The 72,089-nt window shown below is 37.2% G+C and overlaps 2 protein-coding genes across 2 annotated transcripts; one reads left to right on the top strand and one right to left on the bottom strand.

The window, feature by feature from the left end:
• Positions 1–19,587: 19,587 nt before the first annotated feature.
• On the top strand, positions 19,588–36,852 carry LOC100892694 (dynein assembly factor 1, axonemal). The gene is made up of 16 exons (XM_030993339.1): positions 19,588–19,716; positions 20,862–21,145; positions 21,965–22,062; positions 23,012–23,103; positions 23,816–24,037; positions 25,877–26,043; positions 26,596–26,670; positions 27,324–27,388; positions 28,357–28,442; positions 30,665–30,732; positions 31,404–31,521; positions 32,334–32,413; positions 33,536–33,598; positions 34,319–34,528; positions 34,957–35,245; positions 36,362–36,852. Exons 2-16 carry the CDS (start codon positions 20,876–20,878, stop codon positions 36,499–36,501), a joined length of 2,043 nt encoding a protein of 680 aa, XP_030849199.1. The 5' UTR covers positions 19,588–19,716; positions 20,862–20,875; the 3' UTR covers positions 36,502–36,852.
• Positions 36,853–43,683: 6,831 nt separating this feature from the next.
• LOC105436740 (steroidogenic acute regulatory protein, mitochondrial) lies at positions 43,684–52,946 on the bottom strand. Its single transcript, XM_011662610.2, has 5 exons — positions 52,914–52,946; positions 52,017–52,119; positions 46,956–47,102; positions 45,290–45,458; positions 43,684–44,402 (listed from the first exon to the last, which is right to left on the bottom strand). The coding sequence occupies exons 1-5, from the start codon at positions 52,942–52,944 to the stop codon at positions 44,124–44,126; spliced, it is 729 nt and encodes a 242-aa protein (XP_011660912.1). The 5' UTR covers positions 52,945–52,946; the 3' UTR covers positions 43,684–44,123.
• Positions 52,947–72,089: the final 19,143 nt, after the last annotated feature.

Raw genomic sequence — 72,089 nt, 5'->3', positions numbered from 1 at the left:
ACCAACGACAGAAAACATTTCCCTCCAAGCTATACATCTTTCAGACATGCACTCCAGCAATATACACTATACGTCACAGACTTCCTCATACTAATACGCACACGTTACCCACCCCTTCCCTCCTTCGCATGTCCGCTATCTTGAGGATATTTTCATGCACGACTGCTAATATTACTAAACTGTAAATGACATTTTGTCGCGGCCAGCCGGCCGTCAGGGAAGGAGGCGGGCAGCGGTGGGAAACGGAGGTGAGGAGAGGTGAAGGGAGGTGAACAGAGAGAGAGAGAGAGAGAGAGACAGAGAGGGAGAGGGAGAAAGAAAGAGAGAGACAGACAGAGAGAGAGAGGGAGAAAGAAGGAGAGAGCGACAGAAAGGGACAGAAGGAGAGAGGAAGAAAGAAAGGAAGAAAGGAAAAAGAGAGAGAAAGAGAGAGAGAGAGAGAGAGAGAGAGGAGGGATTTAAACAAAAGTGAGGGTGGGCGGTGAGGGAAGATTGGTGTGGGTGGCTGGTAAGAAAAGAGATAGAGGGTAAGGGAGATAGAATAGCAATAGATTTATGCTGAGGAAATATACAAGGGTAGAAATATAAGAAAGGGAATGAGAAGGAGAGAGAGGGGATGATAGAAGAGAGAGAGAGAGAGAGAGAGAGATAGTTGAGAGACGGAGGGTAAGGGAGATAGAATAGCAAAAGATTGAAGCTTAGGAATGATACAAGGATAAAATAAAAAAGAAAGAGGACAAGAAAGAGAGAGAGGGGATAGTTGAAAGAAGAGAGAGATAGTTGAGAGATAGTTGAGAGAAAGGCTGAGAAAGGTAAAGAGCTAACGCAGATGTGATGAAGCAGATCGTAGTCTGCCTGTGTTCTCATTCCAGAGTACGCTCGCATCTTTCCTGATGCCTAACGTATATTCACATCCTCCATCAAAACCTGGTTCCCATTATCCCTTTAAATGCCACACCATCTATTCTTCTAAAGTACAATTGTAATATATATTTGAAACTAAATTTATACTTTTGATCTCAATGCAAAATCTTCACCTCCAAATTTTTCAGCCATACAGCTATAGGCTTTGTCAGTGACCCGACTTTCTGATGTCATCAGCAATAATTGAGCTGTAGACATTTTGAATAATCTTTAACTCTTATTACTTGTGATTGTTGAAAAAATTCATAATATTTAAAAATTCGCCCATAATATCCATCCACAGTTTTGTTTTTACACTACCAGTTTTATAGGACTGATAGAAAAAGAAATTGTGTTTTTTCAAACACAACTCTTTCACACACCCGGCTTTGAATCAACACACAGAGATTTGCAGCATACTATGCAGCTAAACATTCAACTTTACAATCATTTAGTTATGATGTTATGGTTGTTGGTGTTGTTTTTAGCCGGTTTATGGCATTAAGTGTAAACAAGGCAAACCAGGGGACAACAGGAAAGTGTAAACACATTCGCCAGACCTGGGAAAGCAATATAGATGTCAATAAAGCGTTCGGCAAGCAAGTTTAATGTCTTTTTCATAACGGAAACAGCACTGGGTGTCAGCCTATAAGGCCTCAATCCTATCTGCACTGAAATTGCCAGGAAACACTCTCACAGTATGTACAGTATGTATATTAAGAGGGGAATAGCATGCAGTTGTTCACATTTTAGAATCTTACTGCTTCACGTACAGTAAAAGGGTAACCAAACCCTAATAGCAAACTACTCTAAAAGAAAGCAGAACGATCAGAGAAGCAGACAGGTGAAAGTTTGAGATGAATTGACCAAAAAATAAGAAAGTTATGAATTTACGAAAGCTGTGATCAATTAACGTATGGGCACGTAAGAGCTAGCTGAATCGTAAGTGTCACTATGAGGAGCTGATATCTTTATATCATCGTTGAGACAAAGAGTTTGTGTAACTCTCCTTGCAACAAAAAGAGAAAACCATGAAGAAAAAGACAAAGTGGACTATGGAGGAATAACAAATTATAACAGGTGGGATTAATTCTGGGGGCTCCTCCCTGCCCCCATAAAATAATTTTTTTTTTTTTTTAAAGTTGGAAAATTCCCATCTCCGAGTCCCTATTGTTATTCTCAGACAAGGTCTTTGTATCATGTGCTTGATGAGACAGATAGGGAAAGTGACTAAAAAAGTAGAGTATGGAAATATACCAAATTATGACAATTCTGAATTACTTCTGGGGGCTGCCGATCCGGAGGCAAGGAAATGACCCCCTATTGTCATTCTATATGGGCCCATTGTGTCCTCAACTTGTGGGGTAGTAAGTGGTAGAGTCGCAGGGGATTTGGTGCCCTGGAAAAATTGGTCCCCCTCTTTGTCCTTTGTAAGTAAACCCCTCGAACAAAGTTTGGCAACTCAAGTTTGGTCGACTATATCTCTCTTGTCATTGAATGAATGCCAGAAGCTGCTGTGCCAACAATTTGGGAAACAATGTCAAAAACAAACTTACTAAAGTATTCTGAAGCTTGCGATGCCTTTGTTGTTTTTCAAAAAGGGCTTAAAATATACATCAACGTCGAAAGAGAATCCCCATGTAGGTACATCCTTTTTTTTATCAAGGTAAGCCAGAGACTAAACCTGAAGATATTAAAATCTTGGAGTTATCTAATAGTTGTAGCTCAATTTTTAGCCCCTACTGAAAGGGCTTAGTGACCACACAATCAATATTGCTTCTAGAACACATTATTCATGTAGGACAGGTTTCCCTGCTACACTCAGCTGCCAAGTTATGACAATTTTGATCAATTTTGGAGGCTGCCCATTATACGCTGACATCCTACTGAGATGGGATGGTGTCTTTCTTTCTTTCCCAAAAGAGAGATTCTCTCCCCCATTTAGACAAAAGACAAACTAAACAATGTTTTATTAAACAATAAACGAAGAGTGCCATCTGGATTATTTGGAAGAAAAATTTTGCAACGAAAATATAAATAGGTGTTAACTTTCTGCTTGAAAAATTTATCCCAAATATAGAATTTTTAAATACCAGGATCTCTTTGTTAGTTGTTATATATCCTGCTCAGATTTTAAATCTCTTCTTGGATGGAAGTGGATATGGGAAGAAGCCTAAGAAATATTTTCTGATGGCTACCATTTCAATAAAAAATGTGGAAAACTAGATGTGATTCAGTTGAACATTTCTTAAACGCCAGCAAAACCTCCACCGTCCTTTGTGTGGTGTAAATGCTCAAGCTCCAAACGCAGGTCGCGTATTCCATATTTTTGGTAACGTGGCCCATGCCCACAAGTCACAAAAATAAGAACAGAATTAGCAAACAGGGACAGCATTAATGGGTTTTAACCAGTAGTGTAAACAGTTTTCAAATTGGTTTTCCTGCAATGTGAATGAGGCCGATGAATAGAGCAAAACAAAACAATGAAAAGTAATGGATCTCCGCACACAAAGCAGGTGTGTGCCAATGAACGTCAGTCAGTGACTGGGTTTCACTTCAATACATCACACTGTCTGTTCAGTGTTCAGAGCCAGGAGGGCATTAAAGATTAACTTGAGTTCTGGTAAAAAAAGAAAATGAATTCTCACAGAATCAAACCAAACTTACACTGAATGTTCAAGATTACAAATAGATGTCATTTGCCAAACGATTTTGGCAGGAAATGTATACTGGCTGAGTAATGACCATAGAAAGATAAGGAAATCAAGGTAGTACTAGCCCCGACACCATTAGTGTAGTCCCATATACATCTTTCTGTGTACAATGCTTGTTACTTTACCAAGACTGGGCCATATATATTATGAATTTGATGACTCCAGAACCTTGCAGTACACACCAATACTTACATGTTACACTTTTTCTGATCCATTCCACACCTTTTCTTTCACAATGCAATCGCATGACCAGAGCTCACCTTTATCTTTAACTCTGTATCAAAGTATTTGAGTTAATGCTCGTCTGGCCCCAAACAGACAATATCATCCGTTAGGAGCCAAAACAAAAGCCCAGAAGGAAATTAACTCTCATCGTTTTTATACTAAAGGGTTGTTCGGATAAGGCACGGTAAACTGCCGCAAAAATGCTGCGTTTTTTTTTTTTACGTGGACGTGAATGGCAATTGCACGCAACAAAGGACTTGAATGTATTCACTGGGTTCTGTGTTGTGAGATACAGAAATGTGGAGCATGTTACACTTAACATCATCATAAAAAAAACTGCAACGGTTTTGCCCATCATTATTGTCTTTCCATGCCACTACATTTTTAATACTAGGATAGCTTGAATGCATGGATAGTAAAAACAAGACAGATATGTGAGGGTCACAGCACTAAATGCCACTAACCCTGGTCATTTTCGCATTTGAAAAATGTATTGTTCGGCCATTTCCTTGATATCTTTAGGGTCTTTCCTAGAAAACTGTACTATTTTTACTCTATATTATTATGAAGAAAAACAATGGGTACGGTAATAAATAGAAAAACTATTTCTAGGGTAAGGATTTGGAACAAAAGATGGATGAAGAGGGTATTCAGATTTGAAATCAGTCACAACAAAAACATTTACATGTATTCTGTGTTGTGTTTTCATTATCTTTCAACTAGTTTTTTACTATTCAATTTTGACTAGGGATTAAACCTAGGTATCTAGCATGCTCTCCTTCTCTATTGTTAAACAGGTCCTGTTCAAGTTACTCCATTTTGTTTATATATCGGAAGATGACCCCTCATATTGACAGGGACTGACTGATTGCTGACTGGTATCCTAATCCAATTCTTACCAATGCAATTTATGAAATGAGATCGACGCTCGCTCGGACGCTGGTCAGGCGGAAAAGTATTTGCGCACCCACCACAGAGGTTCACATAGTCTGTAGACCAGTGCTCAGACCCTTTCTTTTTTAAACTCTTTGTGCCACATTGTTTTTAAAGTCAAACCTGCTTTAGCGAACACCTGTCTATAAAGACCACATTTGTTTGTTTCCCTTGAATATGTTTTCTCGTTTAAACCTGTACTTAAAGGACCTGTCTGTAAAAACTACCTGCCTATAAAGACCACTTTTCATGTTTCCCTTGAGCGGTCCTTATATGCAGGTTACAACACCAAAGGCTTGAGATTATTCACAGTAACTGTTACCAGTGCAAGATTAATTTACAATCATGTTAAAAGGGTGGTCATGAAGCTGACCAAGACCAGAACGGGGTAATTTTGCAAAACCATTGTGTTGCACAAAGCAATATCTATTGTTTTGTGCAAAATTGCACGCATCGCAAATGAGTGATCATGCAAAGAGGCGAAGAAAGCAACGAAGTGTCAATTTTGGAAATAAAGATACCTCAAACATTTCAAATACAGGAATAGTCTCTGATGGCCAGACCTTACCAATGACAATACAAATAATAACATTTTCCATTTTTTTAAATGTACACCCTATTACATGTATGTTATGTGTATGTACATGTATGAGTAAATGCAAACGTACGGCATATATGCTTGTGGACTTGCTAATTGCTAATGGTGAGGCACTAGGCCTGAAACAAAAACGGTTATTAATATTGGAATATTCGTGCACCCAGGTATTCAAATACTTTTGAATATTCAAACATCAGGCCCAGTTCTGGTCTGTACTTTTAACACAAAGCTTGTTAACATTATTGGTGATGCGTAACCAGGCTTTAATTAACACATAGACTGTATTGGAAATTTGTGAAGGCTGAAGCACTTATTGTCAAACCATTGTAACTCCCCAAACTGAAAAATAAAACATATAGAAAGGGGCAGGCATGTAGGCCTACAGTACAGCTTACACCTTTTTCTTTTTATGAATTAAATAGGCTTGAGTCGGTACGGTCGATCACACCGGGACCCGACCGTTGCCGTCGGGTCCCGGTTTCGTTTTTTGAGAACCGACGCTCCGAAAAAAATAACGAAATATGTAAGAAATTGCAGTTTTGCGCACCACTAAAATCAATCCACCTTAAAACTTAAGTATTTAATGGTTACCAATCATATTCTAGCTCATCCTGAATCAATCCGAACTGCTGATATAAATATGGGTTGCAATTAGGCAGTTCGCCCCATGGGGTTGTTGTTGCCAGCTGCTAGCTAGCTACTGTACTGGCCGGGTCTCTCGGCAGGAATCAGGTTGAAAGAAACATTAATGTTTGAATAATAAAACGGCTTTCTAAAAAGTACTTCTTTACAACATACCGATCGAATAATTTTTAAAAGACAAAATATATATTTTTTTCTTTGATTTTGAACACCGCATGCTTCTTTTAAAAGCTGAAAATTACTTGGTAATCACAAAAGTTTCGATACGGATAGCTGTTGCAAGGCAAGTTCAGACTAGTCTCGGAAAAATGCGCACTGTGCTCCTCGTTAGCTGTAATGCGTGCCAGAACGAACCAAAAAAAAGACGTGATCGTAACGAGAAAAAAAATCATTAAAATCTATGAGAGCACAATTGGATTGACAACTACTTAAAATTATCGTAAGCAGATACATAACTTGGAGGAAAAAAACAATAGTTGTCCAAGAAAAGCCACATAAATAGTGATATTTAAGGAGTTACTATAGGTACAATCATTATCGGAAGGGCCTGCTGCAATATCCGAATCACACATGTTTAAATTGAACACGAGGCTATACGAGGCAAATACCGCCCTCTACGGTAAAAATCAGTATAACAAAGGATTCAAGTATTTGCAGCAGGCTCCTTGCGATAAAAATGTACCCAGTTACTCCTCGATTATCACAATTTCTGTGGCATTTCTTGGGCGATTAATGAATTCTTTGTCCATTAAGTTATCTATCTGATTATGGTAATTTTGAGCAGTAGTTGTCATTCCAATCGTGCTCTCGTAGTTTTTAATGATTTTTTTCTCGTTACGATCACGTCTTTGTTTGGGTTTGTTCTGGCACGCATTACAGCTAATTACGAGGAGCACTGCGCATTTTTCCGAGACTAGTCTCAACTTGCCTTGCAACGCTATCCGTATCGAAACTCTTGATTACCAAGTAATTTTCAGCTTTTAAAAAAAAGCATGCGATGTTTAAAATAAGAGATAAATATTTATTTCATCTTTAAAATATTATATGATCGGTATATTGTACAGAAGAAATTTTTTAGAAAGCCGTTTTATTATTCTAACAAATATTTTTTGACCAGATTCATATTTCAACCTGCATAAATCGAAATGGCGGCTCGAATGTTGTCTTTACATTTCTGCCCCAGTTTTTTTTACTTTTAGAGGCACGAAAATGGCACTAAACATCGCCAATCATGGATGAAAATAATGTCAAATGGAAGAATATACCGATCTGAGCCGAGGTATGCATGTGCTTATTAATTTGATTGATAAAAAAGGTCACTTTTAAGGGACATACTGATGATATGCGCTTTTTATAGAGGCAAGTGACAAATCCTGCGAGCTGATTTCGGGACACCGGGTCCCGATCGGTACAAGGCCGTCGGGACCCGGTTTATGAAAATCCCGACATGACTCAGGCCTAGAATTAAACAAAAACGATGTAAACTAAAAAGATCATAATGAAAGAAAAATTGATGATGAAAATAGATAAGTGCCATACAAGTGCTGTGGATCATCATCAAATAATCAAAAATTAAAGGAAATAATTGACAATGAACAATTGTGTACTTACCAGATGGCAGCAGAACTATCCAATCACAAATATTGTGTAGAGAATGGTCAAATCAAGTCCAAAAACAGACTTTGTTCACTCACAAAAATCAACTTCAAATCTGCTACAAGTTTGAAAATGAGATGGGCTAGAAAGTGTGGAATATGCAAGTGCTCACAGCAAACCAATGGATTATTAGTAAAGTGTAGATTCAAAGGAGGGGGGGGGGATGTTTAGTTCTTCACATCCACAAAAAACAGGCGATGTAAACTTCTACAAACTTTGAAAGCAGATGCTGTTATTCATTAAGTGACAAATTCCAAGAAGATCAAAAGTCATGCACAATTCAGCAATAAGAGTCAAGAAAGCACATAGATTTGTCACTTTTTCTCAAGTCGATGAACAGTTTGTTTTAAGACTGTCTAGCAGAAGATCATCATGAACTTGATAAAAGATGGTGGTTTTGATGCTTGGTACAAGAATGTTGTAAGTAGCGCAAGTCAACAAATATGATCTTTTTATTTTTCCTTCTTTTATTGTGTGTGTGTAAGAAAGAGCAATTTGCATCCAGCACACTTTAAAGAAAAAAACTTGAGATCTGTTGTTTTATATGTGTATAGACTATAGATGGGAAGAAGTCCTTTTGATGAAACGTGAAGTTTTGGCTATAAGACGATTAGCAGTTTAGAAGCGTGGAATTGATGACAAGCGAGGCTAGTTTGCTACTTTCGGTATCGGAAAGTTGTAAACAGCCCAGCTGCAAAACTGCAAAAAGTCTTAAAGAACTTGCAACAAGATGGAAAACTAGGCGAATACTAGATGATCACTCAACATTTGTAAGCAGTGCGAAGTTGATATGCTTGCTCTGTGAAGTCAAGATTTAGTGTGAGGGGATTTCTGACCGTACTAGATTAGGTTTCTACTAATTACTGTAAATCAATGATTGCGACCATTACATTTTCTTTTTATCTTGTTGTCTCTCCCCTACCCCCCCCCCCCCCCCCCCCCTCCCCCTACTACTATCTCTTTCTTTATCTCTCTCTCTCCATATGTCTGGATATCTTTGTTTAAAAGCAGAGTACCACCAAAACAATAGAAAAGAATCAATTTTTCATTTCCATCTACCCCCCTCCCTTTTCCCTCCGTCTCAAAATACTACCTCATTGTCCTCATTATAAACAATAAACTCAATGTGAAATACATCTGTAACTTTATCTTCCTTTTCATCTTTCTCTCTCTCTCTCCCTCCCTCCCTCCCTCCCTCCCTCCTCCCTCCCTCCCTCCTCCCTCTTCCCTTCCTTCTCCCCTCCCTCCCTCTCTTCCTCTTCCTGCCTCCCTCTCCCTATCCTCCCTCCCTCTATCCCTCTTTCCTTCTCTCCTTTTAGCTCTAAATTATTCTTTGTCAAATTTCAATGGCAACAAAGGAATTTTACAATGTACATGTACCCTAACCCCCCCCCCCCCCCTTTCTCTCTCTCTCTCTCTCTCTCTCTCTCTCTTTCTATTTTCCTCTCTCTCTGGGTCATGTTCTTTCAAAAATAACAGACAGAACAAAAATAATCAAAGTCAAAATATGCTAATTGTCTAAATGCATGAAATCCATTTGAGCCCATCTGCCCCTCTGCATTCGAAGCCAGTGCACTGATCAATAAATCCATTTTGGTTTAGTTAGGGACCTACTCCCGTCTGCCAGGACACTATTGATTCTATTGACCAACCAGCTGGACATAACTGGTCAGTGGTCACTCTCTTTCTCTGGCCACTTGTACTGACCACTGCTAATTGAGTCACAGAGTGTAGGCATCTCTCTTTGTTGGAATCCTGGTTTCTTTGAAAATGTGGAATTCAAGCTTTAACCAGGGAGTTGATCCTGGGTCAAAATTCATACATGATAGACTTGGACAATGTCAAATCAAAAATGGAATTTTGCAAAAATTGCTCAGATATACTTGGATTAAATTGACAGAAAACTTTGGAAATTTGGAAGCCACAATTCGACTTTGGTATTTATAGTCTCACCTCCGTGGTATTTGGCAAAAATTGCTCAAATCTAGTGTGCTTAAATTCCTTGAAAACTGAAAAATTTAAAGTTGACAATCTACTTATCTCTCTCTTTCTCCCCCCCCCCCCTCTCTCTCTCTCTCTCTCTCTCTCTATCTCTCTCTCTCTCTCCCTCCCTCCCTGTAGCAGCCATCATCTATGCATGACTGCATCTTTTAACACCTCATCGGGAACAACATCTATTCTGATACCTAATAAGATAGCATACAGCTGCTCTGCTAACACACCGTCCATTGTACATCCATGGATGGATGTCCGTGGTAGGTCCATGGTACGACAGACAAAACACACAAAGCGTCATTTTTTAAAGCAAAAAGGGTGTAAACCCATATACTTTAACAGATTTAAGGCCCTTCTAGCTTTGAACAGACAATATGTGGGTCATCCTGTAAAATGTGTCCCATACATCTTTTCTCTAATTATTTCAAGTTTATCATATAAATGAATCCAACTCGTTTAGGATAATATGGGAACGGTTCGTTGCAATGAATAACAAAAGAAACAAATTCAAGATGAGAACAAAATCCTGTGATATGATTTAGCAGGGGTAGTAATACCAGAAAGAACAAGTAATAACAACAACAACAACAAAAGCCGACACATTAGCTTTAACAATCTTCACAAGCACCCATTCTCACCTGGGTGGAGAGTGGCGATCAAATGTTTTGCCAAAGAACATGAAATCTGCATCCAGTCGGGTGACTAATCGACTAGACGCTCTAGACCACGACACCTCTAAGTCCAACGGGACACATTTCACAGACGTACCCATATTCGGTCGGTCTCGCTTTCTTTCTCATAATTGCAGATGTATAAGTAGGTCATTCATGTACGCAATTAACTGTCAAGGTCAAAAACGCTCCAAATTTGCAATTTATTTTCTCTTTCCAGTGTGGGGATGAGTCATGATTGCAGCTGCTTTAGCGGTGTTTTTGCCATATCATATCTAAAGAATGGTACCTACAGTAATAGCCCGTTTACTAATATATTCAAATGTTGTGCCTCAGATCTGCCTGAAATAGCATCAAGTAATGTACGCAAACAATATTCCAAGTATATTTGAATTTTGAAGTTCATTCATTAATAACATGTTAATGGAATAACTTGTCACTAGGGCCCCCAGGAAAGAAACATCCATGAATTTGAATAGGTTAGTTAAGCAGTCTATTAGTATGACAAATATTTCTCTGCCACTACAAAAAGAGTGATGAATGAAATTTCAGGAACCAAACATAGTATAGTATTATCAGAAAAAAGTTCTTATTATTCTTTCTTTATTTCCAAAATATAGTTGGAAGTACAACAGACCTATTTACTAATTAATGTATTTTATTTTTAATTAATGCATGTTGCTATGTTGGTCAAGCCTCTGACTAGCTTTCTAGATCTCATGAGTAACTGTTGTTTAGAAAAGTATGAATAGTATTGGTAAAGCCAGGTCTACTTGTACACCTTTCAATCTCTCTCTCTCACTCTCTCTCTCTCTTTCTCTCTCTCTTAATCTTCCTCTCTCTCTCTCGCATTCTATCTATATATCTCTCTTTCTCTCTATCTATCTCTATATATAATTTTATACATGTATCTATCTCTCTCTATCTATCTAACTCTCTCTTTCTCTCTCTCTCTTAATCTTCCTCTCTCTCTCTCGCTTTATCTATCTCTCTCTCTCTATCACTCTCTCTTTCTCTCTATCTATCTCTATATACAATTGTTTTCATGTATCTCTCTCTCTCTCTCTCTCTCTCTATCTCTCTCTCTCTCTCTCTCTATCTATTTTAATCTCGCTTTCAGTCAAATTTGACTTATTGTCAGTTTCACTAGAACAATAACATCAGGAAAACGATTGTGATATGGGTTCAATAAAGATGGGCAACCAGGAATAATGCAACAAGGCTGATCAAAGTTTATGGTATCCATCTATTAGCTTCTCCTTTGTTTATTAATACAGATGTTGTTATGTCATCTCTTTTTTGGATTGGCACCTATCAAATTTCATATGTTATTATTATCATTATCATTATTAGTATTATGAAAATTATACAATAGTCACTATTTCAAATAGACCGCCCTAATCTATATCTATCTGTATCGAGCCTTTCAATATCAGATGATGTAGAGCTGAAAAGGGAATTAACATGATTAAATATTTTGGCCTACTGAGTGCACACACTTCTTGCTCCAAATAGAGGATATGATATGACATTTATACTATATGATTTATGAAGGAAAAAATGAATAGCTAATTGAACTATCAGTATCATGAGTTTGTGATGCATTATAAAGTTTATTATAGTTTTCTTAATGAAAATGGGATGGTTTCCTTTCTCACGATTCGGGTAACAATACCAATTGGTTACAAAGTCCATTTCCATGTTATGATAACATAACATCCACTTTCGTACCGTCTAAACATTTCAGTTCAAAATATATATTACGCTATTATCATATTGGAATGGGAGAGAACACACACGCTCGCACTGCACTCATGACATCCCGAAACGTGCATGCATAATGAATGAATTACCCGCATTGCAAATTGCATGGGGGAATTTACAGCGATCGAATATATACAGAGAACCAATGGGCTGGCTATGCTATGGCATTTCAACGTTAGTCACAACACACAAATTCGATGAAAATGAAAGCATTAGTGCATGATACTTACAGGCTATTAGTGAAATTAGTTAGTTGAATTAGAACTCTTTCACCTTCAGGCTTTTCAGGTTCTTCTTGGCAAAAATACGGTGCAAAACTTGACTTTTTCCTCGTTCGCTATCCATGCCTTTGCTGCTATCTGCATAGGGAATTTCCGTAAAAGCTGAATGCAAGTGCGAGTATAGTGGTACAGTGAGCGCGAGCTGACCCGGGAATAACCCCGTGCGATCGATCCGCTGAAGCTTGGGGGACTGCACGAGAAGTTATCGCGATGGTTCATTCTGATCGTCCAACATCATGTTTAGATTGTTGAATTAATTATGATTATTAAAAATAATAAAGTAAATATTTTGGGGATATATTTCGGCGTACAGGCCTCTATTTCGTCCTTGAGTGTTTCATTTTACCTAAAGTATGCTTTTCCTAAAAACAAAGGCAAGCTGTTCAAAATGTTTTTAGTGGAAAGGCTAAAGCTTTTAGAAACTTACAGTAAATTAAACAAATTGAGCGCTATATGAAATTATTAGCCTATCATTGTTATCATATTATAATACCCCTCTCCCGTTTCGACTCTTCAGAGAGCTTCCTTTTTTCCCAAAGTGGGCTCTGATATAATTATAGCGGCTGTCGAAATACTTTTTGACTTTAGACCGAAGTCATTTTTATTATTTTGTGATTGTTGAAGTCAAATTTTAGTCAAATGTCTAAACATTTTTTTTTTACTAGAGCCCCCCCCCCCCCCCCCCAGGCCAGCCGAGGAGTGATTTAGTGGATGGATAGACACAGAATTACCTTCATGGATTGTATAGAGAGGGGGTTATATAATAACGATTGAAATACAAAAATCCTTGAGAGTTTCAATTCGATCACTATTAAAACTCCAAGCTTTCCTGCAAAATTGTAATTATTATATAATTATTTAACCATTACGGTTATATGAAATATCTTTGAATCTGAATTGTTACAAATAATTCAATTTTGACAATCCTTTATCACAGTATTTTATACATAATGCATGGTTAAAACAATCCATGAGACTTCACTATAGGACCAAATTCATTTTTTTAAATAAATTTAGAATTCACTATCAGACGAAATTAATTGAAACCGGTCAAAGTGAAGTAGGGGGAACTCTCAAGGATTTTTATTTCAATCGTTTCAACTATTATATGTATGATACCGTGAAGAAGGATACCATTGTCTAAAATATAATCATTTGTTAGCCTATATTTATATAAGATTTATAAGATAGACCTAGTTCATTACATAAATAGATAGATCGGATAGATAGGATAGAAAGATTAAGATAGATAGAGGGAACATTATCCTTTCATTTAAATGTTTATTTGAATAGAAACATAAAGAGAATGAAAAATAGATGAATATGGAGTAATAGAGAGAGAGGGGGGGGGGGAATCGATATTATATGACGGTAATAGAGAATATAGTTTACAGCTAAATTACCAAGTAGTGTCATTTTTAATCATGTAAAAATATTCAACAACCCCACCTTTCGTTCTCGAGTTGCGAAAAACTGTTATAAAAATAACACATCAAATTTACAAGGGATGTGAACAAAATTATTGTTTAATTTAGGTAGATAGCCTACTTTAGACTTTAAACAATACGTTTTGAACTTATCATAAATGAAATATCGATACTTTGACCATGTTTTACGGATTATCGATAACCCTAGGTAAGTCATCGTTGTAATAAATATCGTTGCTGTGTGTAGGTCAGTTTGGGTTTTCCCCGAGATAAAGCGGGCTTGTAATAAAGTAAACAAAAGATAGGCATTCAACCGCATCGGGGTTTCTACGTTCGGTGCAATTTGACCGGTAGGCCTATACAGGTGCAAGATCGCGCAATATCTCGTCAAATAAAGTTAGCAAATAGACCTACGTCAATATAAGTAGCGTCCAAAAGAAGTGGTGTATGTCATGGGCATGGGCCTACAATTAACTCTGTTCATGCTATTCTGTTTTGCTTATCTATTCTTTTCTATTTATATTATACAATCTATGGATCGGACATTTTGAAGGCTATTATTTAGCCTTCTTACCGCAATAAAATATGCAATTTGATTTATTAACCAACAGCAAACCAGTTCATACCCTGATATTTACATAATAGGCCTACAAGAAGAGAAACTATTGGTTGGTAAAAGGGGCCAGATATACTGAGCAGGTGTGGTAGTCGAGCTTAACCCCTTACCATCTAATTCCTAAACAAAGACTTTTTCTACAAGTAGTTCAGAAAACGTAACAAAACAAATAATTAGTTTACTATAAATACAATCGATACTAACAAATAAGAATACTTAACAATTTCTCACAACATACAAACTGAAAATACAAAATAGAATTGTTCATAATTATGCAGACTATTGACATGGATTTTTCATTCATGATTTGTTTAACAAAATGTTGTAACGGAATTCAGCAAGCTTTTTCTAGACATTGTTTATCTGTCACAACCAATAGGCCTTGTCTTGCAAAGGCGGTTCAGCGAAGTTTTATGATGACGATTAGGCCTATCATTATATAAAGGCTTCTCTCTACTCCTGGTTATTGTTTTTTTTTAATGACTAACCATTAGCATCAAGCCCCCCCCCCCCCCCCCCCCATCAATACAAAATGGAAGTAAACAAATGTCACCTATGAACACTAATGTAGATGCAAAGTGACTTTTTCATTGATTCTCATCATGTTTTCAGTTGCAAATTGTATACGAAATTTGTACAAAATATATTTTTGACACGAGATTATTAAGATACATGAATTACATTGGTTTTCAGGGGAAAGGGCTTAGATCGAGAGCAGCTTAAACCGCTCTATTTATTAAAAGACATGTACCGGTACACTTTTAACCAGCTTTTCACCAAAGTGACTTGTTGTCGTTTTTGCTGTTGTTGTTTGTATGTTAGTTTTGTTTACCTGACTGTTCTTTTTTCCTTCACAGCCGTTTACATCAACGATTGAATGTCAGTTAACAATTTGCATCATTTTAATTGTAGCAGTACTGGAGAATATGAAAAGTTCCAAGAAAACTGATGACTGAATTCAAATGTTATCTCAGCATGTTTTTCTTCCTTATCCTTGGCTAGCGGCCCCAATTTCATACACTTGCTATGAATACTGGCACCTCTATGGATGGAATCCACTTTTCTTACATTAGTTGTTGCTTTATCGGACAAGTCTTTATTAGCTTTTTAGTTGTAAAGAAGTATAACATTTGTAAATGTATATTGGGCTTAATGATTGAAATTGGACGCATGAGGGCGGTAGAGAAGAAAACAGGGCCGTAAAATAAATACGAAATATTTTTCGGAATTGGCAATTGTTTGGAATCTTGTGTTCAGTGCATGTCTCCCATTATTCTGTTTCAGCGTTAAATATATAGGACCTTTCGGTCGTCTGACTCGACGACCCGGTGGGGTCACTCAATGTGACTTCCTCGATGATCGAATAAAAGTCGGTCGTATGAGAAGAATGAGTTAAATGAAATAAAGTTAATACAACAAAATACTACATTCCGTTCGAATTGATCCTAATGTTGTCTCCTTTTTTATTTTAAAATCATACTGAAGTCTCTGCATATGATAAGACATTTCTTCATCTGCAAAACGTGTGTATACATATTTTGTTCGACCGACCTTTATTTCCGCCTTTTTCTTTTTCTTCTTAAGGCTAAGCAGAAAGCTTGAATGACTTGTATGTGTTTTTATTTCCTTGTCTGTTTTGTGTTGTTGTTTCGTGTTATTTTCCTTTTGTTGTCTTTTTTTTCATTTCCTTCTCTGTTTGTTTGGCAAAATTTTCGCTTTATAGTTCACCTTTATCGGATTTTAAAGTCTCTTTTTTTAACTTGCATTTTTGTATCTCCTCAGTCTGTCCTTTTTCCCCCTCTCTCTCTCTCTCTCTCTCTCTCTCTCTCGCTTTCTTTCTTTCCCGCCCACTAAATCACTAAAAAAAATCCAAGATCGGTTGAACTTGTTTATACCCCCTTTTTTGTTTACCTCGGTCGATTACATGCATGTGCCCCCCCCCCCTTCCCCAAACATCAAACTCTGGCTACGTGCCTGGGGGGGGGGGGGGGTAGATTATAAACACTGAACAAAGAAGAAAGTCATGAATGTTGACATTCGAGAATCGAGATCGATTAATTTCTCCTTGTCAATGTTGCCCTGATAATTATGTAATGCGCTAGCCCTACAATAAAGAACTTTAAAAGTTGTTCTATACAATTATTGAAAGAATTTCATTTCTCACTTAAAGGGATCCGGTAGCCTTGTCTCAGATTCTGAAACAAAATTCTGGATTTAACTTAAGGTGCAATGATAAGTATAAACATTTAGGTGAGTCAGGAACCCCCTGACTTTTACAAGCCGATTGCCTGTCTGATTATCAAGATATTTATGATTAGAAATCGAAACCAAATTTTGCGTTTACACTCCAGTCTATTGGGGAAAACGAGTATGTGAAAAACCGGTCACTCAAAGATTTTTAGTTTTTGATGCACTTCTTGATCATTTTGAAGCACATTTTTTGTAGGAATTCAATATTACACCATATCACAGACACTATGTATCTCAGATTTAACATTACTAAACGATCCCATTTAATGATGGCATAGCCTTAGGTGCCGGAAGTGGGGGGGGGGGGGGGGGGGGGGGGGGGGGGGGGGGCAAAACGCAAAACGCAAAAAAAAAAAAAAAAGCAGTAAAGGAGTAAAGATTGTTTGTATTTTTTAAACTAAAGAACATACAAATAATAAAACCTGAATTGAATCACATACAAATTATATTCCATTCCCAGAAAAGAAAAGTTAAAGGGATAGTTGAGTTCTGTTTTCAGACCGCAAATTCCTTCAAAATGCATGGTTATTGCTCTTATTCTTATCTTACCCTTTAAGGGCTTACAATTGCTATGAAGGTAATTTTAGACCCCAAAATATGTGAAATTTAGCCTATACGATCATACCAGTTCATGTCTACTTTAAAAAAAAAAAGGTGACCGTTAATTAATTATTTAATTAAAAATAAAAAAATACATGAGCCGGCTAATTGTGAGTAATATAAGCAACACGAAAATGCCATCAAAGAAGCCAACATCGGCATTAGCTAAAATACACCGTAAAAGGCGTTATTTCGTTATTTTCAACGGTTTTTTCAAATTTCTCAAAATATCTATTTTGTGGTGGTATACACAAGTATTAGAAATCGTTATTATTTCAGCCGTCTCTGAACCGATTTTGATCAAACAAAGATGATTTTGTCATTGAAATATTATGTTCTTTCAAATTTGACACTTAGTTTTTCATTATCTGACAACAATTTTTTTGTAGCGCCCTCTGCAACAGAACTCAACTATCCCTTTAACAGGATTTAAATTTCCCACACATTCCGCATGGCCCTATATTTATCGATGGAGGTTTTCCCCGGAGGTTAGATACGCGCATATCGTGGAAATATTGTGAGATGATGGAACAGCGTCCCGAATAGCGTGTGTTTTTTTATTTTTTTTATTATAGAGGTGAGAAGACATGAGCCCATGAGGCTCGCGTACTGATGGGGAAGGGGGGGGGGGGGGGGGGGGGGGGGGGGGGGTATTTATAATTTGATATCAGTGATTTACAAATGTTGCTGAGCTGACATGATTTTCCGCATTTTTTTTGTAAATCGTACCTTTTTATGCGATTGTTGGAAAATTACAAATTCTCGAATTTACAAAAATATTATTAAAAATGTAAGGAAATATGCTTATTTAAAAGCCTTCATGTAAGGGCCTGCAGAACGTCGGGGCTCGGGGGCTCGAGCCCGCCCCTCACGATTTTGAAAAGTATGTTAAAGAAAAAAGGAAAGAGAGAGAGAGAAGAAAAAAAACGAGTGACCCGCCAAATGTCACTTGCAATAAATAATGGCACCTCTATGGATGGAAAACAATTTCCATTCATTAGTTTTTGCTATTTCGGGCAAGTCCCTGACAAGGTTTTTAGTTGTAAGAATTAGACACCTTTGTTCTTGAAGTAAAACAAAAATTGTGAATTTGGGCCGAGTATTTCAAATTTGGCGCAAGGGGGCGGTAGAGAAGAAAACAGATATGTTCGCACATTATGTTTTTACATTTATTTAAGCCCCTATTAAAATATGATATGTACGTGTCCCTTTTTCTGTTACGAACGCCCCTGTTCCATTCTCATGGTGCCTTTAAAAAATCTCCGTTGAGATCCCCTTTTCAGGTGCGAGAAATGCTCAATGTTCACCTTTGATAATTGCTCTTTTTACTTTGACATGACTGTGCTCTTTGTCTTTTCTACAAGTGTCATTTTCCTTTCTAATAAATTAGTGTTTCCTTTCACTATAACTTGTGCCCTAAATTTAAAACGACTAAGAACAACTTTTTCTTCACCCCCCCCCCACAAAAGCTCGACCTCTATGCGCTCGCTAGCGTTTATATTTCATATAATTATGTTAGTTATTAAAGATATGTTCCGTCATTGATTGTTAGAGTTGATCTTAAAACCCCCTCACGACTTGTGTTTTCCTCTTTATAAGATAAAAATGTTCGCACTACGACCTCTCAATTTTCCGAATTTGATGCTAAGCCGTTTCTTAATTGGACTATGTGAAGAGAGAAACAAACTATCGAAATAATCCATCACTTTGTGGTTTCCCTTTGTCTGAGGTGCCCCCCCCCCCGAAAGAGCCCATTTTGTCCCCCCCCCCCAAAAAAAAAAAAAAAAAACTTTGGAAGACGTATCATCTTTATCATCATCATCATCATATCACCACCACCACCACCACCACCACCACCACCATCACGACGACGACGACCACCACCACCACCACCATCAACAACATCAACACCACCACCACCACTACCACCACCACCACCATAACCGCAGTGGCGGCCATCATCATGCATCATCATCAGCAGCATCCATTAAGAGATCTTAAATTATGGAGAGGGCGCAGTCAGCTCCACTTAACCCGTAACATACGAGTAGCAAGCAACATGTGCAGTCTACTTTAATTTATAATATCAAAGATAATTAAATGATAAATGTCTATACAAGCAAGATGTATTTTTTCGAAATTCAATCTTGATATTCATGGAACTACTATAATAACTCTTAAACTTTGAATAATAGAATAAGATACATCATTTTCAAGTAAACCGAGGTCCGTACACATTGCGTTTCTTTGTGGCAGGTACTTGTTCCCGATATCTTTTGAAGGGTGCGATCTTTTGGCCTGCGTGCTATACTACTACGGATCACGTATTGTGTTGACTGTCTTTTCAACTGCAGTCACCATTGTTGCTAAGTGACGCTGCCGATACCGCTGCGAAATCGAAGGGTTGGATTGATTTGGACAATTTATTTCGCTGATAAAACGTAAGTTTTCACAACCTTTCCACTTTTTAAACCGACATATGTGAACGAGAATATTTAGAAGTTTAATTAAGCATTGTAATATGTTTTTTACATGTAAAGATGATGTATATTCGTGAAAAACAAACATTGCGCTTGACTCCTGGTAGCGTTGCGTAGTCCCGTGAGCTTAACATTTTGTTAGCAAATGTTTCCAAATCCAAAGCTAATTAGTCTAATAAGAGTGACAGATTTCTTAGGGCGGGGCATATAATTTGATACCTTAAATACACGTTAAGTGTTTAAGAATTGACGTCACCAATGAAATTAAGATTGTGGGACTAGACCTTGTATTGAAATATTCCATTAAATTCAGTGAGAAATGATGACCAAAAAATCAAAACAAAAGTCAAGACTCAAACTTTTTTTCAAAATCCCCCCAAAACACAGCAGTTTTATAAAAATTTCAGTATGATGATTTGACTTCAATTTAAGTAAATTTCAAAATAGTGGTAAATATGCTAAAGTGTTTTGATCGCACGTTGTACTTGTAGTCAGTAACTACGTGTGTGCGACACAGTCACAGGTGATTCTGATTAATATGAATATGATTATCATTATGAGCCACGTCACGTGTGAATGGTAAGGTAATTGGTGCCTGATATCGCTGCTGCGCTGCGGCATGCGGTTTGCAAATGGATGTCCTGGGAGAGCTTGGGCGTCCCACGCTGGTTCAACCCCCCTGATTTTGTTTATCAGTGTGCATGTGATAACGCTGATGTGTTTTTGCATGTATGTTTGTCACCATCCAAAAGTTGTAACTCGTATTTTATACCTTGAATACCTTGAATACCTTGAATACCAAAGCTTCTGGAAGAAAGCCCTTTCCAGGTCTAACTTCAAGGGGGGGGGGGGGTGTCCCAGTTTCCGGGTCTTGCACCATGGTCTTTTTACATCTGTATCTCGCTTGCTGGGTCATATCGGGATTATCATAATTGGAGTGTCAACTGGGAGAAGGGTGAATGATATTGCTCCTTCTTCCAGTGTTTATCAAGTTCTGCTTTAAAGTTGTTTACTGAAGTTGAACCAGGGTCTGTCAGCGTCATTCATGTGCATTTAATTTTAAGCTCCATTCTATAAAATCTTTCCAACTTTTCTCTCTCCTTCAGATTGCTACCCCAACATGCCGACTATTGTTGAGATAGTGGATGAAGAACCGCCTGTAGATCTGGCACCAGTCTTTGTCACAGAAGTCAAAACTAGTCCCACAGCACCTGCTGGGAAAACTGGCAAACGAGTTTCCAGTGAGTCCACCGAAGCATTGGATGAGGTGGAGGCAGAGAACATTCTTGGGGAGGAGGTTGTGGATGGCTTGCTGCAGAGTGATGAACCAGTCAGTGAAGGGCTAGAAGGAGGAGAAAGAGAGGGAAAAGGGGAACCGCAAGTGTTGAAGGTAAAAGAAAGATATCAGTCTAAAAGATAAGTCAAATATCCAGGTCCACCATCACATCTTTAATTCTGGTGATGGCAAGATGTAGAATATATGACATGTGCCTACCTGTATATATTTTGTGGACATTTTCTGGTGTAAATGCATGTCAGCAAGTTTTTGTTAACATTTCTTTTCAATCGGCATTCAAAGCCATGTTTCTTTCATTGTCAACCATTCAAATAATACCAAACTTCTCTCAAATATCTACTTCATGGTGTATAAAAAACAAACAAACAAACAAACTTTATAAATGTAATGCTTCCTGGGAGAAATTTCAATAGTTTGAACATATTTGTGGCTTACACCCAGTAAATAAGATCGATTGATCGATCTGTAATTGAAAAAAACAAGTCAGAAAAAGTCTTGGAACCAGTGGGATTTGAACCTGCCATCTACTGCTTGCCGGGCAGCAACTCTACCACCAGGCCATCACTGGTCCATGGCACAGTCACGATGAACTAGAAACAAATACCCAGTAGATGGCAGGTTCAAATCCCGCTGGTTCCAAGATTTTTTCTGACTTGTTTTTCAATTACAGATCGATCAATCAATCTTATTTACTGGGTGTAAGCCACAAATATGTTCAAACTAAACAAACTTTAATTGTTCAATTTCCTCTGCATTTGTAACATATAATTTTGTACAGGTCCTCTCAGGAATACAGTTTTAGTATGAGAGTTACCCTGCTTAAATGAAATATATTTAATTTTAAGAAATGCACTTTCATGTTCTAGCTCTGTTTTTACTAGATCTGTCTTTCTTTATGTGTCCTTCTATTAGGCCCAAGATGAACCAAGCAAGAAGGAAAGAAACAGAAAGGAGGAGGATGAAAAGGAGACAGACTCAAAGGTTCCCGAGGACGACGACAGATATCCAAGGTACAAAGTCCATAGAGTCAAGAATTACAAACCCAAACAGAAAAAGAAAATAACTAAACTTAAAACAAGGGAATCTTCGGTCCATTAAATCAAGACCACTCATGGGTGATTTTGTTGTTGTTGTGCAGCATAGGACATCACTTTCAAGTTAATGACTCTTTTAATAAGCCATGAAAAGTTGTTGCGTCTTCATCTGGTAGAAGAAATAGTATATTGAGTGTCTATTTCTTGTATACAAAATAAAATACAAGGGATGAGTGTAGTGGACTCATTTCACATCGCTGTTAATTGCCTCAGCACATGTAGGATGCATTTTTATTTTCATTTTCATTTATTGTTGTTGGTTATTTTCTAGAGTATTGCAAGCTTTCCATTTCTAAGATTTGTATTTTCCTCCATTCAAGCCTGGTTGATTTATGTATATATTTGAATGAGCTGTGATTCTTTTTTATGCAAATGATATTTTCTAATTTATTATGTAATATTTAAACAAGATATTGAAACAAGGTTTGTAAATATAAACACTGTGGCCCGAATTCACAAAGGAAGGTTTGTCGACAAACCAGGTTTTTGTACGTCATATGACACGTTTTGACGTGGTTTTTACAAACCTGGTTTGTAAAAAACAAAAGGAGGTTTGACAAAACAAAAGGAGGTTTGTCGACAAACCTCCTTTGTGAATTCGGACCTGTATGTGGACAATCTATGTTCAGTATTTTCACAAAAAGTATCCATCACTTGATTATCAATTATTTATAATGGTTTGTATAATATGTTCCGGATACAAATATACAAATAATAGGTACAAATAATAAGAAAGAAAGAAGAAACATTAAAACATGTTATGATCAATAATGTAATCACTTAAATAATACACACAAAAAAGCGACACAAATATTTTTTGTGAGAGAAGTAACCTTTTCCTCCCCATATTTTGCTCTTTTTTCAGAATGACAGAGAAAGCATTGAAGGCTATCTGCAAGCAACATGACCTGTACAGAACACCTGAACTCAATGATGTCCTCTATCTTCATTACAAAGGTACATACTTGGTTTGTTGGTTTGTTTTACCTGACTGCTATTATAAAGAAGGCTAGTATGTGTGTGTGATTGTGTTTTGTTTTTTTACAAACGAGTATCAATCAGATATGATTATTTACGTCTGGGGACCGACCTTTAACGTCACCATCTGAAAGAAGTGACTTGGTTTCTAACCGGGGTTGCCTGAGTCAGTTTGTAGGCAAAGACAGAGAACTGACCAAGTGAACGTGCTGCTAAACCAACTCACCATGTAAGGGACTGATGGCTTTAAGTCCTCTCCAAGGACTTGGTAATGATGATTAATACCATACCAATGGGCTCTTGTGCATCAAATTGGTTTAGAACCCAGGACCTGCAGGTTACAAGACCTCTGCTCTACCACTTTTGTTCTAAATTCCTAGCATGTTTTTTTGTTTGTTTTTTTCAATTTTTTTCTATAACAATATAGAAAAACAAAAAACATGTGAAAAACAACCAGAGTTGACTCCTTTTGTGCCACTTCCGTGGTTTGGTCCAGGTGATATTTGATGTGAAAGCATTCTTCTATAAATAATAAACAAACTTTCTTTTCTGTAGGCTACACTCGCATCAAAGGACTGGACAAAAATACTTATTCACACTCCTTACTAGTTATTCTCAGATCCATTATTCTTTTGTATCCCAACTGATGTGGAAGCATTCTTATATAATAAACAAATTTTCTTTTCTGCAGGCTACACTCGCATCGAAGGACTTGACAAGTACACCGGACTGAAGGCCATCTACCTGGAGTGCAACGGGTTCCGCAAGATCGAGAACCTTGACCATCAGACGGAGCTGCGGTGCCTGTACCTGCAGCAGAACATCATCAGCAGGATTGACAACCTGCAGAACATGGTCCACCTGGACACACTGAATGTCTGCCACAACCATATCACCAGGATAGAGAACATTGGTAAGACGGTTTGACCATACTTCCTATGCGACAATTGCTATTTGTCAGTTTCTCTGTTAATAAAGGTTTTAATGTCAATCCTGGGCTAACATCTGTTTCTAACTTAAACCTTAAACCTGAACTGAATTGAAATGATTAGGCTTATTGATAAAAATTCAAAAGTCACAGCTAAAAGCTGACACATCTTAAATTTACAAATAAAACTGAAAAATATAAAATACATGCAAATAGTACAATGTAGTAGGGTGTCTGAACGATTTTTCAATTTTCAATTTGGGATCGTTTTTCACCATTTTTGTTTGATATTTGAATAAAAAGTGTAATCAGAATAATACATTTCAAATTTGAAGCTTCACCGATGTTTCAATCAAAAGATACAGCCCCTCCAAAACGCTGGTATATTCATATCATTTTGGTCAAAATCGACGAAAAAGACGTCCACGCAGAGTGATGTTGTTTTGCTAAATTTAGCCAAACAGCTGTATCGCGCGATATGCAAGCGTATGCATATCGTACGCATGCTGCTAAGCCAATGCGCGACTTGCAAGCTTGAGCTACGCTGTCTCCGCGACACGTGCCATTGACTAGTATGGTTAGCGTTCGTCGCACAAAAAACCCGGAAGTGAATGCACGTTATAGTCAATGGCAATATCGCGGAGATGTCTCCGCGATATTGCCATTGACTATAACGTGTATTCACTTCCGGGGTTTATGGTGGGAACGGCCATCCATACTTTCATTCACTATAAGCGCACATGTTACGCGATGTAACCATGGTTTGGACTGAGCGGAGCTCACGCCTCCCTAATTAGCTGATTCCAAAAATGTGGGAAGGGTATTTTTAAACTGTTGGGGCGAGTGATCTCTTGGGGCTAGCGAAAAAATAAGTGCATACATATTTTCCTTACGTCTAGCCGGACATAAGCCCGGGGGGCGCAGCTCAGGAAAGTGGCAAATTTTGGAGCTAGGATGCAAACAACATTTAAATCGCTGTTTTTACCAAGATATTTTTAGAATTTCGGGGGTGCGCCCCTTTGGGGAATATGGAGAAAAACCTGCTCTTTCATATGACACCTCATTTATTGAGTTTTACCTTCAGGATCACAAGCCCCAAAGGTTTGAATTTCAATTTTTTTCATAAAATCATTGACCAATTTTCATGGTCGCGCAATGCACGTACATGTAGACTGCATAGGGATGCGTGCAATCTCTATGGGAAGTATTTTAGCACACAACATCGGGTGCGCGATCAGACACCCTAAATGTAGCTCAATGAAAAACCCAGTTTGAATCCTCATCCTATAACTGTGACAAATAAAGCCCAGAGCACATGTTGGATTATCTGGAAAGACATGTTGACTTGTTGCATAAAAACTTAGCATTGATGGTAACTTTGCCTTGGTAATTTCCATGGAAACCTTGATTTGATTGGCTGTTGAGTGATGTTGCCATGGTAGTTGATATTGATGTGGTATTGTTATGCAACGGACCTTGATGTGTTGTAGTGACACATTTTTTTTGCAGGCTGTCTTTTGTCAAAGGTATTGAATTGGTTGTGATTAAGTTAAATTGTAGGGGATTACAAGTGTTCAGTTATTCCACACATAACAAAATGTACCAAAGCGTCTTGGATCTCGGTCTTGACCTTAAATCAACAATCTCGTTCTCAATACATTTAAAAACAAATTTTTTTTAGGGGGGGGGGGTAGATATTTTACACATTCTAAAATGTACATTGGAGAAGGTGTATCATGTTCGGCAATGTGTTGGATCTCCGTCTGATAACCTTAAACCTAGAATCATCAATCTTGTTCTCATTTCTCTCTTCCCCCTCCCCAGCTTGTTTAACGAAGCTGAACACTCTTCAGATCACCCACAACAGACTGACCACGGCGGAAGACCTGATGGAACTCAAGGACTGTCCTAACCTCAGTGTTCTGGATCTCTCTCATAATCGCATCGATGACCCAAAGATCTTGGAGGTCTTTGCGGCCATGCCCGTTCTGGTAAGTCTCTTCTCTTCTTCTTCAAGAAAATCTGCCTCCTTCAATACTGAAGATTCTTACAGATGCCGTATATACCGGTACTCAGCCTGATTTGGGTGAGCAGGTGGACCACTACACCGGGGTTTCCCCCTACTCTTATACGAATAGTGCAGTGGGTTCTTAACGTGCAAGGGTGGTGACTCGCCTCTACACAAACATTAGAAGATAGTTGATTCAAAGTGGAGGGGGTGGGGAGGGGGGGGGGGGGGGGGTGGGACGAAGGGGTCAGGAACCTGCTTCATTAAACTTGTTATCAATAACAAGTTTCATTAACTGCTACTGAAACCATGGCATTCGATTGGCCGAGAGCAGATATGTCATAGAAATTTAGCATTTGTTATTGAAAGCTTCGTGAAATGGCCCCGGATATTTTACTGTTCCGAAATAAAGAATGATATGATTGGGTCTTTTTTACCCAAAGCATCCACATCAGTTTTAATACTGCTCTTCGTGCGGGTTCTGTAATTATTATTACCCCAGCTGATTGGCTTTAACCCGTTTTGTTCATTACAGAGGGTGTTGAATCTGATGAACAACCCGGTCATTAAACGGATCAAGAATTACCGCAAGACACTCATTCGGGACGTGGTAAGTGTGATTATACTCTTAAAATTTAAATCTCAATGACATCTTCCATACACTTTACAAATGGCTTGTATATGAAAAGCCAAATGGGATGCTCAATCTTTATTTACTGCATCAACTAAAGTTGAACTGTGCCGATGTAGATTAACATTGTTATTATAACAACCATTTTTAATGCAAAGTATATTTTGCCTTAATTTAATTGAGGTTATTGGAAATATCAGAAACAAACTTTGGGCATCCTATCTGGCACTTCATATACAAGTCATTCGTAAAGTCATGCGTAACTTTACGAACAGCTTTATGAAACGAACCCCCTGGACTAAAAGCATTACCGGAAAATAGCAGGATATTTCCGTAACTCTCTGCTTTCCGAACAGTTATGTTGGTTCTTGCATCAAGTCCTCTGTCTGCGCACTGTTGGCTAGTTGACCATGAGATGGCGCTGTGCAATAACCAGTATGCTGGGGCAGAAAGTTCATCGGGAATTTGCTTTAAGGTCAATTCCAAGGGTTACGGAATGACATTTCTAGAGAACTGTCTGCATTGAATGAAGAACATTACAGACATTTAAAATCTTCATATTTTCATCAGTATGTGACATCCTCTCGCTAATTTCTGTTTTATTTTTCCTGCCTTTATTTTTGCTCTTCTAGAAAAACTTGACCTATCTGGATGACAGACCTGTATTCCCGAAAGAGAAAGCTTGTACCCTAGCATGGTAAGTACATGTAGCAGAGTGGAAAATACTTTTCTGTTTGTGCGACCTCTTTTAGGATTTGGTGTTTTGTATAAAGTGGGATTTACTTACAATAGTATTTAAAGGCATCGTTAAACAATGTTAAATCTGAGATGCATGGCCCTACGTGCTAGCAGTGTCTGTGATATGGTGTAATATTGAAGCCCTAAAAAATTACGCTTCAAAATAATCAAGAAATGCCTCAAAAAGTAAAAATCTTTGAGTGACCGGTTTTATCATACTCATTTTCCCCAATAAACTGTAGTGTTATAAAAACTGTTAGGAGAACGAAAAATGACATTTCGATTTCCAATATCATAGACATCTCGATAATCGGACAGGCGATCGGCTTGTAAAAGTCATGGGATTCCTGACTGACCTAAAGGTTTATAATTATGATTGCAGCATGAGCTAAATCCAGGATTTTTTTTCAGAATCTGAGGCAATGTTACCCAGTAACTTTAAGAATTTTTTTTTTTTTTACCAGGGCTCTTTTAGAGCTTACTAGAGCTAAATCACTCACCGTTCCTGTGAATTTCTTTTCCTATTTATCAATGGTGAAAACAGATTTGTTTGTTCAATGTGTAGCAAATTCCTAGTGAAGTATACATGCAGGTCCTCACTTGTATGCCTACTTAGCACATTGCTGGTGATGTTGGAGGCATTTTTCTTTGAGGTATCCTAATGGAAATTTCATACAAAAATTGCATCATTTAGACTTTCAATCTCCTTTTGTTATGTTTGTGGCAGTGGTTTTCAAATAGTTTGCTGTACTTAATATACTTGTGGTACCGGTATATCATGTTTACTATTCACCATGTATTGATGTTTTCATGTACAGTACGTCTTTATATGTATTTTTATGTTATCCACGGGCCCCAAGTATTACAAAATATGTAATTAATAAATAATAAGTTATGATTTTCATCATTTACTGTTTTGTTTGCTAGGTGGGAAGGAGGTCGCGAGGCGGAGAAAGCCGAGAGAGATCGTTGGATCAACAAGGAGAGGCAGAAGATCTTGGACAGTGTAGAAGGTAGGGCTGCGTTCAGATAAGACACGCCAAAACAGCGTTTCTTGTTGTTGCGATGCCGTTAAAGTGTAATATGCTTCACATTTCTGTATCTAAACACAGAGCTTGCATGGTGATTACGCGTAAGACCGTTGTTGTCCGCAGTTTTCATTCATTTAAACATTTTTTAACCCATTGCCTACTGGAACCTGGTGGTCCCTGTGTTAAGCCTATGGGAATTAGATAATTCGTCGCTGTTTTCACGAAGTGACGGTAGTGAAAAAAAAAATTGCATTCACTTTGCGTTACGATTTTCCTCACTACCGTCACTTCGTGAAAACAAGGACGAATTCAGTAGCCAACAGGTTAAAACAATTTTTTGGGGGGAGCGGTTTATTGTGCCATCTCAGAAGGAATCTTCAGAGGTACTCATGAGTTCTGGGGGGCGTTTCACAAAATTTGACATCAGTGACAAATAACAGTTGTTGTTATAAGCTACTGAAATCCTTGCTTCTGATTGGTTATCAGCAGATTTGTCACTGATTTTTGTCATTTGTCATTGAAAAAAGGCTTTGTGAAACAGGCCCTTGGTACTCAACTCTTTATATGCCACACAAGTAATGACCCTGTGCCATGTTGTATTCATCATGGGATAGATATTACAAATGCCTTAAAGGGACTTGGTAACATTGTTCAGATGTGAGAAAGTGGTGCTAAGGTAGTGACTTCAATGCTAGATGTACAATTAAAGATAATCTGAAAATTTGAGTGAAAACGGACCATTATTAATGATACAAATTGGGAAAAACTGATCTGATTGATTCCTTAATTCTCCCAACTATATTATTACAATTTAATTACATTTGAGGCAAATGTAAACTGCCACAAGGCAATAAATTGGCTCTACATACCATTCCAGACATTTAAGTGCTGACAGATTTTTGATAGCCTGTTTTATGTCTTTTTTTCATGGAAAAATGGTTAGGGAGATTCAAAAATGGTTGGGAGAATTTACTGTTAATCACTGTTAAAGAGTGTCATACATTGATGCCTTTAAAGAAAACCATAGATATCTTAGTGGTTTGAGAATATTTTCAGGATTGTTTGCATGTCAGAGGGTTAGCACAGTAGAAGGAATATAATAAGTAACATTTTATACAAAAATTTAGCACTTTTTTCATCAATCTTCAACAATGTTACCAATTAAGTCACTTTAAGAGTTTTTAAAACTGTTTCCAGTGCAAGATCAATCTATACCGATGTTAAATAGGTTGTCATGGAGTTAATCAAGACTGAAGATGGACGGTCATTTTGTAAAGCCACTGTGCAATCCCTTCATCAATTGGTGCCTATTGTTTTGTGCAGAATTGTACGTATGGCTAGTGAGTGACCAAGCAGGGAGGCAAAGAAAGCAACCAAAGTATTAGCAATATTTCTATTAAATCTTGCAATTTTTATCACACTAGTTCACTTAATACACATTTTTTTCTCCAAACTATGAAGAAGTGCAATATAAGATTAGTTGTGGCCAATTGAATGAGGGAAGACTGATTAATTTATAAAATAAGAACACCTGAGCACTGTTGCGATTGATTGTAATCAACTGCGAGTCCTCTGATTAATCACAAGTTTGCAGTCTCCTATCTCTTATGTACATAGTTAATAAGTTGTGTTTGATATCAACTGTTTTTAAAGTGAACCAGTAACATTGTTGAAGGTTGATGAAAAAACTGTGTAATTTTTGTATGAAATGTAACTTATTATATAGCTTCTACAGGTATGTAAGTCCTCTAACATGCAACAAATCTTGAAAAAATTCTCAAACCATAAAGATATTTATTTCCCAATTTGTATCATTAATAATGGTCTGTTTTCATTCAAACTTTCAGATTATCTTTAATTGTACACCTAGCATTGAAGTCATTACCTTAGCACCATTTTATCTCATGTAAACAATGTAACCAAGTCCCTTTCAGAGGGGGCCCTGAACTGCAAATGTAAATCTTTAACTATGATTGTAATTTGTTTTCATTTCTAATTTTATAGCTCTTGCTGCCATTAGAAGGAGAAATAAAGAGTAGAGGAAGACTGAAGAATTTTAGAATAAGATAAATTTTTGGCCAATTTGAGGAGGGAAGACTGATTAATTCAGGAAATAACAAAACCCATAACTGCTATTAGTTAAGGAGAGATTTAGATAATTGCTTTAAACATTTTATAATTTGTTTTCATTTCTGTTTTCATAGCTCTCGCTTCTATCAGAAGGAGAAACATAGAGAAGAGGAAAGAAAGAGAAGCCAAAGAGTTAGAAGAGGTATGATTATTTATCTAGATAAAAATGTGTCCCTATGTAAGGACCTTGGGCTGTGTATTCAATAGACCGGTTTACTAACACATTCAAATTAATGGATGTTTCTTTCCTGGGGACCTAGTGACGAGTTATTCCATTAACATGCTATTATTGAATGGAATACAATACTCAGAATCCAGTCTGCATTTATTATGTGCTGCTATGTCGGGCAAACCACAGGCAAGTTTTCATGCCTTCAAGAGCAACCTTTTAAACAGTATGCATAAAAGTTGTATATGTTAGTAATTAAACCGGCCTATTCAGTATGCCGAATACTGAATGATCTATGTGATATACTTCCTGTACTGTACTTTCTTGTCCTCTTTACATATATTTGTATTTGTAAGCGCTATGGTACTTATTGTTTTTAGCGCTCCTAAATATTCAATATTATTATTATTAAGTGGTTGCCATTCATTTACACACACAAAAAAAAAGCGGCAGCTTGTTTCCGGTTTATACACCGTATCTGAACAAGCCTTTAGAGGTATCACTGTATAAGGCTCTTTCAGATATGACGCAAGAAAACTGCATAAAAAATAAATAATAAATAAATTAAATCATGACCTAAAGTGTAATAGATCTGAACGAGCCTTCAGAGGTTTCAGTATCATTTGCTTTTACGTTTCTTCCAGCATGGTCCTGACTTCAAACGAGAGATCCCTGATCCCGAGACCTTCATCCACCAGCCCCCTGAAGATGAAGAGCTCTTTACGTTCAACATTGAGAAACCATCCAGTCAGCAGAAAGCAGGTTAGAAAACAACATTATATCAATCTGTAGAGCTGCCAATCATTACCTTTTTCCAGGAATTATTCTGTTTTTCTCACAAATTACAGTAGTACGTTTTTCTTCATAAAATATTTCTTTAAAAAAAAAAAAAAAAATTATATTTTTTTGTTTTGTTTTTGTTTTGGCACATCAACCAAATGCTGTAAAATGTTGATCACTGCTTCAATAGTAAACAAAAAGACGGAAAAAAGTGAAAGGTGTAAATATTCTCCAAAAGAATGAAACGCTGATATTACCAAAAGACAGCAACGAAAAACTACCTACTTGTAAATAAACTTTAGATCCTAATAGGGAATTATCAGCATGAAGAATGGACATTTCTGCATTGGAAATGTGTCGCGAGTGGTTGTAAATTTCGTTTTAATGAATTCCTTATTTTCGGTGAAATTCCTTTTTGTTCTGCCATCATGGTTCCCTTTTTTGGTTGCACAAGGTTGGCAGCTCTGAATCTGTAGGACTGAACTTAAAATTATATGAAGATCTATTTATTTGGATCTAGAGAAACCAACTAAAGTGGTTAGATAACAGCAATAACAACATCCACAACCGCAGCAACAACATTTCAATGATATCAGAAACATAAACAACACCAAGGTCAACAGCAAAGACATCATCAGCAACAAGGACATCATCTACGACGGCCTCCGTCTGACAAAGAACGCTGTTTGCGTTTGAAAGTACTCATTAAAGATTTTTTTATTCTAAAATTGATTGTGTAAAAAGAAGTTTTCAACTGTGCAGTTTATTTATTCATTTCTTATTTTTTGGTTTAGCTTCAGTCAGCCCTCGAGCAGCTTGGTCTGATCAACCAACATCTTCAGAAGATATTGATGAAGGAAAGATTAACATTGATGTAAGTACATGTATAAAGAGATTGGGGGTGTTTCATAAAGCTGTTCGTATAGTTACGCATGATTTTACGAATGACTTGTATATGAAGTGCCAAATAAGATGCCCAAAGTTTTTTCTGATATTTCCAATAACCTCAATTAAATTAAGGCAAAAAATATACTTTGCATTAAAAATGTTTGTAATAATAAGAATGTTAATCTACATCTGCACAGTTCAACTTACATGTAAGTTGATGCAGTTAAAAATGATTGAGCATCCCATTTGGCTTTTCATATATAAGTCATTTGTAAAGTCATGCATGACTTTAGGAACAACTTTATGAAACACCGCCCTGGCCCCTGTTCATAAAACCCATTACTGCCCGCCATTTCTTTTTTTTGAGGAATACAGTGTAATTCCTATTTTTCCTCTTCAGTAGGTTGTTTAGTTGTATTTCATTGTTGTTTGTTGTTCGTTTGTTTGTTTTAATAGACTGCCAAGGAAGTAAGCTTGTAAGTAAGCAGTCAGGGGACCGATGTCTTTAAGTCGTCTCTGGGGGACTTGGTAATGAGGGTTAATGCCTTTCCAATGGGCACTAGTGCATCGACTTGGTTTTGAACCTGGGACCTCCCGGTTACAAGACCATTGTTCTACCACTGAGCCACTTATTCATTGTATGAATGTCTCTTGCCCTAGCTTCCGGTAAAAGAGACCCTCTATCAGAGTCCTCTCGTTTTCTAAAAACCACTGTATAAAGTAATAGTCTCAGGAGATTCCTATTTTTAGGGGCATTGAAAGGTTGGCAGGTGTGAAACCTTTTATCAATAACAAATGCTGCATTTCTATAACAAATTAGCTCACAGCCAATCAAATGCACCAGTTTCAGAACATTAATTGTAACTGCTTTCACATTTTCCATAGATCAATTCAAAAGAATATGAAGTCATTTGGTAGCTGTCACTAATCTACACAAAATGTGATACTAACCTCCAAAATACAAAAACTGACTCAAGTGCGAACATTTCAGATTAGGAGATGTATTTTAAAATTTTTAAACAGCGTCCAGTCATTCTTCTTCTCATACCAACAATTTTTTTTGGCAGGGTGATTATTATGCATGGAATTCTAATCTTTCTCATTGCAGGATCTTCCCGACCTAGAGGACATCGATGAAGACGAGATGATGTGGGCCAGAAAATCACAAAATGTAAGCTTTAGAATGTATTAAGAAAAGATATGAAATGAAATGGTTTACGTGAAAACATGCTGTTTAGTGTGGATTTTCTGTTTATTAGATTTTAAAATTTCACTGAATTTCATTGTATGCTGCACAAAGCAATATTCACATCAATTGGTGTCTTTTGACCGTGCGAAGAGGCGAAGAAAGTACCCAAAGTGTTTTTAAACCCTGCCTTAATGCATAGAGTGATGAACTCCATGACAATACTTTTGACAACGGTATAGATTAATCTTGCCCTGGAAACAGTTGAATAATCTGTGGCACAAAGAGAGATTATTTGTGTGGCCTGCATGTTTAACCTGTTGACTACTGAATTGTCTAATCCCCATAGGCTTAATGCAGGGAACACGAGGTTTTCAGAAAGCAATGGGTTAAGAGATGGAGTTAAGCCAGATTGGCTTTAAAGCCCTTCTGTACTACTTGCTCCCTCTATAGAGAAAACAATGCCTAATCAGTAACCATTGGTCCCCATGATCCTCTTTTTCTTATGTTAATTGAGAGCTGATTTGATGAGATAACCACCTGTCACTGACCACCCTGTGTGGTCTCATCCCTCCTGGCCAAACTAGTACAGCCGGCCTTTAAAGAATACAGGCCACTACCTTGAAGGAAGATTTATTGAACAGTCTTGAATGTTTGTTCGTGATAATAGATTTATCCCCTTTTGGGCCCTTTCTTTCTCATCAGAAACTACTCATTGAAGACATTACTCCAACCAAGCAAACAGCTTCCGTAGCAACGGATGACAGCAAACCCTCCTCATCAAGTCGTATTCTCATAGAAGAGTTCGAACCAATCAAGAGTGAAGTAAGCCGGCCGACAGGGAGAGGAGATGCTATGGTGTCCCCAACGAGTATGATTGAAGATATCACATTATCCGAAGGCCCTGCTAAAGAGGTAGGTTGATAAATTCAGTCCTTTGTAAAATTCTTTGTTGTTGTTAAAAAATGATTTTCGTTTCCAATATCCTACTGGTATAAGATAATATTTTCCTACCATTATTGCATATCCCTGCATTGTCCCATATTTGATGAATGCAGAAGACAGGTGCCTAACGTGCTGCAATTTTTATGAGTGTTTCATTCAAGCCTGTCTGCACTAGTTTGGCCAAGAGGGATTAGACCGCCCTGCATGGTCACCCACAGGTTTTTATCACATCAAATCAGCTCTCAATTAACATAATAAAAAGGGGATCATGGGGGACCAACGGGTACCGCTAAGGTATTGTTTGCTATATAGAGGGCGCAAGTAGCTATAAGTAGTGCAGTGGGGCTTTAAATCATGATGACCTTAATGCCATGCCTTTATCTTTCTTCCCTCAACAGGAGAAAAGCTTTGATCAACTCAAGGCAGAGTTCAGCGACATGGAGACGAGGTTGCCGAGAAGCTGGCAGCTGAAAGAGCAGTTCAGTGCTGCACCCAGCGGCTCCCTGGGGGAGGAGGTTGCCACAGCGCAAGAAGCTGCACCACCAAGCAGACTCCTAGTGGAAGAGCTAGGGCCTGTGAGTGATGGTGATGGTGCAGCGAGGGGTTCACTGGGGGAGGAGGAGGCCGATGAGGAGAGTGAAATGATCAAAGAGAGGAAAGAAGATGAATACCTCACTTCTGAACAAGGTTTGTATTTTGTCACTAAAGGCTCAATTGTTGCACTCCCGCAAACAATGCCTCCTGTTCATCCAAGCGTCAACACATAGTACACAAAAATGATACCAAAAGATTTGCGGATAAAACACTCTTTCATAAGATGTATAATAATTTACTGTTTATATATGATTTAATTTTTTTTTAGCAATGTTCTAGGAGTAAACTTTTGTTTGACTCGCACAGTACTGGAAAAGGAAAGGAGAACAAAAAGCATGTGTTTTAATTGTTATGTGTACCGGTAATTGAATGGGAAGTGTGTGGAACAAAGGTCCTATGTGTATTTACCTTGCTTTAGGCTGTAAGATACTGAAATGTGAAGCATAGTACACATTTCATCATCATTGAAAAACAACTGCAGCGGGTTTGCCATTTCATATCTGAACAAGACCTCAGTTTAATGGTACATAAATTATTTGTACAGTGTGAAGAAAGGCATATTTGAAAGGAAGTTAGAAGATGAACATTTTTAGTTTTGGGAATTAGTACATTCTTTTCAGATCTATACAAATAAAAAAGGTAGCAAAAAATAAAAGGAAAATATTTATTTTGCATTATTTACTTACACAGCTTATCAATTTGGGCTTTGCAGATTCCTGACCTAAATCACACCCCATTATTTTTCGGGGGCACTTTAACTTCTGTTTATGTTGTTGCGATTCTTGCGATTTAATCTGAAGAGCTTTAGAATGTCTATAAGGCCTTAAAAAAAATGTTTTATTGCCCTTCAGGTGCCAAAGCATGGGTCGGTCGGTCGGTCGGAAATCTTTTTTTTCTTCTTTTTTTTCCTGCTAGGTGATATTTCTCGCTTTTCTTAAAATGCGGTAAAAAAAAAACTTTTTTAAAATGCTGACCGTAGATTTCAATATTTTTGGGTCGGTCGCAAAGGGCAATACAACATTTTTTTTTTTTAGGCCTTATAGTTCTTTGCCTTAATGAGTTAACAATGTTTTTTTTTCCTTTTCTCTTTAATTAATTAAATAATGGCAAAGGGCAATACAGCATGTTCTTTTAGACCTCATAGTTCTTTGCCTTAATGAGTTAACAATGGTTCTTTTCCTTTTCTTTTTAATTGATTGAATCATGCAGAGAGGCAGAAGGAGATTGAGCAGAAGATTTGGGAGCTGGCAGCCAACGCAGGATCCACACTGGACCGGAATGAGACGGGCGGTCTCAACAGCGAACTTATGAGAACACTCAGGTCAAAATACCAGGGCATGGGACCTTAAGGTGTCTTAATGGAAACATGGGGCCTTAAGGTGTCTTAATGGACACATGGGGCCTTAGGGTGTCTTAATGGAGACATGGGGCCTTAAGGTGTCTTAATGGAGACTGGGGGCCTTAAGGTGTCTTAATAGATGGAGGATGCCCACACCAGAGTTTTTTGTCTAGGAACTGGCTCTATTACCAACATTGCATTGGTTTTAACCAGGTATACATTTTGAAGACGTTAACAATTTGAAACTGGGAGTCTCAACGGCGAACTTATGAGAACACTCATGTCAAAATACCAGGGCATGGGGCCTTAGGGCGTCACCTTTGATAGAGCTTGCTGACAGTTGCAATTGCGGGACATTTGGTCAAGATCTTGTTTCCAAAATATCCCGCTAATTTGCACCCATCCGAGCTAGTTTGTGATATCCCGAGTCTGAAAATAGCGTGTTATTTGACAATCTCGAGCTAATGAGGACAGGGTAAGTTTTTTCTTTTGAAAGTGGTGTCAGGAGTGGGATTTCAAAATTTGATTTGCTCTGACCTTTCACCTTGATCTTGACCTTTTGCCCTGCCGACCTCCACTGACATTCCTGAAAATACATTCTGGTTCAATGACATTATCCCCGTATGATGCAACACTACATTGTGTTACATTTGATGTTTAACTTTAAATATGCCATTAAAAGAATATCCCTCTGCCACATTCCATTATATATCAGCGGATAAATATACAGAAGTCTTGAAGATCATTAAGTGTTTTCCAGGGCTAGAGTAATCTATACCAGTGATAAAAGGGTCGCCATGGAACTACTCAAGACTGCAGATGAGTTATTTGCAAAGCCATTGTTGCATAAAGCAATCCTTCGACCAATTGGTGCATATTGATTCGTGCAAAATTGCATGTTTGGCGAACGAGCGAATGTGCTGAGAGACGAGGATAGCAACCAAATGTTATATGAGGCTTGTTTCGCCAATTATCTGTTCCCCCCTCAAGGACATACCCCAAAATAATATTTCTCATCCAAAGGAAAGTGCAGTGAGGATAAAGTAAATATCTTTGTAATAAATTGGTGCTTGAAGCTAGCTTTCTAGAGTTGGTACTAAAACTAAGACTTTCCCTGTTTCCTTAAGCCCCACTGTTCTACTTGTAGCTACTTGCATTGCTCCCTCTATATAGAAAACTTCCCCAATCGGTGCCTGTTGATCCCCCATGATCCTCTTTTTCTTATGTTAGTTGAGAGCTGAGTTAATGAGATAGCCACCTGTCAGTGACCTCGCTGTGTGGTCTAATTCCTTCTGGCCCAGTAGTATTGACGGTCCTTAAAACGTGATTATCTCATTTTGACATCAGAGGGAGTTGGTAATCAAAATGCACCAAATGAATTTTCTCTTTCCGTCCCAGTATCGATTCAAGCTACACATATGTATTCAGATGTGTGAAAATGTACACTTTACATTAGTGCATTACAGTCCATGGTAGCATTCCAGGAAGCGGTCTTAAGTACAAATTGGCAGACAACTCTTTGAAGTGCGTGTATTGAATTTAACACATAGTTCAATAGGATATCGGTGAACTTGTATTTTATGACGGTCTCGTGTAATTTTACCCTTGTTTACTTTATGTATAACATTTTCTGATACTTGTTGAGAAAATGCTTTTTCCTAGCAAAATTAGCATATTTGTGCATGTAAATATCATAATTACTTTGTGTGTATTATTATTTACATTGTATTTATCAAATGGAAATGATTAAGATTTTATTATGTGTATATAGTGTAATATATGCAAAATTTACATATTTGTGTATGTCAATATCAGGCAGATTACTTTGTGTGTATTATTATTTACATCTTATTTATCAAATGGAAATGATTAAGATTGTATTATGTGTATATAGCGTTGGATAACATCATCTTTATACTCTGTCTGTTGCAGGATAACAGAAACTGTTCTTTATATAAAAATTTGCCTTGAAATAAAAAAGTGTTTTGAAGATTAGAAAACTGTATTTTGTATCATTATTCATACTCTGTACATATATGTCTCAGGTATCTTAACCATTGCTAGTGGCATGACTATATGCATCTTGAATGCACAAGGCAGAATAGTTTGAATTTAAATTTGAGTTCTTATCTGAATGAAAGTTTAATTAATACTAAGCCTTATCAAGACAATAAACATATTTAACAAATCCATTTCGTATGAAGTTGGATCTACGTCAGTGTGAAAAAAGATGATCTTCAACATTTATAAATTGCACATTGCTGACGCAACTTCATGCAAGTATCATTTGCTAAACTACATAACTCACTACAGTATAAGAAATACATTACATACATTTGATAGTAATACACACTGTTGAATATAAAGTTGGAATAGTTTGTCTTTACCTGGGCCTTGTTTCATAATACTTGTTATCAATAACAAATGATAGATTTCTATGACAAATTTGTTGTCGTCCAATCAAATGCCACGATTTTGGTAGCTTACAACAGTAATTGTAACTTGTCATTGATCACAAGTTTTATGAAACAGGGTCGAGCTTCATCAAATGGTAGTGACAATAATTACGATTAATTCTTGATGTGTAAAGTTTACATCTTCTCTTAGAACTGTATTGATCAATCTAAAAAATCACAGAGTTGGGTCACTAAACCTGTGACAAGATTTAAACTGTATCTATCAAGCATAAATCGTTTTGTCACAGTCATTTCATGAAAAGAGGTAAAGAAAGATTATTCCAACCATGTATATGTTAACCTAAAGCCTCGGGCACAAATGCTATTACGAACTGCTACGAACGCCGTACGAACGATTTTCAGACAATGGAAATTCGGGAAGACAATGGAAAAACAGGGAGATTCGTACGAAATTATCGTTCGTTCAAACCTTTGTGACCGTAGCATTAGTGGTGTGCGTTTGTGGTCTAATTTGATAACCGTGACTGTCATAGAAACAAGGTACACAAAGTCATATTATTTTTTAACATAGGAATTTTTTAATTGACATTGCTTCACTATTTAAAACAAACATCACAATACTTTAAGTTTGGCCCTTCTGGCAGACCACCATAGCATTAGTAACAACAATGAGTGAGTTAGCAGACGGGTTTTGTCTCGTTTTGTTATAAGTTAACATTACGTGTTGCACGATAATATAAATTCAGTATTTATAATCCAGTTCTTTTCCAGTAACCCTTTGTTTATAGGCAATAGAAAACGGCTAATTGATATCTGTAACAACTCTCTACATCCTAGCGATAATACACAGCTAACATACAACCTATTCACTATAGTATACCTCTTTAATTTTTTTTCAATTTTTCTCCAATTTTTCTTTCGTCAAAAGTGCGCGATAAGACTCAATGGTAAATACAGATGAAGTGAGAAAAGAAGTCCATATATCAACAGTGAAACGTTTTCAGGCAGAACAAAAAAAAATCGACATGAAATGTTTATGAACAATATACATACATATTCCTTAATGTATAACTTGGTTTCTTTTTGTAATATATATATTTATATATCACAACGATGTTGGTCTTTTAAAAATTAAAGTCAAATGATACATACTGACTATATTGCAATGTACTGTAAGTAAGCAAGCTATATACTGTGTAAACCTATCCTTGTCGTTAGTTGGTCTCCGGCAAGGAAAGGGTTAAATAGCATTTCCTAACGACTACATCTAGATAGCGACTACTAGAGACTACCACATACAACACTAACTTTACCACGGTACACTATGGCAGTCCAGCACATCATATGATACATTTATGTACATCGTTACACAGCATTAGTCAATTAATAAATAAGAATTGCAGTTGCAAAAGGATTCTAATGCCACTGGTCATTATTCACACCACGCTGCAGGCTGCATGGTGATACGCTGCAGGCTGCATGGTGATGCACAGCCTTGTGAGCTAGCTTTTTTCCCCCAAATCAGGCTTAATTGGAGATAACCCCTTTTAGCGCTGGTGAGGAGTAACAACCATGTGGCATTAAAGCCTTTATGTAACTCAACTCTTTTTCTTTTTGTTATCACGTGTCTCAAATGCTTTATCTTGCGTCTATATATAGATATATCTTTAGTGCTATTAAAATAAGACTTGGTAATAATACAGAACAAAAGCAAGAACGTAATAAACGAAAGTTTCTAAAAGTTAAACTTAATTGCAAGAATGGTGACAAAATAAACGACACATTTAGTTCCATTCTGTAAAATGTGCAGCCATTGGAAATCTCATTAATGGCTCAACTAGAGCCACACATCATTCTACTTCTTTCCTAGTATCACACATGCTGATAGATCACTGTCATGAATAATAAATTACCTTCAAATAGAAGTGTGTTGTTGATATTGATACGCCGGGAAATACGTCTTGGTAATATCATGAACTGGTATTTTCCTGATTTTAAATGGTTTTAATCACGTTCAAAGCTAATTCCAATCTCATCTTAAATTACAACCGTTACCTTCTTTTATAATATGTCAGTCACTGTTATACATGCAATTGCTGAACTTTGAATTAATTACTTGGTCATCAGTTAACTCGACAGCTGTTAAACCGCTACAAAGACATTTCTAACCTTAGACCCTTTAGAAAAATTATACATTATCTAACATTTATACCAATACAATATTAAATAATACTTTCCTCCAGCCCTCTCTCGCCCACGTTCACACTCAAATGCCCATTCACATTACCCATGATCCATCACGAGCTCACTCACATTCAAATGACATTAAAGTTAGTAGTTACATTATTCATATCCGTTCGGTATAAATAAGCGATAAGTCGGGTGAAGGTATATACACATATCAATCAGGTTGCATGCAAAAAAAAGCAAAATACAAACTACATGTAAGAATATCCACAGAAGAATATGCCCTTACACAAAACATAAAGCACTTTTAACATACACCGTTTTAACAACGAGTAATGTTTATATACCGAATGCGAATTCTAATCGTAACGGAACTTAACACTTGAGGCCGTGTTGAATGTTACATCGCTATTCCTAAACGATAGAGAGTACCAAAGTGTGACGTCATAATAGCCAAGCTGTCAAGGTTGCATGCTGGGTCCAAACAATTTTGCGCTGAACAACGTGGCGGCGATCACCAAACACTGAATTTGCCTTGCTCCAGTCCGTTGCTTGGATGATTTCGCAGTGAACCTCATGCGCAGGCTCTGTTGTTTGGAACCATTCATCGACGACAAATTGCGCGAACATGGCGTTAGCACTTCAGTACTCTTTAGACCCTCGTTATGGCAAGCTTTGGTCATTAATACGGTTATGAAATAAAAAAATAAAAAACGGAAATAAAAATGAAATCGAAGACGGAAGTACGGTGATAGGTATAAAAAGTAAAATATAAACATAAAACACAATATGAGACGCTTAAAACAACGGAAGCAACTTGCGTGGCAACATGGTACTTTCATATGCATAGCAGTTTGGTTTTCTTCTTCTGTCTTTCTCTATGTTCTGACCACCTAATGCGTATTAGAATAACATTCTATAATTATAGTAATATTAGGTCTGATCATCTGATGACAATTTTGTTGACAATTTCTGATTTTTGCTCACATTTGGAACGGAATGTACGACGGTCGTCTTGAGTAACACTGAGAATGCTGTTGTCGTTCATTAAAAAAGTGGTCCCTATACAGGATACCATTAATCAACCCAATACATGCCTCATCATGGCTTTGCTTTCATAGGATGGTTAACTTTACGTTATTACTAGCCCAAATGATTTGTAGTACTTCACATAGTTTGTACATGCAAAATGCTATCTTTTGCAGATGTTTCGTTCTCAATATGCAGAACGAATTACCAAATTTGTGTACACAGTAGGATTTTATATATTATGCTTGCTACTTATGTTTGATATAGCTTATATAGTTCGTAGAAAATAGAAATAAATTTGGCGCCATGTTTGTCCCGATAATGTCATGTTTGTAAGGCAAAATCAAGGAGAATCTCTTTTTTTGGAGAATGATAGAATAACATTGCTCAGGTTAGAAGGTTGTTTCTGGCTGATTGAACTACGATTTTTTCCCTCACAAAAATGGCTCGAAAACAATGATATCGCCGTTTCATTAAAAAATATCGAAAAGATGTCCTTCTTTGCTAATAAGCGGGGGGTGTCTGCTATTTGTGGGGAGACTCTGGTTATATTCTCTTGTTATAATGTCATAAAAATCTAAACGTATATTTTAGCACCAGTCGTGATGTTACTTGAAAAAGTAGTAGGGTGTAATTATAATGATAAGTAGGCCTATACTGGGTGTCATAAATATGATTTATGTGGTAAATGTACATCAATTAACAGACTTCTGCTTGGTAAAAATGACGTTTAGTCTAACATTATGACAATCTTAACAGTTATTAACAATTCTCTTTGCTTAGTATGCTAGAAAATACCACGACTACTTAATATTACGTTCGATATCATACGTATATTCTCCCTAAACCTCCTAATTTCAATGTTTATATGTTTGAATATATTTGTCAAACAAAAAGAAGATTAAAAAAAGTGAATAAAAGAATATGTACACCGGAAGCCGTAAAATGAAGAAACACATTTTGGTTTTACCCTTACCATTGTAAACCAAACACAAGGCACCATTCCTGTCGTTAATGAAAAAAAAAATTACAAAAACGATCACTTTCTAGCAGAATAATCTCACTGTAAAAACTCCAAACATTCTGACTAATGCTTTTTTTCTCCACGTTTATAACAAGTCTATGAAAACCTTTGTAAAGCTATCTATTTCTCCTTTTTGTGTTTTATGTTTAGTATCCTACTTAGGAAAATGGGTATAGGCCTAGTCTTTGTTGTAATAACTCACAGAAAATTGGAAGAAAAGAATTAAAGCCAGGCAAACTTTATCAACAACCAATTTTTTTATAATTTGTATTATCTACAGAAAGATCTGACGATTTCCCATTCACAAACAGCAAAATGGTATGGCATTATTCTCTTTCCATTTGTCATTAGCGTAGTTTAGGCAATTTGCTTCATGATCGTGTCAAAATCAATATATTCGTCTATTACGAGTCTAACGCCCGATGCACACGAGTTGTCTCTTTGATGACGCAAGGTTGCGTCAGCGATTACCGTGGTTTTTGACGCACCGTGTGAGGGCGCTAGCTTACAGCATGTGCATGGAAAGTGAACAGCGCAAACGTTGCGTTTAGTTCCTGGCGTATGAGCTAATTGCCATTGCAGGTTCGACTGACGCAAACGAAATGACGCCCAGTGTGCAATGGACAAAAGAATCAAGAATTAACCCCCTGTATTGACGTAACAAAGGGAGGGGTGACGAAGTGTGCGTTTACACACGACGAACATGAGAAATCTGCGTTCACATCAAGAAACATGTAATTCTCTCTTGCCACTTATCTACTTGTGGGAAACGTAACTTAACTACATCATACAGCGGTGATAGAGAACTATATACGTTAAAAGTAAGAACGCATCATTTAAATATCATCAATAAACAAGTAACGCTCTCCAAGCAAACAAATCAAACATCGGGTATGTGTTTGAAAAAATGTCCAATTTGATAAAACTTTCTCTTTCTCTCTCTCTAATCATTTTCCCTTCTTGCTTGAAGAAATCCTATTCTGCTGTTTCAGTGGCAGCGCCCTCTTCGGCGGGTTTCTCATCTGAGGCGGGTTTGTCCTCTGATGCCGCTTCCTCCTTCTTTTCTTCGGCGTTCGTCTCTTCGGCTTTCTCCTCGGCCTTCTCCTCGGCCTTTTCCGGTTCGGCTTCCCCGTTCTCGGCAGGTACCTCCTCGTCGGGCTTGGCTTCTCCTTCCTCTTCTTTGTTCTCCTCTTCTCCTTCTGCCTTGCCGTCCTTCTTCTCCTTCTTATCCTGCCCCGTCAACTTCTTCCAGTACTGTGGGGAGAAAGTGAATTGGTGAGAATATTGGATGGAAACCATTAAAAAGAAGTTCCGGGAAATGTGAAAAACGAATTTGTGAGATTTGTCATTCTATATCATGTTAGTGTCGAAGGGTATCGTACAAAAGTTTTCCCCTGAAAAGGATTGCTGTTCACATGCCCTCGTATTCAAGATATGGCAAGGAACAGCTAAGGGTGTGGACAGCGTTTATTTGCCACATGTTGTATAGTCCAATTTCTCCGCGCGGCCCACTATCTTTAGGAAAACTTGACAAATGTCGTATAATTTAGATGATTCCAAAACCTCACATTATATATCAATATTTATTTGCTACCTGGTCAACCTTTCTCAATTGCTTTAATCAAAAAATCTTTTTCAATCCAATCTAAAACCTCAAAACACAAGTTTGTCTTGAACTTTTTGCCTGCTTCGGTAAATGAATAGAGCAAACAGTGGTCTGCCACAGGCGACTTTTGTTACAATCATGTATGCAAAATATAGCCTACACTCAAACTTTGTGGTAGTTGAGGGTTCCAGCACCAGACAAAGTCACCACAAAAGAAGGTTATGGGTATGAGCAACAAACGAAGAGAGAGGGAGATTAAGATAGATGGGTAGAGAGAGAGAGAGAGAGAGATGGGGTGGGAATAAGCAGTAGAGAGCTACACAGAAAGAGAAAGAACAAGATGGATCTGGAGAAAACAAGTGCGAAATATCGTCAGGGCCCCGTTGCATAAAAGTTGTCACTAACTTAGCAATCAATGGTAACTTCCATGGAATACTTGATTTTGATTGGCTGTTGAGCAATGTTACCATGGTAGGCACCATTAATGGTAAGTCTTATGCAACAGGTCCCTGCTCGCTATTTTCATAAACTTTACCGTGTTGATGTCGTCATAAAGCGATACTGGGTAGCCGACCGTGACCTTGTTGACCATCATCTTGGGCATCCATCCTTTGAGATTGACCTGACCTACCCAGGTCACGTGGGTCGCGACCTCATCGCCCTCCTTAGGTCTGATCACAATGCCCATTACACCGACATCAGCCCTGCAAAGACAAGCATCATGTGAGAGGCAGGCTAATTAGTATTCCATATTTTACAAGTTGATATTTGTTACGATTACAAACCTTAAAGGCATCGTTTAACAATGTTAAATCTGATATGCATGGCCCTACTTGTTATCATGTGTCTGTGATGTGGTGTAATATTGAAGCCCTGAAAAAAGGTGCACTCCAAAATGATCATGAAGTGCATCAAAAAAGTAAAAATGTTTAAGTGACCGGTTTTACCATACTCATTTCCCCCAAGAATAGACTGCAGTGTTATAAAAACTGTTGGGATAACAGTTTTTGAAATTTCGTATTCCAATCATAAATATCGTAATAGTGACTGAGTGACTTAAAGGTTTATAATTATGATTGTAGCATGAGCTAACTCCAGAATTTTGTTTAGAATCTGAGACAAAGATACCCAATCCCTTTAAAATGTTTCCTTTGTTGTTTCTTTGTTACTTTTTTTGCTTATATTATGACACTCCCACACGCATTTTATAATTATATATCCAGTTAAAAATGTACGTGTCCCGTATTTTAATTGATGGTTTTCTCTGGTGATTCAGTATTGTATTTACATCGTTTCCTGATGCTATCTTGAATGCGTAAGTTGAAACTTTGTGTACAAATACAAATCTTATGTGTTTTGTTTTTGCTCTATGACGTTTTACGGCTATCAGAGAAGCCCTATGTTTACTATTACAAATCCGATTACAAATATCACTTGCTATTTGTTGTTGGGTGATTTGTTCGTGAAATTTGATGGTATTTTTGTACTTTTACGTTGTTTGATGGTTATATATGTGGTGTAAAAGACAGACCTTATAAATGGCAATCATTACAAATATCATGTTTCTTATTCAAGCCTTATGTCATCACTCCTCAGCTGTTGGGGGTTTGATCAGATGATAGAGATATTTGTTAAGGATGGTGTTGCAGAGTGCTTTTACGTCATTAGCTGATACTCTGTTATGTCTAAGGGTTAAACGTTATGTCTTCCTGACAAAAGCTACGTCTACCATGACAAACATTATAGTACTACCTTATGTTTACCAATACAAATCTTTTGTGTCCATTAGGTAATGAGATATTTAATGTCATATATATATATATATATATACCACTACCAAACTTATGTGTCCATTGTGTTTAATGTGGTTGTTAACATTGTGATGTTTAATGTCTTTATTATATCTTCCACTACAAACCTTATTAATCTATTTTGTTAGGTGATTATTCATACTATGATATTTAGTGTCTTATATCAACCACTACAAACCTTATGTGTCTATATTGTTAGGTTGGTGTTAATATTGTGTATTTAGTGTCTTATATCTACCATTACAAACCTTATGTATCCATGTTGTTAGGTCGTGGTTCATATTGTGATAATGAAAGTCTTGTATCTACCACTACAAACCTTATGTGTCTATATTGTTAGGTGGTGGTTCATATTGTGATAATGAATTTCTTATATCTACCATTACAAACCTTATGTGTCCCTTGCTGGTGGGTGGTTTGCTCGGGTGATTGCAGCTCTTGTAGAGGATGGTATGGCGGATGGGTTCTTCATCTGATCTTACTACGCAGCATTGGACAACATCACGATCATCGCAGGCGGTTGGCATCTTGAATACTCTGCAAGGTGACCATTAAGATGAAAGACTTATACATCAGCAAATATCAATTAGCATTAGTGAAAGAATCAAACACTTATGAGAAATACATCTACTATGGAATAGCAATGTTTTCTTTGAAGCTCGGACACGTTACCTACAAAAATTACCCTTGCAACAAATATTTAAAAAAATAATTAAACGGTGGAAGCTAAACAGTGCTACAATCAACTATTGCTTAGTGTATTTGCAGCGTCAACAAATGAAACAAAAAGTAAACTCGAGAAGAAATCGAGAATTCGCAGACAAAAAATAAACATTTGGGTAAACTGAGAGTGAGGATGGGGGGGGGGGGGGGCGAGTGCCCCCTCGGTTAATTGATTAGTAGGGACTTTTAGATTTGCACGTCGACATAGAGGACGTCCTTTTAATGCAATGTGACTTCCTTTTAAGGCACCGCCATTGCCTTAAAAGGACGTCACACTTAGCAGTCCACTATGTCGACGTGTAAATCTAAAAGGCTCTAATAATTTAATGACAATGAAAAGAGCGTCTTATCGTAAACACAACGTCAAATTAAATATGTTCAGCTTGGACAGTGGCCAAGTATGTTGTTTTCAAACGCAAGCGGAGTTACGTGGGAGACAGGATGGGTTCGAGTGCTTCACAAATAATACACTTCAGAATCGTCACAACTAAAATAGACAATCGCCCTCAGATTTTGTCCTTGAAATGGTTCAGGTTTTTGACAGAAAAACACTTGAAGTACTTGGTCAATGTTTTTAAAAATCAAGGAAACTGTCTCTATAGTGATTTATCCGTATTATACTATGAATGACGATTGAGTGGTTCGAATAAATCAAACAAAAACATGCCTAAATCAATAATGTTTGCTCTGTAGGTACTTACATTTCATTCATCTGTATGACGTTACGTTATGGAAAGATGAATAAACCACTGTAAATTGTGTCAATTACCAACCATAATTTAATGCCTGAAATAACCAAGGTATGGGCGTCTAATTGGGATTCAATAGCGTTTGCAACCCTAGTATAGGCGTATCTAATACATATACAATTTAGAAACCAAACAAAATATATATTCGTTTAAAAGATATTGATAAAGGGGAAAGGGGTGGGATTAGGTCATGTTCCTCTAGTAGATCTAAGCTTTGGCAATAAAATATGATTTAATTTTCTTCGGTAACTCCGAAAAAGGCGGAGGGGTTTGGGGGGGGGGGTGGAACCGCACAATGCTAGAAAATGCAATAGCAGTCAAACGCCTCTTCGTACATGACACGTAGTCAATAGATTGGTAATATAATTAAAACAATTCTTCCTGATTTGTCAGACTGATGTTTCCTCGCCAATTATATACGAAATCAATAAAATGAATATGATCTTTTGTTTCCTTCTTAGACCTGTCAAACATATTTATACACTGTATCAAGGAGTGACTGTTAATATCTTTAAGAGGCCATTTAAGCTAAATAAATAGTATGCTCTCTGGAATATGATACATCTGCATGTATAACTAAGTACGCTTCGTAAGGTTTTTTTTCTATGCGCATGTAAATACGGAAATAGTCAAACTGTAGACACACATATGTTTCAGCTCTTGAATGTATCTAAATAATAAAACGTTAAGTGTCAAGTTAACACTCAGCAATATGTCATTTTCGTTATGTTATCAAATTTGATGCACAAATCTTTGTTAAATGCCTAGTTATAAATCCTTGAGTTCACTTGTTACGAATAATGGTATTTCAATATTCAGAATGCGAATTATGTATATAAAGCGTTGATAGGTAAGGCAAGTCATAATATTTATCTTACCAAAGCAACCATTAATGTATGCTATACGTTTTCTGATTATTGAAATACAGGCATTCGAAACAAGTGAATTAAATAATTTGTAACGAATTAAGCAATTTGTGTATTAAATTTGATTACCCTACGAAAATGGTCTATTAACATATAACAATTACTGAGTCCGATTGATGCTATATATACGTTTACTAATTGTATGCAACTTCTTGAATAAATGATTCCGTTGTCAACTGAAAGGATTGCCAGAGGGTTGCCAGACATAGCAAGAGCTAGTGTATGCAAAGCGGATTCTATCTAAAGAGATGCCAGTATGTATTGCAGGTATATTTCATAGTTCATAACCAGAGGTTCTACAGAGAATCATGCATACTTTGAAATACATTAGTATTTTTAGTAACCAGGGGGGGGGGGGAGAGGGTTAACAAAAACTAAGATTGACTTCAAGTTGGACCTAACTATGGCAGGCCATTCATGCCACTGTTTTGCTCTCACCATTTCACTGGCATTGGTCTCTGATGGGACGTGCAAATCATGGTCCCAAATCTACAGAATTTACTTTTTTGGATAATTAATTATTGAAAATAAATATAACATCTAAATAACATAATGGTGAGAGCAACTAGTGGCATGAACGGCCTGTCATATTTAAGTCCAACTTTAAGTCGATCTTAGTCTTTGTGAAACACTCCACTGGGGACCGTTTCATAAAACCTTTTATCTATAACAAATGCTAAATTTCTATGACAAATTTGCTCTCAGCCAATCAGATGCCATGGTTTCAGTAGCTTATAACAGTAGCTTGTAACTTGCTATTAAACCAAGTTTTATGAAACAGGGTCCAGGTCTATTGTAACCTACAGATAACTGTCTGACCTATAAGACTACGCGCCAGCTGCTAAAATGGCGCACAATGGCACTTCTTATCCTGTTTGTTTTCTAAACATTCACCATACAAAAGAACGGGGAAATCACATCCACAGGCTTGTATCAAATTCCATCAATATTGCCAGCCCTAACCGACTTTCGTTTCTTAAGGAATCTGCAACCGACCCCGGTGGAATGCGAACCTTGAACTCACAGTGAAAAGAAAAGAGTCTGTCCCGCCATTTTAATATATTTTTAATGCACGCCCTGTCAAATATGAACACTCGGACCAGCACGGGAGATCAAACCCCGCCCCTGCATGCTTGGTGGATGGAACGAGTTGTTTGCGTGTAATGAGCCGCCATTCTTGCAGGGGCGGAGTACGGGTGCACTGGGAACATTCGTGAATGACCGCAAGTACGATATTGCAGCCTTAAAGAGAAGGCTAAGTTCATAAAGTTGAAAAAAATATGTGTGAGTTTTCCCATACGTTTCATGCTAGTAGTGGATGAGCATCAAGATTTCAAAAAGGTCCCCAGGAAACGATTACTATTAAGATGTCCTCATGTTTTAAATATGACAAGAAATAGCTTTAGATTTGGGCCAGAGTTTCCCATGTGTGTGTGTGTGTGTAGGGGGAGGGGGTGCGAGGCCTAGTCCCTCTGTTGCATTTCTCTCTGCAAATCAGCCGGGGTAAATTTCAGAACATGTTAATGATTCCAAGTCCTAAAGATAATACTGAGTTGTAAAAGGACAACAATAATTATTGAGCTTTCTCATAATTTGTATGACATTGTGGAAATAAATAATTTATACAGAGTATGAAAAAAAAATCCCTTTACAAAGGATTGCACTTTAAATGTATTGCTATTCGGAATATGACACGAAACTTACTACCAATGTGTGTAGTAGTTCGACATATTCATTTATGTGTGCAGTGCTTCAGCTTGTGCATGTGAATTTCGGCAAGGAGACAATTTCTCAACAGTTCAACGATTCTAAATTCTCACAGCACTATTTGTGTGTAGGGGTGGTTTTAGCTGACTGTCAAGACAGCATAAATGCTTGTTAGTAAGCAACCAGAGGACCGACGAATTTAGGCCCTCTCCGAGAGACCTGGTAATGCGAATTCATGCCTTACCATTATACTCATGTACTACATAACCAACGTTTCCCAATACCTTCAAAGAGTATTTCTTTAACAATGAAATGACATGGCCATGGCCCCGTCTCATAAAGAGCTGCGATTGATCCGAATCAATCGCAAGCCCTCTTATCAATCACAAGTTTGCAGTCCCTATCTCTTATGTATATTAAGCTTAATGCGATTGATACATATTGCACATAAGTTGCGATTAATCTGTTTATTAGACGGGGCCCCAAAAACTCAACTTTATCTTTAATTAATCCGAACACTGGCTGTACATCCACTCTCTCTCCCTTTCTCCTCCCTTTCCAATGAAAGCCGATGTATTTTCGCGGTTTATGGCAGAACAATCGTTAAAGTAAAATGGCTAAAAACAATTTTCACATGGCCTTGCCTTTATGATATCTTGTTACATTTCTTCCACGACTCGATGCCGTATAATCATACGCGTGTATGCGGTAAACTTTCAAAAATGAGATCTATAGAGCGAATCTACGGTTACAGACCACAATAAATGTTCATTCTCTTTCAGTGTATTAACCTACTCAGGACAATTTCCTTTCTTCTGTGGTTTGATTCAATCACTTTTGAGTCATACCCCGATGGAATAATACCGCATGCATTATTAAAAAAAGATTCTGCACATAGTGTATTCAGTTTTGTGTAGCAACTAGGGGGTTCGACGTCAGACGTTCTTTGATGATTTAATACAAATATGAAGATCATTAAATTGGCAACATATTGATTCCACACCCTTTTTAAATACCGATTCGCATTTAATAAATGAATAAAGAATTAAGTAATAAACTATTGAAAAATAATAATATTAATTATAATAATAACGACACTGATGTTGATAATGATGACGATAATAAGAACAATAACATTGATAAACATGATAATAATGATGATGATGGAATTATAATATCATAAATTATACAAATAACCGTAATCCTTAGTAAACATAATAAGAATAACAATATTCTTTTATTAACAAACAACTGCAGCCTGTAAACACCGAAAGGAGGTTGAGGAAGGGGCTGGAAATGGGATGGGGGACAGGGAAGGGGCAGGGGGGGGGGTGGTGGTCACTTACGTGTAGACGACTTTGAAGTCTTCCTTCTCTTCCAAAACCTCGAATGTTGGCGACTTCTTGTTCCACTTCCGCCTCTGTTCGGGATCGGTGAAGAATTCAAGCACTGCAGACAAAATAGAAAATAAGACAAATGTAATTTAAAGGGAATCTGTGAGACGTAAGTAATAGATATTGAGCATCATTGAATATGTGTACTTTATATATCTTTTTAAAACTCAGCTGGCCTAAAGCAGCGAAAGCATTTTGGGAATAACCTTTACATATTAACATGACTTTAGTCATGAGATTATAATTATATGTGTTATATGCAATGTCTTGTTAAATTCAGTTAGGAAAAAAGTTAGGTTAGGAGATAAATCAGGCTAACAATCGTCTGCGGTTTCATGCACTTTTCTACGAACTCGCTAATAGAAAATCGATTATTCATAGCAAATTTACTCTTTGCAGACGAACTGAAATAACCACTACAAAGCAACGAGTTCTGGAGATATTTCCGCTTGTATACGTTTTTTTTCCTCACCAATGCAGATCCCCTAGATAACAACCAATGTTTGATAGTGTGGTAACCGAAAAACGAATTGTGTTAGTTATACAAAATCTATAATATTGATTTTAGCGTGATTTGCAATCCGTTATATAATTTTGCTTAACATTATGATAACAATATCATTTTTGTCATTGTTAATTATTGTAATATTATATCAAATTTCGGAAAAAAGAAGAACGAAAAAAAGGGGGCAAAACCTAAACACGACACTTTTTTTACTCCCTAGATCCCGTCCTGGCTAGAGATATATAGTAACAATATAATTTTGAATATCTTATTTGTTCAACACATGTTTTCACACAAATCTGATGATTAATAAATAAATAATAATAACAGAAGAAATCACGTACCTTTGTCCACTGGGATGCCGGTGAAGTCCATTGAGGCCTGTGGCATTGATAGATAGATAGTAGGATAGATCGATACACAGAGTAGAGAGATAAAGAAAGAAAAATAGATAGACAGATAGAGTAAGAGATATATAGGAAGATAGATAGATAGGTAGAGTAGAGAGATAAAGAAAGAAATATAGATATATAGATCGCCGCATACAGCGAAAGAGAGAGAAGATGAAGGGAAAGAGAGAAGGAGAGAGAGAGAGAGAGAGATAAAAACGTTAATCAATACACAATATTTGAGGGATTAAACATTGATTATAAAGCAATCTAAACCGTATACCAGACGGTTATTAATAACCACTGACCCAATGCAACTTGTCACGATTTATCATAAAATTGCTCAACTAGATAATTAACAAAGCGAAACGAATGACAAACAACCTATGATTCATGCGATAGAGTTAATTTATTTTGTGTTATTCCGAAAAAAATGGTTATATGCATGCATCGTGATAGAGTGAAACGTTATAATCAAGGATAACGTTGAGTTCTGGGCCCCGTTTCACAAAACTTGTCATCAGTGAAAAATGACAGTTTTTGTGATAAGCTACTGAAATCCTTGCTTCTGATTGGTTATCAGCAGATATGTCACTTATTTTTGTCATTTGAAACGTGAAAATAAGCTCTGTGAAACCGGTCCCTGGTCGTGCGATTGCATTGTGAAAGAAACTGTCTGGAAACTATCAATCAATAGTTTTTATAAGAAGAAAAATCAAAGCAAATAAAATTCATACAACAAAACAGTCAAAATACAGAGCAATTAATGTCATGGCCAATGTACTAAAACATGTTTCACTTTAAAATTTATATAAGATTAAAAAATAGTACTCAAATAAAAGCCTATGATGGCTTTATGAGACAAAGTTCTCACTAAGATTCATGATTGACTGTTATGGTGCATAGAGTCTAACAAATCCGACAAAAATAAGTAACTTACTGTGGAAAAGAGGGATTTGGAAGATAAAGGCTGATTCTTTTAAAGGTATTTATAATACAAAATACGGTTTCTGTCTTTTTTAATGTATACACTATTCTCGTATAAACGTATGACATATGTATAATAGTGTTCACAAAATTTGGTAGAGTATTTCTTACGTATTCTTTTAAAGAATGAAGAATTCGTACATGTATGTATACTAATATACATAAATAACACACATTGGTACATTAACAACAAGTGTATAGAATGACCACGTGCAAGATTCCAGACACATGCTGCGCGCCGCACGCACCCATTTTCCGCCACCTTGTATTTAGGTAATGCGTGTGTATATTTGTGTGGTTGGAAAGTTAAGTGTGTATGTAAATGAAATGTGCGCCATGCATTAAGCACATTCAATGCGCTTGCAATAAGATGTCTGCATCTTGGAATCATTGCTGGGAGTTTCGCTCATTTCTAAACCAGCGTTGCGAAATCTTGCGGCGTAATGATGATTTCTCCCATTAAATTAGTTCATCATTCGCATTATTGTACTGCTGGCTTTTTATTGACGTTAAAACTGAAGTTTTTTTTCTAGTTTCTTTTGTAAACTTGGTATCCTGATAAAATAGTATTTTTACTGTTTTTCCCCCGTTTTCCCTTATTTTTACCTCTCTCTTTCCATCCCCTCTCTTCTCGTTTTCTCATCACTGTCTTTCTCTCTTGTCTATCTGTCTCCTTCTCCTCTGGTTTCCCATCTCTCTATCTCACTGTTCCTTCTCCTTTAACCCTCACATGTGTATTTCGCTTCATTTCCGCCTCACCCCGTCTTTCTCCCTCCCCCCTCCATCGTCTCTCCCTTTAATCCTCTTCATATCCTACAAAGCTCAGCGATTAGACTATCCGTATATCGTCAAACATCGGCCATGTCACATAACGTCTTGCGATTTATGAGAATTCCCTACAGCATTGTCTCATTTAATATGATTTACAGGTCTTATAACAGGATCTTTATATGAGCGCCCAGGTCCGGTTGAAGCACGGATCAATTTCGACCCTGCTTTACTCCCTCCATTTACTATTGGACGCTCTATTGGCTTTTTATCTCTATAATGATACGATTCCGGGGGTATGTTTTCCTGCCTCATATCCGGTTCCTTTGTAATGTATCTGTCCTGTTATTAATGTTCATATTCATAACCAAGATCGTATTCTTTTTAACGAACACAATGGAGTTTTTCTCTGTAACAAGCCCCCACCCCTCTCCACCCTCTCTTTCTTCCCCTCCTCCCATCGTATCCTGCTACTGATAATAATATCCGGCTCTTCGGTAATGTATCTATGCTCTCATGAATGTCTATGTAACTCAGATTATAATCTTTTTAACGAGCATAATGCATATTTTCCTGTTAAAAGCCACCCCCTCCTGCCACAGTATCGTCGCGTTGCCACTGATAATAATATCCATTCCTCAGTAATGTTAAAATGTATATGTTCTGTCAATGATGTTCATACATCATTTTAACGACAGTGTACTAACTCCTTGTCGCAACCCCACACCCTCTTCCCCAGCACCCCACCATCTCTCTCTCTCTGTTTATTTTGCTGTCAATTATTTTATTTGTATCTGTGACTTTACTAGCCTCCTCTTTTTTCCCTGCTCTTTCTGTCCCTGCATCCTTTCTTTCTTATTCTTTCTATAACAATATAACAAAATAACATATATAATTTCCCCCTCTCCCTTCCCATCCTACCCCATACCTCTCTTAAAGAAGAAAAAAGGATGAAGATGAAGAAGAAGAAGAAGAAGAAGAAGAAGAAGAAGAAGAAGAAGAAGGAGAAAGAATATCAACACATCCGTAACTGCAACGTCGCAAAATCTGTAAGGATACTGCAATTTTATTGATCAAATTTATGATATCAATATCACTCTGCAACCTAAATTACCGGAGTTAATCAACCCTGTTTGGAGCTACATCCATCGATATTCAAATCGATAACTGAAGGACAAGTGACACGATAGAGAGAGAGAAAAGAAGAGAGTCGAATTCTGTGCAAATGCATTAACAAAGACATATAATGGCCAGTTAATTATGCAACGGTTATGATGGGTTGCATATAAAGAAGATGCTTCATTGCCGCGTTGAGATTGCGGTCGCGATACAGGAAATCGTTTGCATTCGGTATATAAGAATATGATCATAATTACCGTCTGTTCAGAGCTAGTAGGTCGTTACCTCCTATGGTTTAAACGCCCTTCTGGCTCTAAACTGACATGACAGATTAGATAGTTGCCTACTAAAAGTGAAAGTGATACTATGTAGATATAACTGATAGCTCGCTATTAAATGCGCTTACGATATTTGACAGGTGGTTATGATAAATATGAGCGTACTTGATCATTTGTGCGATTAGAAACTTCAAAGGTTATTTAAAAAAGAAATACATGTACTACGTTGAGGTGAGCACTTAATATAATATAGGCCTATAAGACAACCTGATATGTATGAGAAATACATGAAGCCTCTGCTGTTGATGAATTATATGTATGAAAGGTGATGTTTCATCGTGAATAGGTATACACCGTATAAAACAGTATTACTGTCTGGAGAGTAATTCGGTAAGTTAATTCTTCATACGCTAATCAATTGAAGCATCCAAATAAACCGCGGTAACTCATCTTTCTTGATAGTAAAACGCCGCCCACGCAGTGTGTTAGCTATGTGATGCATAGTGAATCACATAAAAAAGTGCCCTGGAAGGGATTCGAACCCCGTACCTAATACTTCCTAGCTTATTCCAGAATCGTATCCACTATACCACGCCACCTCATCTTGCTTAGATAGTAAAACATCGCCAACACAGTGTGCTAGCTATGTGATACACAGGGAATCACAAAGATAAGGGCCCTGGATGGGATTCGAACCCCGTTTCTAATGCTTCATAGGTTATTCCAGAAACATATCCACAAGACCACGTCGACTCATCTTCCTAAGATAGTAAAACACCGCCCACGCAGTGCGTTACCTATGTGATGCATAGTGACTCACACATCAGTTCTCGGGTCAACCAACACCCGCCTACATGTATTCACACCGGGAAACGACGACCGTGTGATTGCTTCATTAACCATTAAATGATGATATTTCTTCTTAGTGCTGATTATAACGTGTTCATGTAGGGTGCATACTAGCGAAAATTACTTTAGTGACCACTTGTAAATAAAGACAACCTGTCTATAAAGACCACACTGTTTCCCTTGACGATCTTTTCTCATAGAGACCTGTATTAAAGTAACCTGTATTTAAAGACCATGGGTGGTATTCTCATAAGTTAAGCCGGGACTAAGTCCAGACTAAACAAGAATTTTAGTTCACACTTCTATGGAATGCTAGGTTTTATCTTCCTCCTTCAATATTCATGACAAAGATAATCTACCAAAGACTTCTTGGAAATTCAGTTCATACTCATATTATATTTCATTGCAAAATTAATTTTTTGGAGACTTTTCATTGAAGGATTAAAATAATCTGTACAGGATAAATGAGTTGACAACAGGCACTCCATAAAAAGTGTGGACTAACTTAGTGCGCGCTAATTTAGTACGCACTACCAGAATACCACCCAGTCTCCCTATAAAGACCACTTTTCTTGTCACCCTGGAGTGGTTTTTACACACAGGTTTCACTGTATAACTATATTCATGAAACAGCAGCATGTACATTGTACACGTGTAAAGCGTTTCATGCGTTCTACAGCATCAGAGGTATAGTATGTCGCCAATGTGCTGTAATTGAGAAACTGAATAAAAAAGAAGGGGGAAAAAGAATAGAGAAGAGTGAGATACGCTTGGTATACTTCCGTAAGTCATCAATTTACCCATTGACTACTGAATTGACATTTTAAAGGGATCCGGTAACTTTGTCTCAAGTTCTGAAACAAAATCATGGATTTCGCTCATGTTGCAATGACTACTGAATTGACATTTTCCCTAGAGTTTTAATATGGTAAGCCACCCAGTTCCAGTCGGCATTGAATTAAGTCTGGATATTGTTTCTCCAAAGAAATGTTTTAAGATGTGTGTTCAAGTTGACAACAATGTCACAATTGTAGATATATTCTGGCAATTTGTTCAAAAGCTCTGCTGGTGTAACCTGAGAACTATGAATCGGAGGACAAACTCAACATGTAATTTATCGTATACCAATGGATATTAACAATGGAGGATTTGTTATCAGACATGACTCAGACAATTTGGCACAATAAAGTTATTATTAACGTAACGGAGATGTAACACAGCGAGGGGACTGGTGACCATTTCTTAAAATAAAAAGGAATCGGTGGCTAATGAAATTTCAATGCACATGTGTTTAATACTGCAGGAGTTCCATGAACATGCTACTCACGATTCGTCACCAGTCTGACTCGTAACCAGTAGGCATTATAATTAACATATTCGATTGTGGCTTAGTGATTAGAATGATGTGGTCTGAGCAGTAATGGGTTTGCGTTGAGCAGGCACAATTTCAGGGTTCATTATTTATGTGCCACACATAACAATCTTTCTGTGTGTTATTGTATTTATCTGTACAGAAGGCTACACGATTGTTTCCCTGTTGCAAGTTGAAGTAGCAAGTCTAAAATATTCTACAAATAATACACAGCAGTGAGGGAACTTGTTTGGTTGTTTTGTAAAATGATGTTTTATAACATGATTTTACAAGTGACTGGTCATTAGCATTTGATAATGATCGGTCATTATCAAAATTATGTGTTAGGCAAAATAAATGCCTGGTCACATGTACGCTCTCAACCAATCATTTATAATTAGGATCCACGTCATCATCATTTTATAATATCTTATAACATATGTTGAAAGGGTTGCCAATGAGTTAATGAAGACCCCATTTTTGGCAGAGTAATTCTGCTGCACAAAGCAATGTTTCCTTCACTTAAAGCCTATTGTTTTGTACAAAATTGCGAGAGTGGCAAACAAGCGTGTACAGAGGTGACGAAAAGGAAACCAAGTGTTAGGAAATGGTGTTTTTGTGTGGGTTGTGAGGAGTGGATGGGGAATTTGACGGTTCGCTTTTCCAATTTGTCTGAACTATTACATTCTTCCTAACCAAGTGATATATGAGGAGGGTCTCCTTTATCTATAGGATGTTATTATTATTATTATTGTTCATCATTTATATTATTATCTTTATCATTATTATCATTAATATTGTTATGATAATTAGTAGTATTATTGATTTAAACCTGCTCTTTAATTCATAACCTAGCCGATTAAAATGATCTATTTTCAAAATAGAAAACCCAAATTTATATAATTTCTAGTGCTCCCGATGATACAAATCTAAAAATAAGTAAATTGTACGTATTGCATCATTCCAATAGAGATTGCACAAGAGACCACCTGACTCATGGAGGTGAGTCACGTGACCTTAACACTGAAAGCATCTCTCTCTCTCTCTCTCTACCTCTCTTTTTATCTCCTCCTCCTCCTCATCTTAGTATATCAACATATTATATCAGCATGTTATGGCATCAATTAGCTATGAATCATGAGCGATACAGGGTTTAAATGTTTGTGAATAAAGACTTCAGTTTCGACCGTCTGTGCTTGACGTGGTAGGATTAATGATACAAAATTGAAAAAGGAATGGTAGGATATAGCCATGAGACAGATAGATAGATAAAGGTGGGGACAAGAGAGGACGAGAGGAAGAGAGAAATAGAAAGTGTGTGTATGTGTGTGAGAGAGAGAGAGAGGGAGATGGTCACAATATTTACAATGTGATATTAATATTTGAGGGATTTACCCTGACAAGAAACTTTGCTTTTGTTTTGTCCCTTCCGTATACTGATTTCTCATCTTTACTCCTTACCCCCTTTTGCCTTTTCCTTCGTTTTGAAAAGGATGTATTCCTTTGTATTTGCATGGTTAAACAAAATCAAATGTGGAAATACATATAAAAAATAAATGAAATGTGGGATATTGTACTAAGACTCAAGAGTACTAAAGAAGGTTTTAAGCTAAGACATGTCCGGTTTTAGAAGTCTACCACTACTACTACTACCTTCAATGAATTCAGCCTCAATTCAAACGAATGGCAGTCTTTCCTCCCCTTTTTCAACCCAAGCAACACTTTTGTAGACACTTGGCAGCTCCAATTTCATGTTTCCGTGACCCAATTTTTTCAATTTTCTTGTTGTTCCCGTCTGTACTTTCTCGCTTCATGTTACTCAGGTGATGAGAGGATAGAGAGCTAGACTGTATCATGTAAATTCAATGCAAGATATCCGTTTTCTAAGTAAGCTGGCAAGCTCCCATAAATATCACTTCTACATTTCATTCTGCTTCTTGAGATCAGTTAAACAAATTGTTACTAAACAGGGGTGTTTCACAAAGATCCTAAGTCGAACTTAACTCTAAGTTGGACCTAAAAACTATGGAGAGCCATATGTAGCCTTAAAATAAAGTAAATTTAAAAGCAAAGAATCAGGTATTTTAGGCTTGTCATAAATTCCACATCAGGAACATGAAATCTCCTGATAATAGAAAATATGAACGATTTAAATCAACATGTAATGCCTTTTAAAATAACTTTTACAAAATATTTTCATAGATAGGCCTACTTGGATAATTGGATTTCCATAATATTGTTAAGTCTAACTTAGAGATAAGTTCAACTTAGGATCTTTATGAAACACCCCCTGATGTATTGTGCCTATATGCCCATGCAGGCCACAGCGTATAAAGTGAAGTTATGTCTTCTCTAGTTCTCTTTGAACTCCTTTTATCATCTTTTTAAAAACTTTTCATAGTAGATTTTTTTTCTCATTAAGTTTTGATTTTATACTTCATCTGATCTTTATCATAGAAATTCTATGATTAGTAAGCATTATCACCGATTGCCTTTCAAATGCTTTTTGTGCTCACAGGACGTATTGAGTCGAGGTTTAATATTAAAACGTTCAAATACAGTAATATAACAATAATAACACTAATCAATATGTTTTATAATTCTAAATAGCTTGATAAACTAAGGGAAAGCACCTTGCATCCTCTGATAAAGGCGATAATAATTCCAATTATTGATATTATTATTTTTGTTGTTTTTATTATTTTTATTAATATTATTATTGTTATCATTGTTTTATTAAAACAAGCTGTTTTAGGACTCCTCAATCCTCTCTCTCTCTCTCTATCTCTCTCTCTCACATGGTGCACCCGCAAGCCTACTGTATAAGCTGTTTTTATCTTTTTCACATTTAGCCACGAGTTTTATCCCTGCATCATGCTTCCCAATCTCCCTGCGTCTCTCCCTGTACTAGCTACTTGTCTATTCGACTCTCCTTCTTGCCATATCCCTTGTGTGGGTGAGTTCATGAATTATGTGCGCCAACCCCCGGCTACTTATACTGGCCCCCACGCGTGCGAAGCGCGTTTATGCAGGGACCGAGCAGGCAGGGACGAGCCTTGCATAATGCACAGCCACCGTACAGCGAGGCAATCCGCACTTAACCGGGCGCCACTGAACGACTGCACCCGTGCTAACAGCATACAGGCAATGATGCGTGATCGTTCACAGCGTCTTGTGCGGGTCGAGCGCCGTGATGATGGTGGCGTACACACACGGTCATCAATTGACGGTGAGGGGCAATTTGTAATTTGAATTTTCCAAATCAAATGCTGACTGACTGAGGGAGTTTCACGCCTCGAGCTTCATAAGCTGACACGCTTAGATGACCCTCTTGGTGCAATATTTAGATTGAGATTGGAGGACGAGATCTCTAACAAGATTGACATGCGTGTGATTTAACTGTGCATGAATGTAGTACGACAACATGACAGATGGGATGGCCTCACATTCACATTCTCACATTTTATAATTGCATGAATTCTTAATCATCATGCACATTTTACGGGACAAAGAAGCGATGAGTTAGAGCGAAAAGAGCATATTGAGAAACAGTATTATTAATATTTTACTCAGTAAAACTAACTTGGAATTCAATCAAAACATAGAATTACGTAATCAATCCCAACTCTTCCCGTCATCCTTCACGAGCTTGCTAAATATAACACTGTCCAACTTCCTAATTTTATGTTATCATTTTCATATTTATGTTTTGATAATGAGTTGCTAAACTTGATCGCGAATTGCACACCAGTCCTATGTCTTTGCACACAGCAACACAAGCAGCAACAACAGAAGCAACAACAATATTGCATATTCTTAATCATAGATGAATGTGTCTGTACCAGATTAACATAATTAGTTATATTTTTTATATTCAAATCACAACAAAGAGATAGCATACATCAACATGAGATATAATTTGGTGACCAATGAAACTCTATTTTAACTTTTCTGTTGTTAATTAGCTCTTCAGATCAGAAGCCAAACGCAAGTGCCCTAATTCGCACTGTGAGTGCAACTGTTTTCCCCCCATTGATCAGTTGATAATTAGTGATATTGATTATCTAATTAGGTTTGTAAGTATAGGGTGCATTTATATTCATAACCTCACGACCTTGCTACGTACAGAATGTAATTGTGATGTCCTTTTAATCATAATATCACATGATATATTGCACGTAACTAACAATGAACAACATTATACAGATATCGATGAAAAGTGACGACTGAAGACTAAGAATGGTAGCCCTATGCGATAGAAATGCCAGGCTCATCCTATTATCCCGTCCTGTAACCCACCCACCCCCCCTGTCGTCTCACCCTCCCTCTATCTGTCTGTCATTCTCTTTATTCTCTATGTATGTCTGTCTGTCTGTCTGTCTCTGTCTGTCTCTGTCTCTCTCTCTCTCTCACTCGCTTCTCCACCCTATCTATATCTCTCTCTCTCTCTTTTACTCCGACCCCCTCTTTCCTTCCCTTTTCCTGATGTTTTTTCTTCTAATGCTATCCTTGTTCCCCTTTTCCTTTTTCTCTTTTATTCCCGACTCCCCCAAAATGAAAACAAAAATATATAAAAATGGAAAACGGTAACAAAGCGACTTGTTATGGAGGAATGCCAACGAAAATGTAATTGAATCATGATTTATAGCAGTAAATATTTTGTATTTTGTTGTGTTCCTTCCCCATGAACCAACGAAGCAGGAAATTTATCTATTTTACGAATCAAATCGTTATAATCAGATTTCCAAGCATATTTTCTGTCTTAAATCCTATTTATTGACTAAAAAAGTGCGAAATGATCTCTCATTTATAAATGGCATATTGTAGTTCCTCAGCGTTGGGTGATTTTAGTCCATTTTACTGATTTATATCGATTCAGGTCTATCCTTAATTAAGAAAAAAAATATTGGTCATGTTTTGATAACACTATACTATAAGTTACAATAAGCCTACTGCTTTTTCTACTTCCAGGCCCTAGTACATGTACTACTGCTGCTGCCGCTTCTGTTCTTGCTGTATTTTTCACTGCAATCTGACAATTATTATTGACAATAACAAGATTTTAATTATCATATATTTATGATAACAATTGTTTTTACATCATTGTGCGTAAAAAGTGTCTATAGATGCTTTTATGGTCCTACGACTTTTTGACATAATCGATTGGATTCTCTTTAAGTCTAGTAACCCGAATGTTGAATACATTAAAAAAACAAGAACAAGATTTCACGTTTTAATGATACGCCACGTTACATGCATGTAATTCGCCAACTAAAGCATAGGCAGTTGTTACATTAATTATTCCAATAATACGTGACTGACGTCTGTTGTTATACATTTTATTTCACATTACAATCATCCCTACAGCTTGTATGCATTTAATAAGCCACTCCGCGCCAATCAATTCAAGTAGACAACTAAAGCATAGACAGAAGTTACATTAATGTGTCCTGAGTCTCGCATACATCGCCGCTCGCCCTGTAGAAATGTCATGGTGTTTAACATAATGTGAGTGATGTTGTTTCCCCCCATTGTCTTGTTCAACTGTGTATTACTATGTCCCCCTATGGCAGGAATCGAGGTGAGCGCAAACGGAACATGTCATACCGTAGCGGCAATACGTGACGACTCTGATGTTATTCCATTGAGAAACACTTAAATGGCAACCCTACCTTTCTGATAATTTCATTTCGTCTATGAAAGCAGAAACATTAATATAAACTAAAAAGCAACAGTTTGAAATAATTCGAACCAATGATGAGAAAATTATGAATATTTGAAATATGGGAACATGAAGTGTATTATGTATATACTTCTGTCGCATTAATCACATGATAAAATGCACTCCTTTACGTTTTGGGATAATTTCAAGGGTAGTTCAATTATTCATAAATGCCTCTGAAACTAGTTGACAAGCCATGCTATCTAGGTTAACGTTTAACGTGCAAAAAGAGAAAATTATTGCTGTGCTGCTGCATTTCGTTGTTTTATTTTTTCGTGTACGTTAGGAAAATGCAAAATATGATCTTGTAATTTTCCTTCTTACCAAATGGTGATATTCATAAAGTTATATTTAATAATGATTTATTATAATAGTTATATATAACAATTATCCAGAATAGTGATGTATCTAGCCGAGGGCAGAGTACGTAATCCCCTTTTATTTTTATATTTTTTCTCGAAATCTTCATTAGCTCAGAGACACTGCATCTGGCAAGGATTCGAACCCTCAACCCAAATTGAAAGTGGTGTTAACTACTATCCATCTCGCTTTTCAGCAAGCTTTCCCTCGAAGTTGCAGATTATGCTAACGAAGGAAAGATAACGTAAGACAAGGATTCGAACATCGATAATTCGAACCATCACTTAATATTTACTATACTTAAGCTTTTACTCTCATTTACCATTTAACCCGTTGGCTACTGAATTCTTTCATTCCTATAGGCATGATACAGGGACCACCTGAGTCCAGTCGTTAATGGGTTAAGATACAACATACTATTTACTGTACAATAGTATTGCTATACCGAATTCGCCTTCCCACAATGTCTCCATGAAAGTGGGCATGCTGCCAACCCAAATCGAGATATCCTCGTTGAAAGACTAAGCCTAAGCGATGTGTCTGCAAATCGACAGCGAAGTGTAATCCACACAACCCCCTTCACACACATCGCTTCCTCGTCTCATACCTCACCAGACCATCATCATACCAATATGGCTTTATCGCAACGCGCGTCAAGGGAAAGTCAAGGCCAAGCGCGTTCAAATTGCAGGGGTGGACCTTGGCCAATATGAGGAAGATGGGTTAATATGTGAAAGGGGTAGGGTATGGGATGGTGGAGAAGAGGGGAGGAGATATATCAAAATAGATGCGGGTGCGATTGCAGACAAGACAGAGTTTGTTTTCAACCACTGCTTCTTTCGTCGCTCCATCGAAAATAAATTATGCCAAATGAATAGCGAGCCTTGCAGTCGTTTGCTGGTATCATTACGAATAAACATACTTCAACACATGCAACAACTACAACAACAACAACAAAATAGTAATATGTACGAATGTGGTATTGATTTTGATATTTGTTGCACTGATTTTGTATCAACCTGTTGTTATTAGAATTGACCGTATCAGGAAATGCAAGGAGTTGGCATTGTAACAAAGAAAAGTACCAGATAGTTCCAGTAATTCAAAAATAAAGAAAAGGTTTAGAAAATCAGTGCGATAAATATCAACATCAATACCATATTTGAACATATCATATATGCCAGCTTTTGGATCCCTTGCTTCCTTATCCAACAAATGGCTTTCCTTTAGTTCCGTCTCTGAATGTACCGGTGCATAAAAAAGAAATACAAGTTCACCCATCGTCTACTGGAACCTGGTGGATCCCTGTATTAAGCGTATGGGGATCAGAGAATTCAGTAGTCAACAGCTCAATGAGGATAAGGACAGGCTTTTATTGCTACATTCCCGATTTATTTCCCCTTCTTAAATTTGTTTTATCCTGCTTCCTTGTAAACGAAAGAAATCACTGAATCGTCAAACGTATTAATTCAGATGTATTCCTAGTTTGTATTCTTCTCCAACTAGTCACCTGTCCCCACGCAAAACTGGTTCATATATCTAAAACCCACCATGAATGATGCATGCGCATTAATGGGTTTGTTAGTCATGTTATATCTAACACCCATCCCTACAAGAACAAGGATTATATCAATAATGTATATGCATGTTATAATGGGCTTATAAGTCATGTTAATATTGTCCTCATTATTAGCTTTAAACGAAATATGTATATGATAAGTATCATATCAACTGAAATATTATTTTTAACGAAAACCCTAATAAAGGAATCTTGTTAAAAAATGGCTTTACATGTATACATATAATTTTGTTCCGCCTCTAAGGTTAACTTTGGAATGGATATATACATGTGTGAGTGCGTGTGTGTGCGTGTGTGTGTGTGTGTGTGTGTGTGTGTGTAGAGAGAGAGAGAGAGAGAGAGTCAAAGAGTAAGGATGGGGAAAAGAATGAGAGGGAGATCGAGATAAGGTGAGTATGATGTGTGTATCACACCGTTCCAGTGACCTGTGAATTGACGTGCCTTGTTTTCATTTCAGCTTAACTGAGCTGATGAAATCCAAGCACACGATAGCAATTGAATTTGATTCGCTCCTTAGGGTCCACAGACAGACGGAGGGGAAAGGGTGGAGAGAGAAGGAGAGAGAATGAGAGGAGAAGAGAGAGAGAGAGAGAGAGAGAGAGAGAGAGAGAGGCGGTGGGACAAGGGGAAAAAAGAGATGAAGAAATAAGAACATGAGAGAGAACAGCGAGGGTTGAGGAAAGAGAGATGGAGACAGAAAATAAAGGAGGTGAACAAAGATACTAGAAGTCGAAAGAGATAAAGGCGGTGAGACAGAGAGAAAGAAAAGGAGATGACGGAATAAGATTGTGTCAATGAATAATAGAGAACGGTGAGGGTTACGGAAAGAGAGATGGAGTCAGAAAACAAAGGAGGTAAACAATATACTAGAAGTAGAGAGAGATAAAACAGAGAAAGAAAATATGGAGAAATTTAGAGTTATAATGATCATCTTTGGAATTAGGATTCAGGGAGTTTTCTTTTGTACGGTGGGGAGGGGGGAGTGGGTGGATAGATAAAGTAATAGGTGTGTTCAGAACATAATATAAAAATGGCTCTGTATGGGTTTGATTACATGGGAGAAATAGATATAGTGCTATAAAAGTAAGTGTACCTTATTCGCAATATTGAAGGAATTGAATGGGAAAAGAAAGACGTTCATGTAATAAAAACGGATTTTAAACATCCAAATATAATCAAGATCACTTATTAAATGAATAGAATACCAAAAGAATAAAACCCCAAAACCCAGAAATTTATTTTTAACTCGTTTTTATGATAACTATCATAAAAAGAACGATGAAATTATTGTATGTACGTATTTGTTCTCATTTGTATGTAGGCTCTATGATAAAACACAGCTGAAATAGTCCATATGCCCAAATTAGTAAAAACTCCAAATGTGCCTCGTCCAAACTCGTTAATATTTCCTAAATAGATAGTAGCCACAAATCAAACCAATCAAACAAACAAAGAAACAAGAACAGATGAGAGAATTAAGCGGCAGAATAGACAGTATGGTTAGTGAAATAAAGGTGAAAATGGCACATGTAAAAGCAACCACTTTGGCCTGATAAGACACAGCGCACACCACGGTCTTCGTCAAATCTTGCACGTAGATCGGTGAGCGTTATTCACGCAGTATATAGACAAACAGCATTTCCACTCAAGCGAAAAGCTTTTTACCCCCCTGCCGATTTTCCCTCCACCTCCACGCAGGCTACGTCAAGTAGCTTCTGCATGCCTCGAGGGTGCTACAGCGAAGCGTATGCTTCAGCTACTTCTGCGGGGTGAAATTGCAGATATACGCCGTGTTGGATTTAAAGATAAAGTTGAGTTCTGGGCCCCGTCTTATATTAAAAGAGTTGGAAAAAACTTGAAATTAATCGCAACTATGTACATATTAAGAGATAGGAGGCTGCAAACTTGCGATTGATTGGAGGACTTGCGATTGATTTGGATGAATCGCAACTCGTTATAAGACAGGGCCCAGGCCATACCATTTCGTTGTGACAGAAACTGTCTGGAAGCGGTTTGAAAAAAAATAATCATGTACTCATTGATATATAATATGTATTGATGTATAATATGAAGTCTTGGACTCATAAAAATTGTAAAAAATTTGCCCAGTCTTACTAAAAGTCACATGCACCTTACACAGAAATGTGTATATGGGAGTACACAAACATGTGGCATGAGGCTGTTATACACAATCTTCAGCTGTCACTTGTCATATTTCGAATCTATGAGGGTATTTAAAGAGCCATCCTTATCATTGGAAAAAAAAATCTTCCATGAAACTCTTCCATGCTAACACAAAAAGAATGAAACAGCTCACAGATTATTTCTAACCTACCCCAGAACTCAATTTTCCCCTTAAAGCGGGTCTATTATAATTTTGACCCAAAAAGGCCTTTTCATTTTGCCTATGAATGTCTGTATAGAAAAGAAAACAAAATCGACAATGGTTCGGAAAAGCCAGACGCTCGCAGTTCACCTATAGCATTTTTCTAGACCTGCAATCATGATATAAATCAATTTAGGAACTACTAAAAGAGCAGTCAGTATTCAAGCATGACATGACTCTCCTTAATCTATTATATAGGAACAAAATTATCAAATGTAAATGTCACGTTAAAGGAAATAAATATGTCAGTTTGAATTTGTATGTTTGACAAGATGATATAGAAACACATGAATCATTCATCAATTATCATTTTGAAATAGAATGATATGATATCCCCTTTAAATCTATTTGCACTATGGCAATCCTTGAATTTGTGTTTTAAAATTAGAATCAATCATGACAATCTGCGGCTTAAACTTTTGTGAGATAACAATGTACATAATCGGAATGTATATATCATTTCATACATTAAAAAGGAATTAAGCATTGATATATAACAACTCCTTAATATTCAAGATTTGTAGGCTAATCTTTTAAGACGGTTGGGCAAGGCAGTTTATTTGTACACCAATACTTAAATCATCGATTTATTAATATATTCTTTATAGGGCCTATTCAAAATGTGTATTTTGAAGGGAAAAAAGGATCTTTCAATCGAGGGTTAATTTCCGAGACCGTCAAACACGTTGGCTGATTTAATTCAGTTTATAAAGATCACTCGAGAATAGACCTCGGGTATTGCTTTATAAATATTTTCTGATGAGTCTGACATGTCTTGAAAACAGCTGCTCAAGCCTGATCGGTACAAATATCAACGTCATCAGTGTTTCATGGTAACACTCATCAAAGAGCCTCGACGAGCACATGTGCTATATTAAGCTCCCTTTTACCATCCTTTAGCATATGTTCCGAACTTCCGATTCTGTAACATTTCTTTATTTTCCTACAGATGTATTTTGTACACTCGTTCTGACTGTTGGTGAATAAATAAATATATTAATAAATAAATATATTAATTAATACATATCATATTTTGTAGTCGGGGGAGCATTCCAGTCAGCCGCCGTTTTTATAGAGGCTCAAAATGCAAAGCAAACCAAAAGTGACTTTCGTACCCTACCTGGTACCATATGAACACCTGGGTGGAGAGTGACATGCCACTACCAAATTAATGTTTTGTATTACCCTGGAAGGTCAAGGTTTGGCTGATATGAAGTTAGTATGAAGTCGGTTTTTATGATGTGTATTTTTCGTATTTGCTATGTACCGTTTATTAATCATTCAGTATGTCATTGCTGTTAGTATCATAGGTGGTTGAGAAGAGAGAGCAAAAGAGAGAGGAAGAAAGCGGAAGATATGGAGATAGAGAGAGAGAGAGAGAGAGAGAGAGAGAAGGGCGAGACGAGAGATAGAGAGAGAGAGAAAGAGATGGTGCTGTGACCCGGGGCACAGAAAACACTTTAGCGAATATGAATAATAATAACTGCTACCGGCAGCCGCCTTGTCTTCTGTGCTTCTACAACGGGCTTACAATATGCCAGTGATAGAAATGGAGAATTCAGGCATTTCAGAGTAGACAGGCAGATGAACAATTTTCATTCTCAAGATCCCCATCGAGCGGCGTTAGAATAAAAAGTGATGAAACCTATTTCAGCATTTGCAGGTTATCCCCACAATCCTCCCACATGGGCATTTCTTATGTCAGATTTTTTTTGTACTACTATTTTCTTTCTGTTAGCTAAACTGTTTACTATTTTTAATGCCTTTGATTCCATCACTTTCAACTAAAACAGTGACGACACTGATGTAACATACTGTATTTCCATTGATAATTCCCCTTTACAATTGAATCAGCACAATACGAAATTGAATTACAAGATTAGAAAGAAAGGTTAACCAACCTAATTCCTCAGTCACACCTTTGCGTATTTTGCTTGCGTATTGCTTCGTATTTATGACAAGCCGTTTTAATGTGCTGACTGGGCTAGTCCCTTAAATTGTCAGTTAACGGAGCAGCTGGAGGGCACCGGGCCCCATCAGTCAGAGCTGAAGATTGACATGGGTTATATCAAAATATTGCAAAAAATATTGCAAAATTATTTACTTTACTTAATTACTTGTATCAAAGAGAACTGTTGCTGAGCTAGCGCCATGAGCGTCCCTGGACGATGTGTGCGCTCTATAAGTTTACACTATTATTATTATTATAACATGCATTCCTCTTTTTTGATATCAAGAATATCCATTGCATTACAACAGAAAATCATTTCTTGATATTAAGAAATAGGAGTAAATGTTAAAACGTCTAGCCATAAGTACGCATCAATACGCACGCCAACTACGCAAAGATGTGACTGCGGCATTAGAGCTAAAACTCTAATTATGTCTAAGGTATCCTAAATTCCTAATGATACATCTCCCAGAACAGCATGTTTCCCAGGGAGTTGCAGTATGCTGTACAAAGACAAAGAGAAAAAGGCCCCTTCTTCGAGCGTGAAAAAGACTATCCTGGATACGCCATGGGGCGTCCCCCTGTCACTTGGGGTCCCTTGGAGAAATCAACCAAGTGTGTCCGGTGTGCGGTCGAATCATACACCAGATAATAGAACATCACGTGGGGTCAACTTAATTGAATGCATTAATCGTGGTGGAATATTATAGTTATTAATAAAAGTATCTTTCTTAAGTGGCTTGTGTCTCGTGAGCAAAAGTATAATGCTCGTTGGAGGGTGAGAAGGAGAGAGAGAGAGAGAGAGAGAGAGAGAAAGGGAGAGAGAGAAAGGGAGAGAGACTCACATAAACTTACGCACAGATTGAGAGACCAAGAGAAAATGTGTGAGAGAGAGAGAGAGAGAGAGGGAGAGAGAGGGGAGGGAGAGGGTGCGCAAATGGGAGGGAAGGAGAAAGAAAGACGGAGAAATATATGAAGGGGGAGGAAAGGAAAGGAGAGAGAGAGCGGAGAGAGAGAGAACACAGGCAGAGATGGTGCGAGAGAAGAGAGTGTGTGGGAGGGAAGGAGATGGAGATAGTGTGTGTTAGAGAGACACAGAGAGAGAGAGTATCCTGGTAAGAGCGATCTAATGAGTGTAATATCCATTACACGTCTACGCATCACTGGGCAGCCTTTAATTACATGTCAGGGCGTAACGCATCAGACGAGGTATACGATTGGACATCTGCTCACATGAGACGTATTTTGGCTTAAAGCACACCCGGACAAACCTCACCATTTATATTGGTCACAATCTTCTCATTTTGATATCATTTCTCATGAAAATATGCCTTCAACCCAAAGAAGCATTCTTGTTGAACATCTTGTCCAAAAAAGAAAAGGAAAAAAGTACTGCAAACCACTTTCGTAGATAATTTTTATAATACAAATATAATATGTACTGGGGTTTTCCTTTTAAATGTTTTTGTTCTTCATGCTGTTTTCAGAGGGAGGGTCTCATAAGGCCTAGTTTTCATTAAAACGAGGGCAATTATTGTAGACATTGTATTATTTTATTGTTTTCCTCATTCCTAAGCAAGTAATCACATTGTATTGTTGGATGTAAAGTTATTGATGTGATGTTGTTAATATGTTTATCAATCTGTATAATTACGTACATTGTTTGTAAAACCTGTACCAGTGAACAAGGAAGTTCCATTTTGTATGGACGATAAATCAATTCAATTTAATTCAAATTCAATTTAAAAATATGTTCGAAGTAAAGTTGCCCAACCCATTAT

Source organism: Strongylocentrotus purpuratus, unplaced genomic scaffold (assembly GCF_000002235.5).
Source record: "Strongylocentrotus purpuratus isolate Spur 01 unplaced genomic scaffold, Spur_5.0 spur5_scaffold_20, whole genome shotgun sequence".
Lineage (NCBI taxonomy): Eukaryota > Metazoa > Echinodermata > Echinoidea > Camarodonta > Strongylocentrotidae > Strongylocentrotus > Strongylocentrotus purpuratus.
Note: the sequence above shows the minus strand (reverse complement) of the source record. Positions and strands in the feature narration are given on the sequence as shown.

What these genes read in the sequence shown, in the direction of transcription:
- LOC100892694 (XM_030993339.1), top strand. Translation starts at nt 20,876, where the DNA reads ATGCCGACTATTGTTGAGATAGTGGATGAAGAACCGCCTGTAGATCTG. An exon ending in GACGACGACAGATATCCAAG is followed by an intron (nt 22,063 to 23,011) that starts GTACAAAGTCCA and finishes CTCTTTTTTCAG; the next exon opens with AATGACAGAGAAAGCATTGA. An exon ending in CACCAGGATAGAGAACATTG is followed by an intron (nt 24,038 to 25,876) that starts GTAAGACGGTTT and finishes CCCCCTCCCCAG; the next exon opens with CTTGTTTAACGAAGCTGAAC.
- LOC105436740 (XM_011662610.2), bottom strand. Translation starts at nt 52,944, where the DNA reads ATGGACTTCACCGGCATCCCAGTGGACAAAG. An exon ending in GACTTCAAAGTCGTCTACAC is followed by an intron (nt 47,103 to 52,016) that starts GTAAGTGACCAC and finishes GTCACCTTGCAG; the next exon opens with AGTATTCAAGATGCCAACCG. An exon ending in TTTATGACGACATCAACACG is followed by an intron (nt 44,403 to 45,289) that starts GTAAAGTTTATG and finishes TTCTCCCCACAG; the next exon opens with TACTGGAAGAAGTTGACGGG.